Below are 66,678 nucleotides of genomic sequence, written 5' to 3' on the forward strand. Positions count from 1 at the left end.
TTGAAATGAACTGCAACAGTCATTGAAACTACGGTCCTTCTGTCACTGATCCATATGCAGCATCAACGTTGGGCAACTCAAGGAAATCCTCTCGTCCAATTGAACGAGGGGGCCTTATACTGGTAGCCTGTGTCTTTACCACAGGGTCATTCCATGTCAATTCAACCAGGGCCCACGCACTTAGGTCTCAAAAAATTCTGAAAAAATTACCAGGTGTACCTATGTTACCCAGGAGACACACTGTAAAATTACTCTTATGTAAGATCAATACTTTCCAAGATACAGCCAGTTTTACAGGGGGAGGGGGGTGTCGATTTTGTTCTGGCTCTTTTTTTGTCAAGGTTCACAAGCCCACAGCGCAAGAACTAAACCATGTAGGAGGCTCAAATTGTGCATGCTGGTACATAAATAGGAATAGTATGTAGCAAAATCGTCACGTTTGGTCTGGATAATCCATGGTCATAGCTGTCCCTAAAAGTTGATACAAATTTTATTGGAGTTTTTGGCTGGGCTCTGTTTAAGCCTTCAGAAGACATCAGAAGCCTTCAGAAGACGCTCGCGTGTGGGGATGGTAATTTCAGTTCTTTACTAAGTTTGATTTGGACTTTTGTGCAGGCAGCGAGGCTGCATTTCTGTTCTTATCATTAGGCTGCTTGTGTCTGTAATTTGCTAGCCTGAATACAAGTACACAGACGTTTATACCGACTAACACCTGTGCGCAGGACAGTTGCGGTTCATTGTGTTGCCAACGTTACAAAGACCTGTTGATGTTTGTTTGGCGTGTGCTAGCTACATTGATTATTATATTTAACCCAGACAGTTTTGTAGGATTGCCTGCATGGTGGTATTGGGTTAATATTGTCTGCCTGTTCAGTGCATCTATAAGCTTGTTTCAGCAGATAGTCCTGTTGTAGGCTATTGGTTGGGCTAGTTTGTTTTGCTAACGTTACCTATATAGGTAGGCTACAATAGCTTTTCTGCAATAGCTTCTCTGTGTGATACTTTCACAACCCCTGTTCTCAGGTGATGTTGTCATAAGTTCACTACATGTTCACAGCTTGTGTTTACAAGTTTGGTGCATTTCGTTTATTATTCTGAAAATAATTTGCTACATATTTCCTTTGTCTGTTGGACAGGTTGGCAATTGCCTATTGAATTTGATCTGCCCGTTTTACTGCTGTTCGCGGTAGCTTGGATTGTTGTGAACTGAACTATCCTCATAGCCCACTCCTGCTGGCCTCAGTACAGCAGGTTAGGGTCAAATTGATTCGGGTGTCACTTGGCGTTCGCGCTTGAAATTGTTCTCACCCTTGTCATGGCTTCACACTCCCTATGTGTATTCTGTGGGAGTAGCATGGACCCTTGTGATGGTCATCGGGAGTGTCCAGCATGTTTGGGCATGGCTCATCTCCAGAATGATATTGATAATCCATGTCCGGCTGCAGTGGGTTTTCCTTTAAAAGAGAGGGCTCGGAGAGCAGGCAGGCCAGGAGCTACTCAAACAGCAGAGGGGGCCTCACACGCTCACACTAGCAGGCATGCTAAGAACCCTGATGAACACACTCTCAAGCGTAAGTATAAAAACCTGCATAAGTCTAGTAAGAGAAGGACTTCAGGGGACACTCGTTCACGGGTCTGATGACGATCTTCAGTTAAAGCTTTTGACTGCCATTCGTGGCCTGTCAGATACACTAACGAACTGGGATGCTCCTGTCGAGCCAGCCCCAGCCTCACATGCCACCCTTGGTGAAGCAGGGTCTGCTACTTCTCCTATAACAGAGTGTTCGAAAGAGACCTCTCCTGAACATCTGCCGTCGTATCAGGAGACGGGGAGTCTGCTTGCTGATGTAATTTCACTGCATGCGCAGGACTCTCTTCTAGGAGGGGACCAAGAGGACTCACACAGTGTTCTTTCTTTTGGTCAGGCTGAGGGTTCAGCTTCAGTAGATGATGGTGAGGAAGTCGGTGGTAAGGACTTGGTGTCCACGGTGTTGTCTGCTGCTAAGATTGTGGGTCTCAGAATTCCCACTGATGCCCCAATCACCTCTGAGGGAGTTTGGGCTGGCATTTCTCAGCCAAGGCCAACAACCTCACTGCCCGCCACTGAGGACTATTGCCAGATGCTGAAGAGGGCTTGGAATGCTCCAAGCAGGACCCCTCAGTATAATGCAGGGTGTAGGAAGCTGGCCAAGGCAGCTTACCCACTGGAGACTAGATTGGGTGATGTACCACCAGTTGAGAGGGACATGGCAGCCCTGACCTCTCTGTGCCCAACCAGGGTAACTACTGACCCTCACTGCCCTAACAAGGAATGTGACCGGTCAGATAGCTTAGTGTGTAAAACCTATAATTCTGCTGCCCGTGCTGCGCGCTCGGGAAATGCGTTGGCCGTTCTTTTAGCGGCAATTAGGAAGACTTCCTTTGCAGAATGCCAAGATACCAGAGATCTGGTGGATGCTGCTCTTTCTGCTCATGCACAGCTCACCCGTGATATCGGTGCAACCATGTCTTCAGCTATCCTCACTCGGAGACAGATCTGGCTTGCCCAGACCAGTCTCCCGGATGGTATCAAAAGAGAGCTCACAAACATGCCAGTAGAACCAGGGAGAGTCTTTCATGGGGAGTCTCAGGCCTTCCTGGAGAGGGCTCAGCACTCAGTTCGGGCACAGGAGAATGTGAACAGGACATTTCGACGCCCTGCATCTAGACCAAGATGCCAACAGCAGGCATATCCTACTCTGCCAGTGCGTAGAGTTGTCTGGCAAGGAGTTGCAGACCAGAGGACCAACATTCAGACCTTTGACAGGCCTGCCACAAGTTCATGGCGTGGGCAGTCTAGGTCATCGACGAGGCGCAATGACCGAGGCCGCCCTCCCCCCAGGGGTCCAAGGACCCAGGGGAATCGGGCATAGGATTTCGGGGGAGACTGCCGAGGTCCACTCCCAGCTACGCCTGGACAGCTGGGAGCAGGAAACCTCAGACCCCTGGGTACTGGACACAGTTGCCAGGGGATACAGGCTCCAGTTTCGGCAGCGCCCCCCTCCCTTTACCCACGTCCGAATGACAACGGTCAAAGATCCAGTCCAGGCAGACTGCCTTGCAGAGGAAATAAGTACTCTGCTAGAGAAGAGAGCCATTGCCAAGGTAAGTTTGAACGAACAGCAGGCTGGGTTTTATTCAACATATTTTCTTATCCCGAAGAAAGATGGCGGGTTGCGCCCCATCTTAGATCTCCGTCTACTAAACACCTACATGAAGGTCATTCAAGATGTTACATACAAAACACATTTTGGAGGTGATCGAACCAGGCGAGTGGTTCGCCACTCTCAATTTAAAAGATGCCTACTTCCACGTCCCAATTTGCAAGGACCACTGGAAGTTCCTTCGTTTCGCCTTCCAGGGACAGGCTTACGAATTCCGAGTCCTCCCCTCGGTCTTTCCCTATCTCCCAGGGTCTTTACTCGGGTTGTGGCAGCCGCCCTGGCGCCGCTACAACGAAGGGGCCTGAAGATATTGCCCTACCTAGACAACTGGCTGATCAGTGGTTCATCCCGCCAGCAAACTGTGCGGGACACGCAAGTTGTCTTAGCCCATGTTCAGGCCCTGGGCTTCAGAGTGAATTTGAAGAAGAGCGACTTGAATCCACGACAGATAGTGGCTTTCTTAGGTATCCGCCTGAATTCTTGTACAATGAGGGCATGCCTCACAGCAGACAGGGTCTCCAAGATTCAGAGAACTCTTCGTTCCTTTCGCAGAGGCAAGCACTTGAAGCTGCTGTGCTTTCAGACGCTTCTGGGGTTGATTTCTGCTGCCAGCATGCTTGTTCCTTTGGGCCTCCTCAGAGCTCGCCCTCTCCAGCGGTGGCTGAATTTGTTCAGACTTCACCCAAGAAGAGACAGGCACAAAAACCTCAAGGTCACTCAATCCTGTTTGAAGACCCTTCTGCCATGGCGCAACAAAGGGTTACTTCTACAAGGAGTTCCGCTGGGCTGCATTCCATCCAGACGAACACTAGTGTCAACAGATGCCTCCCGGACAGGCTGGGGAGCAGTCTGGGAGGGCAGAATGGTAAGAGGTCTGTGGCAGCCTCCATGGGACACAGAACACATAAATGTTCTAGAACTTCGAGCAGTGTATCTTGGCCTCAGGGCTCTGCGGCCCTTCATTCAGGGCAAGCATGTCCTTGTGCGAACCGACAGTGCAGTGGCTGTCTGCTACATCAATCATCAAGGAGGGACGAGGTCTCTCCGCTGCCTCAAGATGGCCCAGAGACTACTCTTTTGGGCACTTGGGCGCATCGCCTCACTCAAAGCCATTTACGCTCCTGGGGTTCTGAACCAGGCGGCAGATCTTCTCTCCAGGTCGGGCCCTCACCCGGGAGAGTGGAGGTTACACCCAGCAGTGGTAGCTGGCTTATGGGCACACTTCGGTGTAGCCCAGACAGATCTCTTTGCTTCGCGGGAGACCACCCATTGCATGAGGTGGTTTTCTCTGAATCATCCCAGGGGCCCACTGGGTCTGGATGCACTCTCTCACGAGTGGCCGGAGGGGCTACTGTATGCCTTTCCCCCGCTGCCTCTAATTCCCCATGTACTGGACAGAGTAGCGCGGGGGTGCTACAAGGTCCTGTTGATTGCTCCTCGATGGCCGGGAGACCCTGGTTTCCGGCTCTCCTGCGGACCGTTGCCTCTACCTCTCAGAACAGATCTCTCTCAGGTGGAGGGCCGAATCTGGCACCCCAATCCAGCTGTGCTGCAGCTGTGGGCTTGCCAGGGCTCCTTCAACACGGTTGAACTACCAACAGAGATGGAAGGTGTTTACTGCATGGTGCCATGATCGGAAAGTAGAACCCGCAAAGTGTTCTGTGGAGGTTATCCTTTCTTTTCTCCAATCTCTTCTGGATACAGGGAGGGCTGCCAGCACCTTGAGAGGTTATCTCACAGCCATCTCCTGTTTTCATGACATGGTAGGAGGCCAGTGGTGTCCCAGTTTCTGAAGGGTGCAAAGCGGCTTCGCCCTGGTAGGTGTTTGAGAGCCCGATCTTGGGATCTACCCTTGGTGCTGAGGTCTCTAACCAAGGCACCATATGAGCCGCTGCAGCAGTCCAGCCTCAAGCTCCTCACACATAAGACTGTTCCTCATGGCCATGTGCTCTACTAAACGGGTAAGTGAATTGCATGCGCTTTCTGTAAGCCCTGACTGCATGAGGTGGAAACCAGAGAATGCAGGGGTCGTACTATGGCCCAATCCATTCTTTCTTCCCAAAGTGTTAACCTCTCAGTCAATAAACTTGGCTATTGACCTGCAGGTTTTTCAGCCGGAGCCTTCCTGTTCAACAGAAGTGGATCTTGGGACTCTCTGTCCAGTAAGGGCATTGAAGGAATATGTAACCCGTACACAAGAACTGCGTCAAGCTCACACACAGCTATTCGTGTGCTATGGGGAGTCACAAGTGGGCCTCCCAGTGTCCAAACAAAGACTGTCTCCCTGGTTGGTGGACTCCATCTCTCAGGCATATTCAGATCAGACATATTCAGGGTTCCGATCCCAGATGGCCTGGTGGCATATTCTACACGCAGCATGGCCACATCGTGGGCTGCATTGAAAGGGGTTGCCTTTGGAGATATCTGTGCAGCAGCATCGTGGAGTACTCCATGTACATTTGCCAGGTTCTACAGAGTTAATGTGGCGGTGCGGTGGTGTGTATGTGTGGTGGGGGGTTAATGGGATGTGTGTGTGTGTGTGTGAGGGGGTACCTGTGTGTGTGTCTGGGGGGGGGGGGGGGGGGGGGGGGGGGGGGTTGAGGGGGAATAATAGAGTGTGTGTGTGTATGGTATGTGGGGTGGTGTTGGTGTGTGTGTGTGTAGGGGGGGGTGTCTGTCCAAAATATAGAGAAAAATATAAATACAAAGAGAAATATTATGATATTATGTACATTAAGTGTTACGTTTAGTGATCATTTCAAGGGAACAACACATAGTAATGTATCCATATTGTAAATGGTGGATTCTATTCTACATGCTTGTAGTTCCAAGGTGGTAAACAAGTAAAAGCACATTGTAATAGACCTATCAGATTGTTTGTGGGATGGTTGTGATGGAATTTAACACTTCCTAGTTTTCACTTCAACCTCATAGACGGACAAACACACACACACACATTTCTGTTTCCTATTTAACTTTCTTTCCACCATCATGAACTGGAGAGTTGAGGGTGGTGCAGGACAATTGGCAACCTGTGAATCTTTAATGCAGCTGCAATGAATTAATGACTAGGGACGGACATGTGTGTGTGTGTAGGCATTGTGTGTGTGTGTATGTGTGTGTGTGTAGGGGGCAGCTAAATGTGGGAGGGGAAGGGAAGACCCAGAGGCTCCTTAGATGACTACTTCACTCACTTGAATAAATCATCATCTGGGAAAGCACCACAGATCAGCCTGACGCCCGACTCAGAGCAGGGACACCAGACTACCCAAGTCCACACACACACACACACACACACACACATGCACAACAGCATTCCGGTGTCTGTGAGTGTGTTCATGTCTGTGTAGTTTATGTATGTATAGTATATGTATGAGTTTATGCGTATACATGTGTGTGTGTGTGTTTGTGTGTTCATTTTCCACTCTTCCATAATTAAGCATGTCGGCATCTGGTTGTTGTTGTGTGACTGAATTGGTAGTACTTGGTTCCCTGCAGTGCAGAATCTCACATTACACATACACACCCATGCAAGCACACACACATGCACAAACACAAACACAAACACACGTGCACGCGCGCGCGCGCGCACACACACACACACACACACACACACACACACACACACACACACACACACACACACACACACACACACACACACACACACACACACACACACACACACACACACACACAAATGGCTCTCTGAAATGCAGAATCTCACATTCCCCTCCTGAGTTCAGTCCATGAACAATTTCCTCTGAGCTCAAGCTGCAATTACTGTGTACCGTGTTAGTGCTGCTGGTACACACATACACACACACACACACACACACACACACACACACACAAGGCCACGACCAACCATGTTTAACGCCACTCATCTGTCAGAGTGAGTGATTTAGTGGTCCATACATTAGTTTGACTCACTAATTAGTAAGAAGCGCAAGGTTGTGTTTTAAAATATCCTTCACAATTTATAAGATATTATAGTGCACAACGAAGGAGCAAGCACAAAGATCAAACTCGTATACCACACTATGTTATGATATTTATGGCCACAGAACACACACACACACACACACACACCTGACCAGTGAACAGGCTGTGTCTTTGCTGTGTCACCTCTACAGCACAGCCCAAATGTGTCATTTTTCCAGGTACAAACAAAACACACACACACACACATACATACACATGCACGCATTCACCACAAACACACAACAGAACCCCCCCCCTCCCCCATAACATGAAATTGAAAATGTGAAAGCACCCGCCATGATAATTGGCATCTCAAGCCTCACTGAACTCAAATCTGTAGGAACTAAGCCAACATCAAATTGAAAATTTCTGGCAGTAAGGAAAGTATGTGTGTGTGTGTGTGTGTGTAAGTTGCTCATGTCAACGCTAACACTCCCTTGACGAGTATAGCGAACAAACCCATCTAGCATGGGACGTCTGCATGTGAGGTTGCAACTCCCCCTGCGCTTCTCCTTAGTACAATCTCATAGCATCTCATAGCTGACACACACACACACACACACCTTATCTATCTATCATCTTTACACAGCTGAGTACAGCAGCCTGATATACACACCTCAAGACACACACACACACAAACATCTCTCCTCAGTGTTATCATTCTCATATCATATTTACACAGCCGATTAGGGCATTATGATGCACACATATTCACATACACATGCACACCTACACATACAGTATTCCTGATAGGGATCAGGATCTGCTATGGTCACTGATTCCAAGCAGCTCAGGTCTGAAATGATGTAGGAACAAAGTTGCCGTGTTAGAAGTTAAAAATACAGTATGCAAGAAAGTATGTGTGATTGTGCATGAATGTGTGTGTGTGTGTGTGTGTGTATGTGTTTGTAACGGTGCGGTTGCCCGTTACGGCTACAGTTTATTTCATACGGGAGCTAAATACAAAGAACGGACAACGTGATTTACAAACACACTTTGTTTGCACACACGAACACGAACGGCATCCAGCATGGTTGCAGCAACTGCAAACCACAAACGCATACAGGACAATATAAGCCTTACTTTCAGGGTGGCCAACTGAAGGTTGAGGGAACACGGACATTCAGCAAACTTTTCATTGTGTCAGACAATATAGCGCTTCCTGGTCTGGGGACGGAGAAAAGACCCGACGGAAAGTCGCAAGGAACATTATACATTCGTGGAGTGTGACTTACTGCACAAGCAGAGGTCAAGTGTGCAGGGCAAGAGGGGTGTTTGGGACGTTCTGGTTATGTATGCTATGTATTAGGTTATGAAGTTAGATAATAGGATTGCCTTGTTATGAAATTGTGGATTTTATGGTATGGAATATATTATTGGATATTTATATGGAGAAGATGTGTTTTGTTAATTAATTGATTGATTGATTGATTGATTGATGGTGCATTGGTTTAGTCGGCAGAGTTAAATTCTCTGGTGGGACTATGGTTGAGAGCAGAAGGAGGTAGAATGGTCTGAGGTGAGCAAGTGATAGCCCCTGCTAATAGGCCTAACACTCGTTTTGTGATTTGCAGCAGTTTGCCCTATGATTGAAAAGGGTTGTCAAAGTTAATTTGATATATTTTGGAAGCTCATTGATTGATTTGAGATTATTGTTTGGAGTTTGGTTTTTCTTTTCTTTTTCCGATTTTCTCCATACTGGTTCATGCATGCAGCTGCTAAGGTGGAAATAAAAACCTGGCTACTTTTGAGAAACATCACCACTGTCTCCTGTTTCCATCACCGCAACGCCATCCAGATCACAGTGTTCATGTATGACACTTTAACTAATGTTAGTGTTATGAGTTCTATAGACCCCTTTACATGTTTACAAATATCGCAGCATGAGCTTACTAGCTGGAAAAACTAGAGGCAGAAATCCTCCAGCCGTTATCAGAACCAATACAAAATTGACTATTTTAACAGTCATCTTGTAATCACACATTTTGTAATTTTGACATGATCTATTAGATGTATATTTTACAAATGTGTCTATAAAGTGCTTGTACTGTCCTCGTTGAGGTGTGCTAACTCCAACTAGACAGTGAGCTAAACTCTCTTCTATTCATGAACATGAAGAATGCCTTAAATTCTTGTTTGCAGATTTATTTTCACTCTTCACATTGTACTGAATCCACATTGATAAGATCAAGAGATCAAACGATGAAAGAGAGTGAAACTAGAAAACAAACAGCAAAGTATTGCAATTAGTTAAGTCACCTAGTTTTCATGAACAATACCTTAAGTATAGAAATCACATGCACAGCTAACTGTTAACATTTCCTAGAGCTAACATTATCCTGAAGGCATCCACATGTTGAAACTAGCATCCATAGTTTTTAACATTTCCACTTCGTTTTTAGCCTTATAACTCCATTTTTTACATCATGAAATTAACATACTAATGAGCTAACTTAGTTACAACAAAGATGTGATGCATACAAGTGATGCCTCTGCTGGGGAATGAACATGTAAGAAGAAGTTTCTCTGGGGTAGGCTAATGACTAGTGATGTGCCCAATGAAGCGAGGCTTCGGAGCTTGTGTCGAGCAGAAAGGGGCGTGCCAGATGAAGCCCCGGTTCGAGGCTTGTGTCGTTTCCATAAAAATCACGTGACTGATGACAAACGAGGCCTCGGTTTGTGAGTGTGACGTCTGAAGCTTCGTTTGGGACACACACCCACGTGACTGCTTCGGAAAGGCTGAAGGCTTTGAATTGTGCGAACCAGGGCACCCGCTCTAGTGTCGGAATGAGTTGTGTTGTATTGCAAGAGTCAGGCAAAATTTGTGTTTCTATAGGGTAGCCCTGTTTTATATAGGATGCTTTCTCTGTTTGGGAATTTACATTCTTTTCTTTCCGGAAAATGTCCATAATCCATAATATCATGCGCATAGAAATAAAGAAGAAATAGCCTAGGCTTAGCCTAAAGCTTTGCCATTTAGAACAATGACATTAAAACGTGTCTGTGTTGCAATCTTGTCTCAACTTCAATCATGTAATTTAAAAGCAATACAGGCTAATAATTTCTATGTAGGCCTAACAATAATGGCTGACATAATATTTTCCTTTTATTGAAAGTTTGATTCATGAAACGTAACATGTCGGGCCATAGGGTTTGGTTTAATTAGGCGCCTGGTCGTTTGCTTTTCACTCTCGTCCATAGCGTGTTGAGGTTGATAATACTTCGTCCTGGTTTAGAAGCTGAGTAGTGTCTACTGCGGTCGTTAAGTGGATGGGAGACCGATTGGATCATTGACTGGGATAACACATGATTTCACGCCTCTACCGAAACACCAATCTTCACGTGATAACGAGTGACGGGATTAAGTTGCCTAATCGTATTTTATTGAATCGAATTGAGACAAACAGAAATCCAAACAGAAATCCAAATTGCAAACACTTTTAATGTAATGAATGAGAACATTTCGAAGCTTTGGCATTGTGTTGAACGTTGTAGTCATTCTTTTCACTAGTCTGTGGCTGCTGACCTAGGATTTCAACACAAACATAAGGACTCCCAGTGTTTGCACTGTCGGACATGTTGGACAGAAACCAAATAAAGCACAAGGCGAGAACTCAGAGAGAAACAGAAAGAACTGGAAAGAGAGAGAGAGAAGAGAGGAAGGAGAAAGATATGGTCCATTAGAGGAAGTAGGTATGAGTGTGTTATCTCTGTTTTAACCTTAGCATTGGGACGCAGGCAGGCAGACAGGGTGATGGAGTACGGTGACTGTATGTGTGTGTGTGTGTGTCTGTCTGTGTGTGTGTGTGTGTCTGTATGCAGTGAATACAGATGAACTCCTTTCTTCCTTATCGAAGGCTAGACTAATCACCCTGTTTGGAATACAATGCAGTTGTTGGGAAAGAAGACATTCTGCCTCTCTCTTTTTCTTTATATCTTGCTCTCTCTCTCTCTCTCTCTCTCTCTTTCTATTTTACTGCAGCAGGGAGGCAGTACATCTTCATCAGGTGTAATTGGTGAATCTGTTTCTAATCATATTTTAGGGGGAAGGTCACCTATTAGCAGTAACAGTGACAGAATCCCATGAGAGTTCTCAGGCTCTGTCTTTATAAATCACACAGCAATATCTCTTACTGTCAAAATCCATACTGCAAGAGCTTGGCTTACAGTAAATCTGGTCTGGATGAAACAACCATAACCCAGTAGACCAGAGGAGCAGGGAAACGTGCTGTGTTGATGGAAGGCCTTGTGTGAATGTTTCTGGCATCCCGTCGTCCATCAACTAACCAGACAGAGAGCAGACACTCACCGGCTTCACACTCTATTTGCAGAAGGTCAGGCAGCTCCGACGCAGAACCACATTAAGAGTGTGAAGGAACGGAGGCCTCTTTCTCTTTCTCACTCTATCTTTCTCTCTCTCACTCTATCTTTCTCTCTCTGGCTCTCCCTCCGTTCATCCCTCTCTGGCTCTAAGCAGAGGGTCAGGGGCCAGTTACACACAGGCACTAAATAGAATTTGCAGGACTTCATTCCTTCTGTTGCTTGCCCTCTAATTCTTTCACTTGCTGTCTGTCTCTCTCACTTAACACTCTCCACCCTCTCTTCCCTACAGTACATCTCTCCCTCCCTCTCCATTTCTCTCTCCTTCCCTCCCTCTTTATCTCTCAGTCTTCCCAGGTCTGCTGCCATTGATGGATTAGGCTATCAGTTAGAAATAATTAAGGATGTGCTCAAGGCTTGTCTTACTGAATACAGCATTAGCACAGTGGCAGAGGTTGACTTCATAGCTCCCCTCTCCTTTGCTCTCCTCTCCTCTGCCCTTCTCTCCTCTCCCCTTAACTCTTCTCTGCCCTCCTCTCCTCTCATCTGCTTTCCTCTCCCCTCCCCTCCTCTCTTCTCTACTCCTCTCCTCTCCCCTCCTATCCCCTCTTCTCCTCTCCTCTCCCCTCCTCTCCTTTGCCCTCCTCTCTTCTCTCCTCATTTCAGATCAGCTGCTTTTCAGATTCCCAGCAAAGAAGATCGAGAGGAAAGTGTCTTAGTTGATTCTGGTGTAAGCTATGATTTTTTGGCCTGTGGTCTATTTTCATCTTCCTCCTCCTCTCTTTCCAGATCTGCTTTAGTTTCCCCACACAGAGAGGAATGAGAGATGAGCATCTTGTTTGATTCTGGTGTGAGCTTTGTACTGTGTCAGTGGGTTCATCTCCTGCCAACCCTCTCCTGTCCTCTCCTTCTCTCCTCTCACCTCTTCTGTTCAACACATTCTGATCTAAAGCACAAGCTGCTTTACCAGCTCCATGTGTAGAAGAACGAGATGAGAGCTTCTTGGTTGATTCTGGTGTGATTTATGTTTTTTGTTTTTTAGTGTGTTCATCTCCTCCCAGCCCTCTCCTCCCTCCCCTCTCCTTCATCTCTTTACAGCCCTGTCCCCTCCCTGCCTCTTCTCCACTCTTAAGCACTAGACACATTTACATGGACACTTTTAATCCGATTAGAAACGGAATAAATCGGATATAAATCGCATATAAACACCTCAATTGGAATAAAAATTGCTGATCCGATCAGAATTTTAATCGGAATGAAAGAGGTTCCTATTCCAAATGAAACAGCACTGTATACGGTCAATCAGATTGCCTGTATCTTCTCAAGGAAAAGTAGGCAACAGTGGCTATTCCGATCAAAGATAAAAGCTAAAGCGCTTGAGAGGACTTGATCAGAATAGAACGTGCCCCATGTTACCAAACGGCACACATTTTTGAATCGAATGACAAAAAAACTGTCTGTGTGTGAGAGTGTGGCTACTGACTGCTCTGAATCAAAAGCCAGTTTAAAGTTTCTCTGTGTAAAAGAATGAAAGGAACATGTCTTGGTTTCTTGCCGTGTGAGCTCTCATTACAGTGCATGAAAATGCACTGTACTGTTCTTCCTAGGCAACAACAACTTCTTATTACAGTGCATGAAAATGCACTGCACTGTTCTTCCTAGGCAACTTCTTATTATTATTCCGCTTACCACTTTTTCCGTACGCAATTTCTCTTGAACAGTTAAACTTCATTCAAACTTTGTTACGTAGGTCTTCAAACTGACCAAGCTGCTATGTCTTTTCAACTTTGAAACTTTTATACTTTTTAAACTATTAAAGAAAAACTTTTTAAAAATCCCCATAGACTTAACATTGCCGATTATGACATCATAATACGGCCATTAAGCAATTAGAATCCTATGGCAGGTGTTCAGGCCACATGCAGCCTCAGGCTTTACAAGGATACAAGGAAGTTTATTGTCACATGCATATAGTTACTGGAAGTAAGAAATGCAGTGAAATTATGTCTGGTGTCAGCCTATTTGTGCATTTATGGGGGGGGGGGGGGGGGGTAAAAAGTGCAGTAGAAGAGGGGTTTAGTAGATTAAGGGCCAATCTCAATTCTCTGTTTTACTCCTTCCCCTTCCCCTATCCCTTCATTTTACCCCTAGCCCTCCCCTCGAAACCGAGTGGCAAGACATAGGGGTGGAGAATATTCCCCTTGGAAATGAGATACCACTAGCCAACCATAAGGGAGAGCTGGATGATTGAAACACTTGAATTAACGTAATTTACAGAGATCGTACCACACTGAAAGCTAATATTTTGTCACTTGTAACCTGTCTTCTGTCAAATAGGCTATAATTGCATTTTCAGCTCGGAATAAAACCGTTCAGGAATTATTTCAACAACAGCTGAACGTGCCTATGTTCGTTCGCAGCCTTAGCCTGGCTAGCACCACCACTTCTCAATGAGACGTGGTCTGGGAACCAAACATTAATTTTCTCGTATTTGAAAAAAATACCCAGATCCGTTTATTGGGTTTCGTGGGTGCCACGAATGTCTATCAAATGCGTCTGTGCATAGAGCTGGTAAGTCCCGCCCATCCGCTAAACCCCCAGTGGACCTCTAGATTGAAAAATCGTCAATGCAAGTGAATGTGAGAAAATAATTATTTTCTGGTCCCGTTTGAATTGTGCCATGAATGTGAACATATGTTGTCTGTGAATTTTTAATATAATTTTTCATGTTACGAGTTTGACAGTATATTATATGATTCTTCGGCTATTAGTTGTGGAAAAGACATAACGAGAAAGACTACATGTCGCCTGTGACGTGAGCTAGCTCTAATCGCTAACATTAACTGAGATGCTAGTTTTTGTAATGGCAGGAATAAACACACATGGTAACAAAAATATTCGAAACATGTCTAGCTTCACTCAACACATTAACACTATGATACAGTGTGATTGTAAAATTCTATGGTTCACTGTGTTCAAAGTCGATCTTAATAACCCTCTACATCTCGACCAACTGATGGTTGTTATGGGAAACTAGTTAGCTGTCGTCTAGCGGAAAGTTGTAGTCCACAAAGTGCTCTCACACAAAGTTTAACTGCATCAAACTTCTACCCGCTCAATTGTAGCAATCTTTACACGAGAATTTATATAAAAATTTCACAGACAACATATGTTCACATTCATGGCAAAATTCAAACGGGACCAGAAAATAATTATTTTCTCACATTCACTTGCATTAACGATTTTTCAATCTAGAGGTCCAACGGGGATAGTGGAAAGGGCGGGACTTACCAGCTCTATAGCTCATCATCGTCTTGCTTTCCCCCTTGTTCTGTGATTGGTCCCCTATCTCAGGCGAAAATTTGCTCCATGGTCTCCAGGCTGCCTTAGCAGCGTGAATCAAATCGCGCGCAAGGCAGCATGGGAACACCCAGGCTATCGCAGCCTACCTTGGTCCGGGTGAATGAAACAGGGATGGGGGACAAAATAAACATGCAGTTTGCTATGTAAACATCCCACAACTCCTTTGATATTTTACAATAATATCCAAATGGTCGTTACTTGACATCAGAAGCAATCGCTACCTGTAATAGCCTATGTGAGGAGTCGGCAGCAGTAGGCCTATGCAGCATTCATATCAGACGAGCGGTAAAAAAGTTCAGCGAATTTAGCTGCTGTTGGACTTTACATTTCTGACATGGTATGCTGCCAATTCGTAGACATGGAAATATGTAAAATGCGAGACATTCGCGCAAATAATGATGTGCCGTTAACATTCACAAAACAGCGATTTTTTGAAAACTTCCTCATGAAGAACAGGACCTTCAATATATGGTCACAAGATTGAATGCAACATTTTACCATTTTAATTTTATAATCCTTATTAATGCCAACATTTCATGTCAATGAATCTCTCGGTGTGCTTATTTTTCCGGTGTGAGCGGTGTATGTAGGGTATTTCTCTTACCCCTCGGTTTCAAGTAAGCTCCCGATCTTACTTGGTTTTAAGGGGTATCTACCCCTTGCCCTTATCCCTACCCCTCGATCGAAATGAGAATTGAGATAGCCCTTCGTCTCACGTGCACGCGCAAAACTAAGGGGAAAGGGGAAGGGGTAAAATAGAGAATTGAGATTGGCCCTAAGTGGCAAGGGCTGCATAAGAAAGGTGGGGGAGGATTGGGATTGGGATGGGGGGCACCAACAAGGAGCACCCAAGAGCAACAGGGGCAAGGAAAAACTCCCTTACCAAGGAAGAAACCTTGGGCAGATCCACGGCTCAAGGGGCTAACCCAACTGCCAGGGGTCTTGGTGTGTGTGTTGGGGGGATGTCAGGGGAGATGGGATAGTGTGCTGTGTATGTGGGGAGAGGGCAGTGTGCAATATGTGTGTTGGAGAAGCTTCCTCATGAGACAATGTGCTGTGTATTGGGGGGGGGGGCAGTGTGCTGTAAGTATGTTGGGGATGTGTGTTGGCTTCCTGATGAAATAATGTGCTGTGTATGTAGGGGAGGGGGGGGGGGGGGTTAACTATCTGTGCAATCAAATAATCAAGCAAAGCCACAAACACTGGTTTGGAGTCCTCCTGAAATCCCAGAAGCCACGGGGGAGGGTGCACAGATTGTTTTGCCAGAATGCCCTTGGGAGGGTGATAACAGCTTCTCCGGACAGGAGGTTTATTAAAGCTGATGCTGAGGAAAATCTTTGCTGGGAGTGTGACCTCTCTTTTCCCTGCTCCTGCTATCAGTAAACCTGAAAACCATCCTGTATAAGCAGTCTATTTTCTTCCTCCTCTTCTCTTTTCAGTTTCCCACACAGAAGAATGAAAGGAGAGCATCTTGGTTGATTGTGGAGTTTGGCATGATTTGTTATTTATTTATTTATTCAATTTAATGATAGGTCACCGGTGCCGTCCAATTCCTGTCAATAGCATTTTGAACACTTACACCCTCTCAAACTTGATCACTTATCAACAGATGTCTTTGAGGGTTCAGAGCTTAGACCGTAGGGATGAGATCGGGATTCAACCACTGAGCCCCAAACTGCTGATGTGCAGGTTTGCACCTTTGCATGGGATCATAAACGGCCACAGCAACAAAGAGGAATGACTAATTCTTTTCTATTATTCTGTTACATATCTTTTCTATATTTCTGATATGTTACTGATTGGATCATAAACACCATTAGTGTATGTGTGTGTGTGTGTGAATGGGTGAATGTGAGGCACGAAATTGGAAAACGCTTTGAGTGCTCAGAGGAGTAGGAAAAAACGCTATATACTGTAAATGCAGTCCATTTACCATTTACCATGGTCGTAGCAAACAAGTCCATAGCTGAAATACTTTCCTAGTACACCCGTTATGAGTTGTTGAGTGTATTCTTGTCTTCTGGGAAACTCAAGACTCAAGGAATAGGATGCATTTCAGAGCTGGCTCTGCAATCACTCTGTTTCTTTAGTGTCTCACCAGGTGGTGAAGGCTAGTTACATGGCGCAAGATTGAGAAAGGGCCCTTTTCAGAGGAGCACGGCATGCAGCAGCACCACATTAGCGACACCTCACACTTTAAACTCAGCACAGACACTAATGGCTGAAGAAAACATAGATGTGGATTCAAACCCCCTGTAGCTGAGGTATTCATTAGCATTTTGGTCGCATTGGAAGCATTTCTAGTACTGATTTTTTTTTTTATTATTGTACTGATATGGTTTGTTCTTGGCGATTCTGTGCCACACCTGTCTAAAAACACTACAGACTAGAACTAAAAAAACAACTTGTGATGTCATGGTGCGCCTTGTCTGTTGTGAAGGGCCATCTGTGCCGCAGCTGTTGGGGTGTACATGGGGTAACGCTGTGTCTGGTTTGAGGGAACACCATATCAGTAATGGGGGAGTGACTTGTCAGTGCTTGGGAGTGCCGTGTCAGTACTGCCGAGGAGCGTGCTGTGTCAGTGCTGGGAGAATGCCATGTCTGTACTGCTGAGGGGAGCACCGTGTCCATTTTGAGGGCCGTAGATCCACAGGATGTGATAAAGGGGCCAAACGGAAGCCATTTTTTGCTGGGAGTTTGCCAAAAAGCACCTGAACGACTCTTAGACCATGAGAAGTAAAATCATCTGGTTTGAAGACTGAACTATTTGGCCACAATTTCCATGGAAGAAACCAAACACTGAGCTGCACTGATGGTTGTCCTTCTTTAAGCTTCCCTCATCTTCCCAAAGGAACTCTGGATCTCATTCATGGTGACCATTGGGTCCTTGGTTACCTGTCTGACCAAGGCTCTTCATCCCCCCCGGATTACTCAGTTTGGCTGAGTGGTCAGATCTAGGAAGACTGTTGGTTGTTTCAAACTATTCCATTTGAGAATGATGGAGGCACTTTCAATTCTGCAGACATTTTCTTGTTTCCTTCCCAGATCTGTCCCTTTACACAACCCTATCTCGCAGGTCTGTGGACAATTCTCTCGACCTTGTGGCTTGGTTTTCACTCTGACATACACCATCAACTATGAGACTTTATATAGACAGATGTGTGCCTCTCCTAATAATTAATTTAGGCACAGATGGAATCTAATCAAGCATCTCTGCTTTCCAAGTTGATCCCATGAACACTTTTTTCAGAGGTCGGTATTTTTTAAAGTTGGGTCCCCAGGTTTACTGATGTAAATACTATGAATACTTAGTCATGAATCATGTAAATTGAATATTTTAGTCTTTTATTTTTTTTTATACATTTTACAAAACACTCCATCCATTTTAAGATCAGCCTGAAACATGACAAAATGTGGAAAACTTGAAAGGGTCTGAAAACTTTCCGGTTGCACTGTAGGTGCTACTCTGTCCCAGTGATGTGTATGTCTAGCCTTAAGGAATGAGATGCACTGAAAACTCAAAATTAGCATAATGCTTAAAAGTGACTACTGCTGTAGAGTGAAAGGTCAAGAGCAATTCATCTGTAAACTATGTTATGTTGTATTAGTAATCAGAGCTCTGTTGTGATAAGTAAAACAGCCCTTTTCTTTATGAGAAAAAAACATGTAGTTTTCTCAGGCCTGTGGTAGTCTTCTTCACTTGCTCGACATGTGACAACATGAATTTCAAACATAATTTCCTGCATCTTACGCCTGGGGACTGTGACATTCACAGAAAACACTTCATGTTGAAATGTTCCAGGGCTTCTTCTGTAGTAGGCGTTATTTCAATGCAATCATAGACAGTCAGAAAATAGTGTACACATGCTGCCCCCATGTGGCAATTTGTGTCACTGTATTACCTCTTTTATTTAAAGTTGTGAAATATTTTTAGCATGCTGTATTAAATCAGCCCCTCATCCAAGACCAATCTTATGTCTCCCTTCAACTCTTAGGGAGCAATCTTGACTATCTAAAACGCAGCGCAAAGTGTATTTTTATCACAACGCAAAGCGTATTCCCATCTTACACTCAAATTTTTCACCATGCACTTCTCTTTTGGGGTGTTCTATGATTTCATGTAAAACACTAAGATGACTTTGGAATTAGAAAAAATATTTTATTTTTATTTGAAGAGACAAACATGTCCTCAGGTGTCTAACAATAGCATTTTTAATAATAAAATGTCAAAACTGATCTAGTTATATTACAGTCAGAACAAGAGTCAGAACAACATTTTCTTTGTAGTCTGTCAAGTCCTCCCGTAGTTCGGTCAACAGTGTCATTGTACTCCTCTCACCACTGTTTAGAATCTTTTGGAAGAACTTGTGCCAGACAGAATGGAGTGGTCCTCCACTGCAAACATATATCAACACACAGTTGAGTTAGAGTGTTTGGATTACCCATAATATGACAGATACATACAGAATGTGATGTGAGGCTCATAACATTTTGTTAAATGCAGATTTATCCACGTGCTCACTCAAACCCCAATTACCAGCATAGATAACTACTACACCTGTGTGTGTAGCCTGGGGCAGGACAATAGGGGTAAAGGTAAATACAGTAAGAATACAGCAACCCTAGAGAAGGGCAAATAATGAGCCTTCACAACTCAGTCACATGGGTCATTCTTTGTTTCAAAACTCATATACCAAGTCATATACCGAGAAATTATGGCAATTGGTTAAAGACAATTTAAGCCTTCACAACGTATCTGCCATACTGCCCAGCCCTAACAACAAACAGACTACAATCTATACATTTTCATTCTTAACCCTCCCTTCCCTTTTTTGTGTCTTGATACCAGTGGAGATGAAGCTCAAAGAGAGGCTACAGGTAAACCCCACCAACCTGGTCTCTGCTGACTCTGCCAGGCTCCACCCTGCCTCGGTCTTAACCACATCCAGGCGTCTCTTAAAGAGCATCTGGTGAACAGTCTCAGCTACACCCAGCAGGTCCAGCTAAAGTGAAGAGATGAAGAGAGTTTAGGATAGAAAGGGGTATAAGGCAAAATATGGGTGTAGGTGAAGGGATGGGTGGGATTGAAGGTGTGTGGGTTTGGGCTGGGACATGTGTGTAAGCAATGATGAGTGAGGGTTTGGGATGGGGAAAACATGGGTTGGGATTTGGATTTGGTGGTGGGACATGGGTGTGTGGGTATGTTTGGGGTGTGGGTGTACCTGGTAGGGGGGGAAGTGTGTGTGTGTGTGTGTGTGTACACACTACCTGGTAGGGGGAGGAGGTGGGGGACAGAAGCCCTTTACTGATGTAGTCAGCAGCGTTGCTAAGGGAACCAACTGTCTGTGTGTCCATCTGGAGCTGCAGATCCAATGAGCTGGAGAAATCTATCGCCATGACGACAGCATGCTCAGGATCAGATTCGGTTGGGCTGAAGGTTTAGAATAGAGACAGTTAATGCACAGGCTTTAACAAAAAACATTACAGATATCAGACTACCGGTAACTGCAGTCATGACTGATTTGAATTATTGAATGAATATGTGAATTATTTATACATAGGCTCAAAGAACATAGTTATACACATTGTTAATAAGTTATATCAAAGCTTAAAAAAATAAACATGAAAAGGTTTGTGGTGAAAAAATAATTAATAGTGAACAGTAAGAGCTATTTGGACATGATTGAATTCCATAAAGAGTCAGACAAACAAACTAATCAGGGTATCTGCTCATTTTCCAAGTGCAAATTTAAAGACTTTTAAGACCTTTTCAAGACATCTAAATGCAAAAATTAAGACCATACCACGGCAAAAAGATATATACGACAACTTAAAACTTTTATGCAATAGTTTTTTAATTTTAACCCCCACCCCATTTTGGATGTCAGAAGTTACCAAATATATTTTGGCGAAAGAAAATAATTGGTGTGAATTACCTTCACAGCTATAAATGCCCAATTTTAGGGTCTGGGCTGCTTGCTTTTGAAGCTGGCTGTACATATTTGGTTGTGCTTACTGGCTGAGGCTGACTGTTCTTCACCGGTGTCTGTAAGTAGCCCCCTAGGCTACTTGCCAAAGACATAGATACAACGAAGTTTATTACAAGGAAGTTTATTGCCTAGGGCAGAAAGGCTAGGCAATCAAGGACATGGGTAGATAGATGGAGGAGAAATCAAAAATAATAAATAAAAAGTTCTATGGAGATGTGCAAAAGTTGGAGAAAGTCAGATATGTGTGTGTGTGTTTTGACGTGTGATGAAATAAGAAAATAAATAAAAGGTCTGTAGCATAGGGAGAGGGATGTAAAAGTGCTAAAAGTCATGAGTGCTGAGGAGTGAATGTGTGCAAAGTCAATATAGTGTGAGTTCAGAGTTTGGATGGCCTGGGGATAAAAACTTCTCCTGAGTCTCTCAGTTCTGGCTTTGTGACTACATGGGCGTTTTCTTGATTTCAGCATTAGGAAAAATCCATTGTTAGGATGAGAAGAGTCCTTCAGAATCTTTTGGGCTCTTAGGAGTGACATGAAAACATGTGCACTGGACTGGATACCCTTCAATATTTTTTTCCAAGTTAGACTAAGCTATTTAAATATTGTAATAGTAAATTATATAAAGTAGGCCTATGTGCATCTATTGTCCCATATGCAGCACAGCAAATTAAAGTTAATCCACTACTTTACATTTTGCATACCAGTTGTATCTAAACCAACCAAAGCTTGACTGAAACATTGTAAAACCTTTGACTTGTTTTAAATTAATTAAGAGACAGGTCCTCCTCGCATGATCCTGCTGAAAACTGCTGGTTTCATCTCAAGCACGCAAGCGCACGTTTTTTTTTTATGTAGCCGGAAGCCAGTCGCCGACATTCAAAAATTATGCGGTTATATTTCACAGTTTTTGCGAAGTAGGCCTACTGGGAAACGCTGGCAAGCAAGCTGCTGACAGAGATTACAGGTATTATAACTTAGACAGATATTTTCTTCCCTAGGCTAGGCCAGCAACACACGCTGGAAAGATGCAAACATATCAACTTAACATGTACAGTATTTCCTCCTGATTGCGAAAACGTTTGTTTTCTTTTTCTGTCAGTCCGTGGTTCCTTCATAAATTGCGCAGCAAATTATCAGAAGAGTGACAGAAGCACTGCGCATAATTTGACCAGCAGTCTTCGCGTCCATAGTTTGTGAAACGATGCTGCGTCCGAGCAAAGATTCTAGATGCCGAGCGCAACTCTAAAAAGGAGGACAAATGAGCGTCCGGCTTGAGGCTGCGCCGGACGCCGGACAGGGTTTTTAAAATCCATATGTCCGGCCTAAATTCGAACGTATGGCCAACCTATCGCTAACTAGCTTGGGGGGGGATTGGGTTGGGGTTGGGGGGTGGGTCGCTGGTACCTGGGATAGTAGATGAGTGAGTGTGGGCAGAGGGCTCCGTGCACCAGGTGACAGGTGTGCATGCGTATGACCATCTCCACCAGTCGAAGGGCCAGGTAGGCCACCAGCTGCTTGTCATCCCTGTCCGCCGTCCACTCCTGCAATGGAGTTCAGATCAAACAGGAAGGAGTACTGTGTGTGTGTGTGTGTGTGTTTTATAGACTTTACTTTATGCAAAGCAACCTTGGGTGCTTTGAAAGGCACCATGAAATAAAGGTGTTGTTATTACTACTCCTACTACAAGTATTACTATTACATTACTACTGAAAGAACTTTAAGACCATGTGCCCTTGCCATTTAATGTAATTAAACAGCTTGCTGTAATATATGGAGTCGATAATCGCAGGATAATAATAAATATAACAATATTTATGATTGCTGCTCTGCTCTACTATGATCCCTGCTGCTCACAGCTAATGTGGTGTCTCTGGGGACCCTCCAGATTGTGACACAGCCATCCTCGAACAGGAAACACCTGCTCTGGTTCAGGAAATGTTCCTCTGTGTTTGCTGGGAGACGGGCCTTAAGCTGAGAGCAGATGTAAAAATCCCAAGGCACCGGGCTTCGGTCCACCTATGTGGAAGGCACAACCAGGGTCAGTTTGTAACTCCACCAGCGACAGTTAGTCCTTACATCAGATACACACATCAGCGTAACATTTTACAATACACAAGGCTTAAAAGGAAGGGAAATGTTTGTGCATGAAGTTCAGAAGTTTTCAACGCTTTTATAAATAATTATCTTTTTTTTATTTTTTATTATAACATCCTGGTCCATGCCTGAATTCAGTGCCTGAGAAGTTCAATCCCTGCGATACAAGCAGATGCTTTTTTTTGAAGAAAGTAAGGCCATCCTTAAAAATATTCTTGTTTGCAGTAACAGCCAAAAAAAACTCGGTAGGTAGGTCAATATTTTTTTTTCCAAGATTCAAAGTAAAAAAAAAAAAGTATTCAGGTCATGGTGATTACATAGGTATGAATTTACACAAATGTGCATATCGAGAGGTAACTGACTGGGTCTTCAACCCGTGCCTTCAGGCGCACCATTGCAAACCTCATTCTGATGCAGGTTATATAGACCAGCCTTTCTCAAACTTCTTTGACTGACCTGAGGCCCAGTCATGGCAGACTTTGGGGTCATAGGGCTCACCTACATGTACCCAGAAAGAAGGCTACAATAGCTTTTGGCCACGTTATATTGAAATTTGACTATACAATACTCAATGCTATACAGTGTGTTATACAGTCTCTGCTCTGTTTCTATGGAAGTTCCAAAAAACAACGTCGTTCTAAGTATAGTATATATCCTTTTGATCCTGTGAGGGAAATTTGGTCTCTGCATTTAACCCAATTGGTGAATTAGTGAAACACAAACAGCACACAGTGAACACACAGTGAGGTGAAGCACACACTAATCCCGGCGCAGTGAGCTGCCTGCTACAACGGCGGCGCTTGGGGAGCAGTGAGGGGTTAGGTGCCTTGCTCAAGGGCACTTTAGCCGCGGCCCACTGGTCGAGGCTCGAACCGGCAACCCTCCGGTTACAAGTCCAGAGTGCTAACCAGTGGGCCACGGCTGCCCAAAAGTATCATGAAGTGTCGTTAAACAAATAAATAGCCTTCCAACAGGTTGAAGCGGAGCTTTGATACCAACGTTATCGATTAGTTTCAGTTTCTCTCGCACAGATGCGCATTGAATGAATGCTAATACCACCACTTTATTATACGGCTCTATGTTTAATGACATCGATAGCAGAAACGTTTGTTTTCTTTTTTTTTGTCGGCACGCGGTTTCTTGATCAACTGCGCAGCAAATTATCAGATGAAGCACCGGGCCTAATTTCACTCCACGACTCCGCGGACCAGCAGTCTCCACGTTGCGGACCCATATTTTGAGAAATGCTGAATAGACCACAACCAATTTCAATACTTCGACACGGTCACCGTTAGACTAGGGGGAGAAGGGATGGGAAAAGATCTGGCCACAGTTTTTCCAGAACTTCGAGCCAAATAAAAGCGTTATCAGTTTGTGTGAATGAAACGAAGCATATAGGCCATAGTGTGACATGCGTAAAACCAATGGTGTAGAGATGACGCCACAAGGTTTTATTTAAGTGAGCCTACGTTTGCATGTAGGCAATTTATATTCACAATACTTAGACCTACTAAAATAAATAACATTTTATTGCATTTGTATTGGTTGTTTAGAGTAAAAAAACAATCGGTCAGTATTAACGCAAGTTTACAACCGGAAAGTCGGTCGGACTAAAAGGGGAAAAAAATAAATATTTGGGTCGGTTCTAAATTGACAGGGTCGGTCGGGTTACGGCAAACGAAAATATTTTTAAGGATGGCCTAAACATATGATGCCTACATGACATATTTAAAACAACTTTTAAGGGCTGTGCAATTAATCCAATTCATAGATTAATCATCAATTATGACTTCCAATTATTATGAAAACAACATAAATATAATGAATATTTTGCTGGATTACTTTTTGCAACAATTCTCATTTGTCTTGAATTATAAATCCAGCCCATCCCTTTGCTTTACATTATATTTGTTTTCAATGCATTCAAAACATTTCATTTTTCAGTTACATTACATTTCTTTTCCAAAATTCAATTTAATTTACTGTAAATCTTTAGTTTAGAAAATGGATGATGTTTCCAAAACACTTGGCTAATCAGGTTAAACAATCGTGAATTCAATATTATTATGATTTTGCCACAATCGAGCAGGCTTACGGCTTACGAAATAACATAGCCTGGTCTATGTGCTGTAGTGTCCTACCTTAAGCACCACAAAGTCTTCCTCTGGGGGAAGGACGTAGTGGTTCTCGAGCCCAGGCATCTTCATCAGACAGGACAGCACTTCATCACCTTCAAACACAATACATCCAGGATATATATACGGGAGCATCAGTAGAGGGCATCACGACAAGACAAACTGGTTAGCAAATCTGAATTTGCTCTGCAGGTCTGTCTGGAAAGGATCCCATTGACACCCGTTTGTGTGTGTGTGTGTGTGTGTGTGTGTGTGTGTGTGTGTGTGTGTGTGTGTGTGTGTGTGTGTGTGTTACCCAGACGCAGGCCTAGGATAGAGCTGGGCAGAAGACCAGGCTCTGGGTGTAGGTCAGGGAGGGTGCGGAGGCCTATTTTGTGCAGCAGTCGTCTTCTCACTTCCAAACTGAATGGATCGGAAGGTTGGTCTTCTGCACACAAGGAAAAAAGGTTGAGGAAAAAAATGAAGGGGCAGGGGGTGGGTTATAGTGAATTTGTATTTGACCAATAGAAACAAGTTTCCTCCTGGAGATGACAAAATACAATACATTGCGATGTAAATAAAAACAAACAAAACACATTTTTTTGATCATAAGAAGTCAAAATTTGGCATGGCCATGCATAATTATGTGCTAACAGAGCATCAGAGGACGGGTTTCATCTGACAGTTAGATTCCATGAGAGTACAATGGGAGTGAGCCGAGAGGGAACGGTGTAAAAGCAGTGCGGTGCCCTGAGTGGCTGATCAGATGGAGTTGGGTTAGATTAAAGGAGAGAAGGGAGGCTGACCACCAGGGGGAGCTGTCATCTCCTGGTCCATGTCCTCTTCTCCCTCGTCTGGGACAGGCGGCAAGACGACGGAGGCTGAGCCAGCAGAATGATGAGTGTGCCGAGCCACGGCCGATACTGAACGCCACTCTTGACTCACTTCCAGAATAGGGCTACACACACACACACACAAGCATGTTAAAACAATGTTATTTGCTCAACCATTTGGGTCACAAGAACACTTAAAAATAGGGCTGCACAATCAATTGATTTTTAATCGAATTTTGAACTAATCCAATTATCTAATCGCAAAGGCTGCAATTAATCATGCAACTCTGTTCCAATGGTTAATCTAATCGCATTTGTGTGTGTGTGTGTGTGTGGGCTGACCCGGGTCTGACTAGCAAATCAATCACAAATCTGTCAGAAAAATCACAATTAGATATTTTCTCCAAACCGTGCAGCCCTACTTCAAATCAATCTACTATAGAAATCAAAGTAAATACAAATACGTAGATGCGTTTTGGAGTTGAAAGCTCCAGTAAAGACGGAGTTTGAGACTCGTGTGGCACCTGAGTTTGTTGGCCTGTGTGGGCTCAGCTGGTGTTTGTGGCGTGGTGTCAGGGCAGGACTCTGTAGGGATCCCACGCACCACCTCGGTCACAGCCCCGTCGCCCGTCAAACTGCCACTCTGACCTCTGACCCCACCGAAGGGAGTGGACGCCAGCATGGCGGCGCGGGCAAAGTCGCATGTGTCATCGGGGCTGATGCTCAGGGTTTTGTTGCGGTGGCTGTTGATGATCGCCTCCTCAGCCTGTGACAGGGACCTGTTTGTACAGTCCTGTAGAGACGACTCGGGTCATTTAGAGGCCACAGACTCAGAACAGTCCAAAGCTATGTACTTCAGTGTGTACACATTTATTGTGCTTCTGTCCCAACTAGCATCTATAAAAATGTCATACTTGCAGTTTATTTGATGGCTAAGACACTGTTTATGTACTTATAAATGTGGCTAACGCTTTTTTTCCAAAGCATCAATTACAAGTCTGACAGATTGAGGGGACTTAGCCAAAATGTTTAATGTTTACAACACTCATGCACCTCCCCCACTACCACCAAGCACCCTCTCATTGAGTTTGTGCTCGTCAGTGCACCCCAGATAAGACTGCACCAGACTGTGATTGACAGTCAGATCTCACACAGCCCTGCTCTGATTGAACCAGAAGAACCGGGAGCTGTAGATTTTTGCAAAAAAAAATAACAGGCTCTAGGTGGAGGTAGAAGTGCAAGTTTTTTCTAAAACCGGCTGATTTATGTTGTTCTGTCGGAGCAAAGTGTCGGTTTCAGTGAATATGATCAAAAAAAATCTTGCCAACTGCAGGTTTAAGTCATAGCAGACCGCTCTGAAACATGTCTAGGGCCCTGTCGCACTCCATCACCGACATGGGTGTGCTGACACATTCTGTCCTTTGCTCCCGCACACCGGCACTGAACTGGCAAGCATTCAATTAACAATGGATTTTACTCGGCGGCACCGACAACAGCGGTCAAGGATTCGGTGCTGGTGTGCGGGGAAGTATGGAAAACAATGGAATCGAAGTAAGCGAACATCGAAAGTGTTGACGCTGGTGTGCGGCCCCCTTCAGGGGGAGCGTGCAGCGTGTACCTTCTCTGTGGGCGGGTAGGATGGGGAGCCTCGGGGCCTCAGGAGGGGCATGGGCAGCTTCAGAGAATTGTGCTTAGATGGAGCCACTGCAAGAGCGCTTAACCTGCGTCACATGACCAGAAATAGAGGAATATACAGGGTCATTCAGGTCGTCTGAATCTTCAGTCCGCAGTGACTGACCACATTCCTACAACTTGACTGCTTTGACACATTTCTTGTTAAGTCAGATAGATGAAGATATGAAACACAGCCCTTATGTTCACACACATTTGAAAGCAAAAACAGTCCATATTTGTAAATACAAGACAACATGGTCCACGTTTTTTTTCCCTTTCCCATGACTTCCTAATATGGGGACCAACTGAGACAAGTAATTCAATTCATGAACAGCTAAGAGGTGTTTTCTGTTATCCGATCTGAAGGAACAGGACAGGTTATAGCAATGGACATCTGTAAGAAACAAGAGAAGGGCAAAATGAGGAGACATACGTCTCGTGAGGCAGGCCTCTCGCAACATTCTCGTTGAACACGACAAAGGGTTTGGGCTGGACGACTGCAGCGGACACAGGTCTACACCGGAAAGAGAAACAACACTCTCAAATGCATACAGTCAAGGGTACTGAAACACTTAAGAATACATCATGAGACTGAACAAAAAATAAAAATAAAAATAAATAATAATAATAATAATAATAATAACAATAATAATATCACTAGATCACACACATACAAAGGTGCATGGCACAGTACAATTTTTGTAGTTGACTTACTCCGTGGAAGGATTAGCAGATTCATTGTAAACCATAAAGGGTTTGCATTTGTCTTGACAATTTTCCTGTAAGACAGAAGCATGTCATGAGCTGTGGATTAAGCCACACTGTCAACTCTATGTGGAGACGAGATGTTTGTTATAATGCAAGCCAGCATTGTGTATAATGCTTGTCACTTGAGCAAAACCTTAAACTTTTAAATAGCTAGCATAATTAGCTAATCGGTGGCCAGCTATTGGGAGACAAAAGGACACAATTTTGCCCAGAAATCATTTATCGTGGTGTTGATGATGTCGTAGTTGTCATGATTGGAGGCGAGAGAGAGTTTTCAAAATCAAAGGGGAGAAGCCTTATCTCTTGGTAAAGTGATGTTCAAAGATCCTTCATTTCAACCCTCCTTCTGTGTGACCTGTGTAACGTTACGTGATGCAGCCAATCACCAGCCACTTTAGATCAAGTGTTTATTAGCCAACAGACACAAAGATTTATTTCTTTGGTTATCGGAATTTGGCATCGAAATATAATACATTTTTCGATACCCGATAGGATCGGAGCCTTTTGGTCGGTGCCATAAAAGCATCGACGTTTGGTGCCCAGCCCTAAACAGGATGTAGGTTTCCTTCCTTACCTGAGGCAGAGTGGACTTGACCTGCATCTTCTGCTCGATCTGCTGCCTCAGCCTCTCCTTCTCTTTGCTCAGGTACATCTGCTTCTCTGCACAGGTGAGCAACCGTGAGCACAGGTAAACACAGGTGTGCATGGCCATTGAGCAAACATACCAAGCCACCGAAAAATGCAGGTGAACAATAGTGAGCACATGTAAACACCAGTGTTAGTAATTCATGCAGGTGAGTTCATATCAACACTGCAGTGTTTGGAGGAATAAACAGATAGCCAGTGATAAATCCTGATGAGTACATGTAGACAATATATACTGTGTATACAGGAAAACACAGGAAGCCACTGATAATTAAAGCAAAAACCCCGAGAGGTCGTTGGCTACAATGATTTTACAACAGCTAAGGGGCGTTGTTAGGCACGACGCGCTATCACTTAGCTGTTGTAAAATCAGTGTAACCTACGGACTCGAGTGGCTTATTGCTTTTCTAAAACTGTTACAATAAATTTACCTGATGAAGGTCTGAGACTGAAACGTTGTGCTATATTCAAATAAATGTTTGCATGTGGAATGGACAGTGTGCAGGATTTCTTCTAAAACCGCAATAAATACCTGGCAAAGTTTCATAAATTAAAGGCACAGCAACAAGACATGCAACAATTTATTCATAGATAATCATTCTTCTGCCAATAAATATATTTCCTCTATCTGAATGGTTGCCAAGCAACGTCGAGACACAGCTACTTTAACTTTTGTATCAAGTTATGGTAGCGCAGTAATATAGAACGAAATGCGGTCAAGGTGTATGTTAATGCTGCATTTTACAACGGCATCGAAAGTGATTCCGCCAATCACAGTCAAAGACCGAAACTATCAGTTTGATCAAATCAAACCGTTGATCAAATCGTTACATTTCTCGTTGCTTTGCCTTTACTTTATGTAACTCCGTTGTACTCTATGTACTCCGCTAGCGCGTCGTGCCTAACAACACCCCTTAGCTGTTGTAGAATCAGCATAACTTACAGCCTCTCGGGGCTTACTGCTTAAATGAACACTGCTGAGTAGCGGACAGGTCCACACAGGTGTCACAACAAACATTTTGCATGATGAATGCCATATGTATCTGAGGAAGGGTGGAGACGATGGGTCACAGATGAGGGGATGGAGATGGTGGAATGTGTAGGACCTGGGCTAAGTGTCGGACAACAGGCTGTACCTTGTAGCTTTTGGCGCATGCTTGCGAAGTAGCGCTCAGCCCTGAGCTCCTCAAAGCAGAACTCTGTCGGACCCCTCATCAGCAGCTCCTTGCAGTACATGACCTGGACCCCCGGCTGATCCTCGCTCTGATTGGCCAAAGGGTCCTGTTCTGCGGCCAATGGGGCACTAGGGCTGAGAGGGGAGGAGAGGATTGGCCAAGGTGAGTTCACTGACAAAATTACATCAAGAAAATAAATACATAAATAAAAACCTCAACTGGCCGTATAATCTGGAAAACTCAAAAAATCTACATTAGAAGGCTAATATTCACTTTTCTGGTATAAGTAACACCATCCACACACACCATTTCTGGTAAAAGTAACCACACCATCACTATACAGTCATGCTATAAACACACCACACTACCACATCCCAAACCCATACTGCCACTTACTCATTTGAGGCGTGAGGGGGTCCCACCAGGTTCTGGGTTTGGGTAGTTTCTGGCTCACTCAAAGGGTTCACATTGGCAGAGGAGCACACCTGCAATGTCTGGCGTCAAGGAAAGGACAAACACACAACAATACACCGAGTGAAAAACCCAGGGGTGATGGAAATAACAAACACACACATATACATTGAGTGAAAAACCCAGACCTTTCAAAGGAGACTGTGTATACAAATTTGAGTGGTAGGTGGGATTAAAGAGGAAATTCGGTATATAACAACCTAGGGTCTAATTTTTGGATGATTGATGATCAAGTTACTTTTGTTGTGTTTCTCCAAGGCAAGCACAGAGTTCCAAAACTGTCTTTTTGTCTGTTTAACATTATTCTGATCCTTTAAAAACATTATCCTCAAAATAACATATGTAATGCTTAAACAAGTGTGTGTAGTGAGGTGATAAGTGTGGTCAGATTACGAACCCTCTTGTCTGTTCTTTGTGACATAAACAGGTTCACTTTGGCCTCAACGACAGCGGGCTCGACGGACCCGGCTTGGCTCTCGTCAAAGACAGACAAGCTTTGTCCAAGGCCTGAAGTGGACGACTGGTAAACTGTTGTGCTCGAATTTCCTGTAAAGAATCCATGTTGGCACTTTTTAATTGAGAGCACTTCAAGCTTGCTGGAGAAAGCCAGCTTTAACAATGCAAGAGCACATATGAAAAGTAAATGTTTAGATATGTATGTCTAGGTATGTATTGAGTTATGCAAATACATACTGCACAAATAACTTTTATTGACTGTATAGACTAGGATGTTCATTTTTTTTTGGACACGCAAACTGAAACCTGCAAATTGGTTGATACTTCAGTTCAGACACAAGCGCAAGGTAGGGTAGACAAAGTCGGAGAGAGAGGTGTATATATATATATATATATATATATATATATATATATATATATATATATATAGAGAGAGAGAGAGAGAGAGAGAGAGAGAGAGAGAGAGAGAGAGAGAGAGAGAGAGAGAGAGAGAGAGAGAGAGAGAGAGAGAGAGAGAGAGAGAGAGAGAGAGAGAGAGAGAGAGAGGTATAGAGACAGTGAGAGAGATGTAGAGAGAAAGTGAGAAGAGAGAGTGAGAGAGAAGAGACACATACCAGCTACGGATCCTTCCTCTCCATTCACAGACGCAAGCACCCTGCGGTTCCGTCGAGTCCTCCGGCCCACTGAGGATGGCAGCTGAGGCTCAAAGTCCTGCCTCTCCTGGGTCACATCTGCCCCATGCCCGACAGCCTGGTCCGACAGACGACTCTGAAAAGCTCTGAGGAGGTCAACAACAAAACACATTAAGTATAAATATAAGTATATATACTCTTTTGATCCCGTGAGGGACATTTGGTCTCTGCATTTATCCCAATCCGTGAATTACTGAAACACACTCAGCACACAATGAACACACAGTGAGGTGAAGCAGACACTAATCCCAGCGCAGTGAGTTGCCTGCTACAACCGCGGAGCTTGGGGAGCAGTGAGGGTGCCTTGCTCAAGGGCACTTCAGCCGTGCCTACTGGTCGGAGTTCGAAACGGCAACCCTCCGGTTACAGGTCCGAAGCCCTAACCAGTAGGCCACGGCTGCCCCGTAAATGGAACACTTCACAAATTTGCGTGTCATCCTTAAAAACAACAACAACAACAACAACAACAAAAAACAAACACACTGTATACGGCACACACACACTACAATCGGTGGACCAGAATGTGTGTTTCTGGATGAGCAACACTTAGACTTTACTCACTTTTCAAAAAGACTGCAGCTGCACACATAATTGCACTAACAGCGCTTACACACACGTGCAGTGCAGTGCTGGCTCGTTCACTTTACATGGGCTTACGCCATCCGTTACCAAACTGAATTGTGGGTCCATTATGTTGCGTTGCTGCCGTCGCCCTTGTCGAAAAGTTCAACTTTTGCTGCACTGACGGAGAGCAACGCAAGGCACCAGCCAATCAAATTACTGTTATAGGCCTACTTCAAGGCATTCGCATAGTAGGCTACACCCCCCGATTGTCGGGAACACCCACTGACATGCGGTGACGGAACTCAATTGTGTGTAAGCACCGTTAAGCCATTCTGCAGAGCTCTGTGATAGTGTAGTGGTACCGGTAGTACACTACCGGTAGTGTCTCTGTAGTTCATCCAGCGGTCTGGCTCCACACTTCAGGCCCTCCAAAAAGATGATGTCTGCCTGCTGTTGGTCTCCCTGCTTTTCCAGTGCATCTGACCAGGCTGTGTATAAGGCTGCCTGCTGCACCCCGATGCCTTCTGTCTGCATGTAGTTGAACATATTCAAGGGCTGTGTACTATTTTGGGCCTAAAGCACAACAAAAACAAAAATAAAAACGTTTCATCTTTATACAAGTATGTCATATGCATTGTAATGTATCTAACATATTCCTTTTATCAGGGAACTAACAAACCAACCAACCCAGATACTGATTGATAAGTTCATGGATTTTTAGATAATCGATTCAAATGCACATGGCACTTGATTCAAATGCACATGACTGTCTCAACTCAAGTTGTGCAACTTGAGTCACTTACCAATTTGATCCACATATCCACATACCGTGGATCATCATAAAACTTTTTGTCATCCACGAACTTTTGTACTGCCCTCTCGAGAACTGCACAAAGGTTTTTGTCACTCTTTGCGTACGTGTGTTCAATCCACTTTATGTATCTGAAATGAGTCAAAGAGAGGTGAACGGTAATTAGCGGTTAGGTTAAGCATACATTAGCGATGTTGTCATGAATTTTCTGTTAATGTTAGCTGCTACCTATCCCAAACATCAAGAGGGTCATCTCCGTCGTACATGCGTAGTTCCAACTCAAATGTTCTGCCGAGAAAGAAAGATTTACAACAGATTCGTTAACCAGTACTGCTAATTTAGCTGTAATTGTTGGCAAGCTATGACACCCCAAACCGAACTCACTGTTTTTCTTGAAGGAAGGAGACTGGGTTTGATTCTCCTGCCATGTTTTTAACGTTACTGCAGGTGAGAAACGTTAAATATCAAGCCAAGCCAAATATAGGCTACACCACCAAGTCAGCTATTAGCTAGCTATTACGGCAACAAGCTAACCTCACGATTTCACTGAAAGAATCGACAAGGCGAAATTAACAGACAGACACATTCATTCTGCTTTTTTGTTATTGCGTAGTTCGATTTAAACATACATCTAAAATGAGTAATATTACTTACATGGCGTTCTGCTAACGTTAGTGGAAATTCAGCTAGAAGCTAGCTGGTTCAAAGTAACATCCCTCTACTTTTTTGAACTAAAACCCGTCATCATCAATAAACGTATGCGATTGGAGCAGCGTTCAGAAGTAGGCAGGGCCACTGTCTATGGGGCCAGACGCCAGACAGTCACTTCCGTACCACGTGTCATAACACAAATTTAAGCTGCATCAGAGTAGTGGGGCTGTTAAACTCAACCAGAGCCCTTCTATTCTTTTCCCATCTCATATGACAACAAAACGAAAAAAAAATATTTTGAGCCTGGCTTTATCAGACAATCTGATTTTGGTTTTTTTAAATGTATGCAAATTAGTGCATTTTTTACGAGATAAGGCCTAATTTGCATATTTACATTACATTTTAACAAACATTAAAATATAAAAAAAAAACTTTCAATACATTTTTCTTAGTTTAACATGAGTAATCAACTGAGAAAGTTTCATGGTGATATCTATTATTTAATTTTTTTTACCCCATTCACCTGTAGTGTCACAACATATTACAGAGGTCAGTGACCTCTATCTGACCTCAGAGGTCAAACTGAGAATGCCTCCAGATCTTAAATTAAAGCTTAGGTCATCAAGAACAAACCCTGAAAGTTTCATGCTTCTTTCATAAAAAGCAAGATCGTCCCTATTTTAAGAGCTTAACAGCCCCACTAGAGCCCTTATTAGACATTCTCTGGCTGCATGTTGTATTTTTGCGTAGGCTTATGAGGAGTGGCCTAATGTATCAGATGTTTCCATGTTAGATGCATTTTGCAAGGCAATCCAATAGATAGACAGATAGATAGATAGATACTTTATTGATATCTCTCTTGTTTTCAGCTGAATATGGTTTTGCTCTTTGAAATAACAAATACCAATATCAGTGAGAAAGACTAAACCAATATCAGTGAGACTAAACTAAATCAAAGATTTATGAAGAGTTTGTTCCAAAACAAACTCCATTTTAATACATTTTCATAAATCATTTTTTTATGTTGTTCTCCAAGTAATTTTAGTGGAACTGTAATTGGGTTATTGTTATGTAATTTATCTTTTCTCAATTAAAACAACACAACTGCAATTTTATTGATACCTGTGAAATACACAATTAAATAACATGACTTCTTAATGTTTTTAAAAATGGAGATATTAGAGATATAGAATTGGAACCAAACTCTTCACATAATATATATATATATATATATATATATATATATATATATATATATATATATATATATATATATATATATCCCATTGGATTTCTGCATGCCTGAAGGATTTTTCAGTATGGAGGAAAGATCGGCACCTTCATCTTAAAGGGACACCAGGCAACGTTTTCGTGTTAATTAATAAGTCGGTATATGGTTAAATGACTCATTACAGGGCGAATGAAGACTCTCTCGCCCGCCCCTACTGCCTGTAGGAAGAATATCCCGCTTGCAAGTTCAGTGTATCGTACCCGCCGACCTTCAGTCTCACAAAGTCTCAGACATCGCAAAAAGCAGGATCAGTTTACCGGCGAAGACACAGCAAAAACCCTTGATGGAAGATGCAAAGAAAAGGAAAAGACCTTCAGACCGAGCGAGGGCTCGCACACGTATCAACACGTACTGTACAGACGCTACAGTAGGGGGAGTTTCGTAGAGAAAAAGCATCAGGCTTGCCTGGTGTCCATTTAATCTCTCAAAACAGAGCTTTGGTGTTCAACTAAAAAACAGCTATTCCCCAACATCCAGCTTAACTCGTTTTCACTGACCCCAACTAGATCGGCACATAACTTTGGCGTCATAATTGATGATCGACTTAACTTTTCTGAGCATGTAGGCGCAATTACAAAATCATGTCAGTTTGTTCTAATCTGGCGCAAGATTCCACAGCTTCTTGTACAGGCCATGGTTATCTCCAAACAAGACTATTGTAATTCACTGTTAGCTGGCCTGTCTGCTTGTGTAGTAAGATTGTCGCAACTGATTCAGAATTCTGCAGCACGCTTGGTCTTCAATCAGCCAAAGAAGACACATTTAACTCCTCTCCTAGTTAGTCTCCATTATTGTTTATTATTGCTATCCTCCTTAATGTAGTCTTACAAACTTTTTAAAACTGTTCACTATTAATGTATCTATTGTATTGTTTTATTTGTAAGTCACTTTGACAAAAGTGTCTGCTAAATCAAATCCCATAACCATAACCAAATGATATAGATTTGTTGTTTGTTGTATATTGACAAAATGCTTGGTTTACAAAATTGTGTGCTCATTTTTTACGAAATTGTGCTCTCATCTTAAAGCTTAACTCTCGCCAAAATGCAACTTAGGGTCTTTTTGTGAATGGACCCAAGTCAATTTATTTAAAAGCATAATTAGGACGGAAGCGCCACTTTTAAGATTGTATTGACCATATTGTCGTTTTCAGAGCAAATGGCCCTTTGATCATACTATGATCACATCAAAATAGCTATTTTTAAAACACTAAGAAGGCTCGACATAACATTTGTTTAAAGTATCACCAGGGTCTCTACACATGAACTCGAGCGTTGAGAACATTGTTTGTGTACACAGAGTTTACTGAAAAGAAGGGTTTTGGCTAGATGGCAGCAAGTGGAAAAGCTAAATACTTTTATACTTTAAAAATACTTTAAAAAGCTACCCAGCTAGCAAGACTACATCACAGTAGCCTATACCCACTACAGTTAACTAGATTACACCACTGCTTAAACTCCATCGAAAAATGTGGGTGTTTTGAAACTTTTGACCGGTAGTGTAATTGTCATAATTTATTCATATAAAGTGCTTTCTTTATTTTTACCCAAAACCCAATGCATTATCTAATTATTTACTTTATAAAATGCTAAAACCAAAACACTTACTGCAGGGCTGTATTATAGAAATGTCTTAAGTCACCAAAATCCTAAATAATCGTTTCTAACTTTAGGATGACCCATAACATATGATGCCAGTCATCTCGATAGAACTCTGCTATCAATGTATCACAATGGATGTACTGTTCAACGGGAACTTCGGGGCACAAAGCGGGCAAAGATGACGCCTGGTGGCATGGAGTTTTATGATCCTCTCCTGCTGGCGGATGAAGATACGCACCATCTTCATGTTGATTTTAAGCAGAGGAATGCCGACCTTGCAGAGAACCAGATCCTCCACCAAAATCTGGTGCTGGATCCTCTCATACGCCTTGAGGATGGTGCTGGACTGGTGCGAGAGGCCTAAGGAGAGCACAGCCGCAGCAGTTTCACCAGCATGTACATCAGCCTGTTGTGCTGAGGGCTGATGTCCCATTGAGCTGGCGTGTAGCACTGCACCATCTTGACCCCCTGGACCACGGCAGCTTCAAAGAGGTAATCATGCTACACATGATTACAGCAGTACAGGGTCTTGCCCCAGTGGGATCTGTACAGCAGGTGAAACTTCTATGGCTGCTTATCATGCTCATCCACCCGCTGTTATTTCCATTCTTTTAGATTAGACTAGCCCTTTTTTATGCTGTTTTCATGGACTGCAAGAATCTGTTTCGTTTATTGTTTTAAATAGCGTTGTTTGTTGCTTCTATCCATGTTATCTCCAGTGGTTCAGTTTCACTTGCGCAGATGCGCACACACATTGAATGAGCTCTCACACCACTACCCCCTCATTTGTTGCCTCTTTATTTGATAACATTCATTTAAGAAATATTTCCTAATCTGGAAAATGTTTAGTTTCTTTTTCTTTCGGTCTGCGGTTCCATACCATTCAAATGTTCTGCAAATTATCTGTGGACCAGCAATCCTCTCGTCGAGGACGCCCTAACGCTGCAAGTCATAGACAAAGAAAGCATGCTCTGGTAACAAATTTAAAGTTTATATTTCATCATAAATGTATTTTTGTTTGATGTGCTCCATTAGTCGGTTTATTTTAGTTTTCCCCTTAGAAACACTGGTGTTTGGAAGATGGAAATCATCTCTGATTAGCAATGCTTTTAGGTGCTGTATTGTCTTCTATCTATACACTGTACGTCTGTTGTTTTTGTTTGTTTTTATTTTTCAACACAAATGGCTTTTTGTTTGATGCTCTTTATTTGTTATTGTTTTCTTTAACTGTGTGTTTGATTAACATTTGTAGTTTAGATGATGGATTAGGAAAGACTTTTAGGTGCTCGTTTGATATTCTATTTGCTTGACACTCCATGTACCTTTATTTTCCAGTCCAAGAGCATGTTTCTGCCTGTTATGAGGGTGTGTAGTCAATGAAACACAACATGTGCAATACTTCATCAATGATGATCTTTATTCATACATGTGTTCACCACATTGCAAGAATTGTCAAAATAAAATAACAGTGGTCACATATCAAAGATGTTGCTTAGCTGACATAAATACATGGAGGTTATCACCCCTTTAGAATGTTAAAGAGTCCATATTTTCTCCTACAAAGAATGATTGCAGCTTTGGTTTCTACTTGCACTCCGTCTTACTGGTGGAGGGCGAATGGAAGCTCAACCTCCAGCTTTCCATCGCTTACTCTCAAGTAAACATTTTCCACACCATGGGGCAGGATGGCAGTGACACGGGTGAGGATCTGATCCACCACAGACCTGACGAACTCCAGAGCGTGCTTGATGGTGTCGTTAACCTCCTGCACATTCAACAGGGAGTCTACATGCTCTGTCACGGTCTTCAGCACAGCGAGATAGTTGTGGTAGAGGGTGTTGATGTACACAGAAACGGTGTCCAGGATGTCAGAGTGCAAGCTGTCGACAAAGCCCTGAGCCCTCTCAACAACGTCTTGGAGGGTCTGTCCCACCTTCTCCAGGATATGGTCAAGGTTCTCCAGATTTTTCACAATCTCCACAACCTTTGCCAAGATGGCCTTCACCTGGTCCAGAACCTGGCTTCCAGTCAAAACCTCACCAGAGGGCATGGTCACCTGGATTGCGCTGATGGTGTCAACAACTGGTGTGAGGTAGGCGTACAGGTTATCAGTGATCACCTGCAGAAGCTGCTCAAGCACTGTGCCAACGTTGGTTGTGATCTTGTGCACAATTTCGGGGAGAGTAGCTTTCTCCATTCCTGGCAGCTCGATCTGGGTCTCCCTCAGGAACTTGATGGCAGCATCAAGCAGGATCTGAACGGTCTTCTGGTACTGAACAACGACATCCCTGAAGAGGACAGACAGCTGGCTCATCTCGGGGGCGTGGCTCTTGGCAGTGTTGTAGGCCTCAGTGACTACACTAACGAGTGTGTTTTTCACGCTCTCAAGAGCGCTGACGATGCCATACTTGTCCAAGAAGCTGATCAGGGTTGAGGTGATGGCAGGAACTCTTTCCTCCAGACCAGCAATGATGTCCTTGGGGGCATCCAGGTTGTAGGCAGCCTGCAGGTTCAGCCTGTCTCCATCCTTGGCAGCAGCTCTGATGGTCAGAATCTCCACATCACTCTCGGGGGCAGACTGTGTGACAAAAAGAAACAAGGTAGATAGAGATCAGGAGGGTTTGTATATATTTTGTGTGTGTGTGAACCAGCTATACCATACAAAAATGGAAATGTTATCAACAATGATACTTACAGCATAGCGACTGTACAGTCTAGCATACAGCTGGGATGGGACCCTGCCCTGGAGCTGAAGTCCGAGGAAGCCAGTGGATGGAGTAGAGATGGAAGCACTGGCACCATCCTTGCGTGCTGCATAGCGGAAGTTCACATCAGTGAAGGTGGGGCTGCTGATGTCCACATTGACAGAGTGGCGGAAAGCACTGAAAATGTAACAAATAAATTAAAAATCAAATGTTGAAGTTGAATGCTTCTAAGTATGCCGTACTTACTATAAACGACTGTTTTGGATTTTTTTTCATACTTACCCATCATCAGACATGGCTGCAGTAAGAATATTCTGAATATCAACAGTCAGGTCAGCATGTGTGAGGACAGCCTTGCCAGTCAGACTCAGAGCAGCGCTCTCCACAGCAGATGCAATGGAGCCTTTATTGAAAAACAGACATGGGTTGTAAAATACATGGGTCTCGCAAAGTGGCTCATAATATAGAAGTCCTTTTAGTAATACGGCCATAGGAAAATTACAGTGGATTTAATACTCACTATCCAGGTCGTAGACCAGGAACTCGACAGGGGATGTTGCAGAGATTTTGAATGCTCCCTTGGCATTAGGGATTTCAGCCTCTACTTCAGCAGCAGCAGTGGTGGTGTACACTGGGGTGACAATCTTGACATTGATGGCAGCCTTCTGTTTTCCAGCAGTCAGTTCAAGAACCGTCTTGTCATAGATGCTGAGTTCACCCAGGGTGCTTGGCTGAGCAAGATCAACTTCCACGTCAGCAGCCAGAGAGCTCAGGGGAGAAAGGTCAATGGTGGCCTTGGCAGAGTGCTTTCCCTTGGTGTTCAGGGCAGCCATATTGATTTCGTTGTTGGAGTCAATTTTCACAGTGGAATACACGCGGCTCAGACCTGCTTCAAGAGCAATGTCTTCATCAAGAACAAGCTCAACCTTCAGGTCTCCATGGCTGATGTGTGCATTGCCATTGCTCTTCAAAGTTGAGCGAAGACCATTCTCGTTCAGGTAGCCATTAGCGGTGTTGTCCAGGGCTCCCTTTACAAGACCAGTGTCCAGGATGGTTCCATCAATGTGCCCCTTTGTGGATGATTCCACGGACAGGAAGTAGAGACCAGCCTCAAGTTTCAGGCTGTTCTCAGCATCTCCAGAACCAACAGCCTTGATGACTGGGATGTCCAAGGTGTACTTGATCTTGAGAGTAGAGGCTGCTTGGGGATGTTCCTTTGTGTCAGCTGTCAGGTGATGGTTGGCCTCAGCAGTGAGAATGGCCAGATTCACCTTTGCATCAGTTGTAGCAGAAAGGGAAGCTTCCAGCTCTTCAGTTTTCAGGTTCAGAGTGCTGTCATGTGTAGCCTGAACATGAGCATTCTCCAGGGAAAGGGTTGTGGCCAGTTTCACACCTCTCTTGGTAGTAAGGCTGCTGGTACCGTCAATCTTGGCCTTCAGACCCTCAAAGACGGATGCAGAGATGGCACCGATGCGGATCACAACGTCATCCTCAGCAGACACCTCAGCATTGACATTCAGGTTGATGATGGAGGACTTGAAAGAGGCTTCAGAGACCAGGCTGCCAATGGCAGGAATGTGAATCAGGCCCAGATCCAGAAGGGGAGCAAACCTGCTCTTCTTGTACACAATCTTGGCATCCACATCAACTGTCTGCTCAGTGGAAGGCAGCAGGTGCTTCAGACCAGTGTGCTCATACAGATTGATGTCATTGATGGCTGGGGTCTTGAAATCAATGATTGGCACAGCAAGCTCAGGAATGCTAATGGGCACAGTCAAGAAGTCAAGGTTGGCTTCAGCATCAACAGCAGCGTAGACTCCAGTTTCTGCCTGGTTGTTTTCAACAGTTATGTTGTAACCAATCTTGTACTGGTTAAGCTTGACAAGGGCCAGGGTGTTAATGTGCTGATGATCATAATTCAGGGTGACAGAGTAGTCATTCTGGAGATCAAGTTTAGCTGATAGTGTGTCAGCCAGGTTGGCCTTGGCATTGCCCTGGTTATGGAAGTCGAGCACAACCTCAATGGGCTTAACCATAGCATGGATGGAGTTGGACAGGGTTCCACTGAGAGCACCAGCCAGTTCTGTGTCATGATTGGCCTTGATTTCAACCTTCAAGTCACCCAGGTCAGCCTTTCCAGAGGCGGTGAGCAGGCTGTTCTTGATGATTGGAGACTCGGCTTCAACACGGGCATCAAAGTTAAGGTAGCTGAGGACAACAGCATCAGCATTCAACACCTGCTTCATCTTGAGAATGGCACTATTGATGTCACCAGTGTATGTCAACTTGGCAGTGCTGAAGTCCATGGTATAGTGCAGGTCACTCTTGAGTGTTCCCTCATCAGAGTAGTCAGGCAGGGCAAACTTGGTAGTTCCCTCATGCCCAATGGTCAGAGTGATGGTATGACCTTCCAGACGAGCAGCTGCCTTTTGAGACAGATGGCTTTCGCTGGTGTATGAGATCAGGGCAATGTTGATCTGGTGGTGGTAGGTTGTGTCGAGAGCCAAAGACAAACCATCAATAACTGCATTGTTGACCAACTCAGCTGTGATGGGAGATGTGGTTATCTTCACAGTGGTCTTAGCAGTGCCCTGGGGAGGGAGGCTCACTGTTGCCTCATGGTCAACAGCAAGGATGGAAGAAGTGAACTTCAGGGTTTCAGCGACAATGATCTGGTTCATCTCTGGGAACTTCACGCTAGCACTGGAGTCCAGGTTGCAATCCAGTCCCTCAAACACAGAAGAAGATCCTTGGGCAGTCAGAGAGGCTGTGTACTGGGGAGTTGTCTCGCTCTCTGGAGCATTTTGGAATTCAGCAGCAGACCGGAGGCTGTAAATAGGAGTGTTCACTTTGATTTCACCATAGAGCTTTCCAAATGCTGGCACCATCAGCTCAGTGGGAATGTGAGGGAGCTTAATCTCAGGGATGGTCAAAGGAATGTCAATCAGATCCTCAGGATTGATCTTCGGGAAGGCAGGGAGAGAGATCTCTGGGAGGCTGATTTCTGGCAGTGAAATAGTAGACAGGCCACTCAATGATGACAGAACATAATTGACAAATTCTCTGACTGCCTTAACCTTCTGTGGAATCTCAAGAGAGGCAATGAGTGTGTTCAACTCGGCAGTGTAAGCAGTAATTTTCTCATTGGCATGATCTACAAAGGCATTGTAGTCAAATGACTTAACACTTTGCACAAAAACATCAAGGTATTCATTCAAGTGCTCAATAGCCTGCTTAATCTCTGTAGCCTTCAAGTAGTTAGTAGCATCTTCCAGTGTGACAGGGATGTGGATGGTCTTCAAAGTGTCAGTAACAACCTGTACAGTCTCATCAATTTTAAATTTCTTGATGAGCTCAACAACCTTCTCCAGGATCGCTTCAACTGTCTTGTCAAGTTCATATTTAACAAGTACAGTTTTCACGTTAGCATAGACTACATTCAGCTTACCAATGATGTCCAATTCTGTCACCAGGGATTTCACTGTGTCTACAATCTTGTTAATTTGTTCTGTTGGAATTTGAGCCACAAACTGATTGGTCAGACCTTCAATGTCAATGGAGAGAATCAGGCTTTTCAGATTCTCAACAAACTGAGCCAAGCTGAAGCTGGAAATCATTTGTTTCAGCTCACCCACTCTTTCCTCAAGTTTGGCTTTGATGGCATACTGGGCATCCAGGTCATGCAAGAGAGCAATGCTGCTGTCCTTCAGTTTCATCAGATCAATCTGCTTAATCAGATCTTCAACAAGCTCAATGACTGCAACAAGCATGGCATTGAAGTCATATTCCTCATTCAGTGCATTGAGCTCCTCAGTCAGCCTCTTGACAACTGTTTCAGACAGTGTTCCACTGGCAATCAGCTCTTTGGTCAGTCTCACGGTATCGTTGACACGGGCAGCCAGATCAGTCAGAAGCTTCTCAAGTGCAGCCCTCAGGTTCATCAAAGTAGCCTCCAGGTCTTCAAGGGTGATGACATACTCTCTGGAAAGGGATAGCAGGTCCTCTTTGAGCTGGATTGCTCTTCCCTCCACATTCAGTTCCTTCACAAAGTCACTGATGTGCTGGGGGATACTCTCCAACTTGTTAACAAGGTCCTCCCTGGTGATGATAGTCTGCAGGGCCTCTGCAGTGCTCACAATGGTAATTTTCAGATCTTCAAGTAGAGCGGGTACACTCTCAACAAAAGGCAGGTGGATGACATGGCTAGAAGTGCTCTTGTCATACTTCAGGAATCCAGAAACAGCAAACTCTTGGTTCTCACTGTCAGCTGTGTTGAGCAGACTGGTCAGGATGGCTCCTGACACTTCCAGGCCAAGCCTCTCAGGGTTGTTGTAAACACTGACCTCCTCATTGATAGCATGGTTGTTGAATTTGGTCTTCAGTGTCACATGAGCCTTCTGGTCAGAGGGAGTCAGGAGGGTTTCAATCTTGTTGTCAAGCCCAGTCTCAATAGCAACACCATTGTCAAGGTTTTGGGAGGTAGAGATTCTGCATTCATGAGAGTGTGCGAATGCCAGTGGCTCTGCCTTCATGAGGAACTTGGTGTAAACTTGAGCAGTGTGCTTTCCATACATGGTCAGGTCAGCATCAGCATTGGCAATGGCATCAAGGTTGAAGCTGAAGGGGACAGCTGTGGCACGGCTGGTGGTATCAAAACGGAGAACCTGAGAGTTAAAGCGGGCATCATTGCTAATTTTAATAGCAAGTCCAGGAACCAATACCTCAGTGTTTTGGCTCAGGTGAGAGCCCAGAAGCATACCAGTTGTGCTGCACTTGGCATTGGCAGTCATGTCAGCATACTTGATTTCATAAGTGTGCTTGAGCTCCTGTTCACCATAGGCTGCCTTCAGGCTTCCGGTCAGATCAGCCTTATAGGCCTCTGCCTTAAGCTCAGCGTGATTCTCCAAGTGCAAGTCAGCAAATTCACCCTTGATGTCAATGTTGAGGTCAACCTTGGATGCATCAATGGTACCGCTGAAGGTGTTCTCCAGCTTCAGAGGGCTCTGCAGGGAGGTGGCTCCATTGGTTGTCAGGCCATCCTTGTTCAGTGTCAAAGATGATTTGTGAGTGGCAGTGTTTTCAGCAAGCTTAACATCAGCATCACTGTTCACAGCCAGTCCATTGACGTCCAGGACTGCAGTCACAAGGGAATGGATGCGGTTTTCTGCATGGTCAGCACTTGTTTCCATCTTGATATTGACAGCTCCAGCACCAGCAGAGGCTTCAGCCACATTCTGAATCTTAAGGCCAAGGGCATCTGCCTTGGTATCAGACTTCACAGCCAGTGTGGAATCCTTGAAGGTGACTTCAGCATGGTGCAGCAAGGTGTCATCAAATGCAACGGTGTTAGATGTGGCAGATAGCTCACCATTAGCAAAGGCAGCAACAAATGTGTTCTGGGCCTTGACAAGGGTGGAATCGATCTTCAGTGAAGAATCAATCTTAGCCTCTGGCTTGAGTGGGAAGAATTCAATCGTCTGGGAGATGGTGGCAGCACCATAAACAGGGCCAGCCCTGAGGGATGCCTCCAGGTTTCCATTTCCAGAGATCTCTTCTGTGTTCAGACCAGCATCACCGTGATACTCCAGAGACACCTGGACACCAAGAGGGCTGGTTGCCTCAATCTTGCTGTTGGACTTCAGGTTGAACTTGTCAGCAATAGTTGCTACCTCCACAATGCTAACGCTGGCATCAATGAGCTTGTGGTTAACATGTGTCTTCACTTCAGCCTTGAGGGAATCACCAGGTGTACCAGCAAGCAGTGCAGATGCTATATTAAGAGAATATATTTCAATATTATTTAAAACAAATGTATGGAAATGTGTTTAAAATGTCATTTCAGAATTGCATATAGTTATTAATAAACATGAAAAAAGATACACAACTAAAAATGAAGTGTAAGAATTCATTCAGTATTCACCTTCAGCCTTGAAGCAGAAGATATCTACAGGGCAGCTGCCAGTGAGCTCCACATTAGCAGAATAGCTGGGGTGGTCAACTGGATCTCTACCAGCAGAAACATCGGCCTCTAGGTTGTACAAGTTGCTGTGCACCTTGGCGGACACTTCAGCCTTTCCGAGGACAGGTACAGACACAGACACATGCTCTGGAATGAAGACCTCGGGGAGAGGAATGGCAACAGAGCCAACCTCCAGACCAAGCTGGGGCACAGTCAGGTGAGGAGTGGTGAGAGCAGCAGGGAAGTTCAGGTCTCCAGAGGATTTTCCTCCAAGAGGCAGAGGAATGGCAATGGTGTAGTAGTGCTTGCCAAAGTGGTATTTGGCATCAGCCTCACTGTAAATGAAGAGAAATTATTGAATGAAATATAAATAAGCATGTTTAAATAGTTACATTATATATTTACCATAGTCTTATAACCCATGAAAAGGAAATAAACACAGAATAATAAAACAGTATGCTAACGGCTTGCAAAGTTCATATGAAAACAAGAACATTCTCTAGCTGTGATTTACCCAGTATTAAGTATTTTCATTGCTTCTCAAAATATAGATTAAATTAACTTAATATTCATACTTTTTGCTGTCTTCAGATTTAGAGAAACAGACGAGTATCTTGTCATTTACAAAGATATACAATAGTTGCAATCTGAAATTACTTACGCATTCAGGTACAGTCTCTCGGGCAGAGAAAGCTCAGGAAGAGAGGGAAGCCTCACATTCTGCACATAAGGAAGCTCAGCCTCCAGCTTCTCCAGGTAGGCATTGGTAGTCTGAAAACAAAATGAATAAATTAGCTATTGTGTATTACTCTGAACAACCTCTGAACTCTTAATCCCTCATAGTATTTTGAGTATTGCCATAGTGATTTAGTCATGATTCCTTTTATACCTCAACAGATTTAGCCAGGGCATCACGGAAGGTCATGCCAGACTGACCAATCTGGGCATCAAGAAGACCATTCACAGAGGCCTTGACTTCATCAATGTGGGGGATGATGTTCTGGATCTCAGAGCTCACATCAGACTTAATCTCAGCTTCCAGTTTGTCAGCATCTATGGCACAAGGTGGAACATAACACATGGTATCATGTTAATCATGTTAACATTAAAAATACTTGGGGAAAAGCAAGACAGTCGCAGGATGTTAATGAATGTAGATTACCACTCACCGTATTTCAGAACAATCTTCTGGGCAGAGGAAGTCTCTGGCAGCTTAACATCAGTTTCCAGTTCCAGGGTCAGGCCCTCGGCACGGTGGAGGTGTGCAGAGACTTTGGCATCAGCCTTCAGTACAGGCACAAGGAGCTGAAGGTCCAGAGTGGCGTCCTTCATTCCCTCAATTCTGTAAGAGACGGCCATAATGGTTACGACTTGTCATAGCACAGTCCTGGAAAACAGTGTTATAAAACAAGATATTTGTCATGATCAACAAAAGATATCATTTTTCGTACTTGGCCAGGGCAACCAGAGAGGCTTGAGGAATGTTCTTGTTGACGAGGTCAATCTGGACAGAGTGTGTTGCCTTGCCCTTGGTGTTAGGGTCGACAGAGCCAAGCCTGAGTCCAACCTCCAGGTCATAATCCGGGATCTGCAGATCAGCTTCAACGGTGTACTGCTGCCTGTTGAACTTCACAGTTGCTGTGGCCTCAGCTGCTGCTCCTGTGATAGAAGCAGACAGTTATGCCAGTGCTCTCATTTAACCTGTTATCAATGTCATTGTCATTTGATAACTGTTCGGTAATACACTATATTGATATTGTAGGTGAATGTATTAGTGTTCAGCATTTTAGACACTGTATTTACCTTCAGCCTTCAGAGTCAAAGTCACTTTGTCAGTCTTGTCCTCATAGGAATGGTCAATGTTGGCAATGTATTCTGAGATTTCACCGGTAGGATGCAGCTCAATGGCAAGCCTAAAGGAAAAGATAAATGTTTCAGCATTTCTGACAACAACTGACAGGATAGGAACTATTTTAGGTACTTTTAAGAAACTGCCATTTCTGCTTGATTTGCTTACTTGCTGTCTCCAGTGAAGGGGAAGTAGGGAGACTCATCGGTGTGCATAGCATCAGAGTACTGCAGAGCTGTGCAGTACTTCATGCCAGCGAAGACTGGTGTGCACTCTGTCACATCAACTCTCTCTCCTGTGGTTGGGATGCTCTTGATCTCAGCACCATGCACAGACACCAGGGAGTTGCTATTGTAAGGGAGAAGAAAGATTGTGTTAACTAGGTTTTCTTTCAGTTATGTCTTAAATTGCCTTGCTTAATATTTATTCTTAAAAGAGATGATATAAAGATCCAAACGTACGTGAGGCTGACGAGCTTGGTAGGGCCCTGAGGAGCAGGGATGGTCAGCTTGATGTTGCTGTTGGACACAGAGACCTTGGCTTTCAGGCCACTTTCGTGGTAGATGTTGGTGTGCATCTCCAGACCAGACTGAACAAAGTCAGGGAAGTGGGCTCCAACCTCAGTCACAAACTCAATGCCAGCGGATGGCATGAAGGCCACCTCACTCTGTGGATGAAGGGGAAGGGAAAGTGGAATTTAACATTTGTTGTGGTAGCATACTTGTGTTGAATTATTTGATAGTATGCCGTTAGTTTTCTTACCATGTCAGAGGAAAGGTGCACTCCTCCCTTGATTCCAGGTGTGAAGGTACCAGACAGGGCAACCCTCAGAGGAACACCAGGGCCGGTTGGCAGGTAGAACTCATTGTCCATGAAGATGTAGTGGGCAAACAGCTCATTGTCAGCACTGGTCAGCAGTCCCTTGATGAACTATAAAGCATTGATATAAATAAATAAACAACTAAAGATTGTGGCTATCTTCCTGGTATGCTTTGAGATAACAAGACTATATGAAAAGTTGACTTGTTTCTGGCTCTGGACTCACGTCAGTGGGGAACATTTTCAGGAGGTTGTCAATCATCAGTGCAGCGGAGTAAGCCATCTCTTCCATGTCCTTGGTCTTGAGGTAGCCAAGTTCCATTCCCAGCAGTCTCATGTAGACCATGGCCTCAGGGGCATCCTGAGCCTTCAGGTCCCTGAACAGTTTGTTGACATTGCGGCTAAGCTCTCTCAGGAGATTCTGGGAAGACTACAGTGAGACAGAAAATCAAGGTGATTTTTCACTTTTAAGACCTATCCATTTCTGATTTAAACATTAAGACCTATGAGTTCAATACCTGTCTCTTCTTTCTATCGTTCCTTAGGGAGGGAAGGATGTTCTTCAGAGTCTGGCTGAAATGGCCTGGCATCCTATCAGCAGCATAGTAAATGGTCTTCATCACAGTGTCAGGGAAGAATCCATTGGCACCAAACAGGGCCTCAACAGTTGGCTCAAGTCCCTTGCCTTCCATGCCAATCTGAAAGTGCAATTCATAATTAGGTGGAGCAAACAAATATTAAATTATAATAAATTACATATATATATACTTTGTAGATACACTGGCGGGTACTTCCAGTCATACCTCAATCATGTCCACATCATAGCCAAAGGCATTCAGGGCCATATCCAGCACAACTTCCTTGGGCAAGTAGCTAGCTCCATCGAAGATCATGTTTCCCTCTAGGGATCCGACCTTGTAGTTGCGGGAGAATTTGGTTGGGTCCATGACAGTTCCAACCTCATTGCCCTGAAGAGCATCAAGGATTTTCTGCCTCAGCCTGTGCAGAAAAGAAAAACATATTAGCTCAGTCAGATGGTTAACTGTCTTTACTTCTTAGAAGTTAGAAAATATTATAGATACTTGAAGTTCTTAAATGTAACATACTCCTGGGTCTCGGGTGCAGTGGAGCTCAGGATGTTGGTGACATGAGAGATGACAAAGCTCTTGGCCTGTTGGTTCTCCTCAATGGGCAGGGCAGCAGCCAGCTGAGAGAGTTCAGAGGGCTGAGGGTCCTTCATCAGCACCAGGTAGGCGGCAACACGCTTCTGCAGTGGGGCAGCACCGTCCAAAAGGACCTGCATGAGCACCTGTCTGCCCTGTAAAGCAAATAACAGATGTAGCCGAGTTAGCAATGCTCAAAATACAGATTGCCACTAATTAGTAAAACACAAGATGACTCTGGATTACCTCCTCAGGCAGAGTGGTCTGTCTGTAGGCCTGGATGGCAGCAAGCTGAACCTCTGGGGTGGCAGCAGGCTGGTTCACACACTGGATGACAGCAGATTTCAGGGCAGGGCTAGCAGCTCCCATAGCAGCGGCCATGTTACCAATAACCTGTGTGACATAGAGATCCATAATCACAACACTAACCAAAACTATTAACATAATGTACAGTAAAGAAGTGTGGCTGTCCGTGTGGTAGCACAGTCTGCATGCTACTGCAACACACCTTCAGGGACATGAAAATGTGCTCCTGGTCACCAGTGCAGTCTCCAATCTGCTCCAAGGCAAAGTTGGCAACAGCCTCAATCTCAGGAGTGACCTTTCCCTCAGCCTGGTACAGTCTGTGGAAAGACAGTGAACATTTAACATTCATTTCTCAATCCTCCAATCATAATTGATTTTTTGAGGTAACTTTAGACGTGTCTTACTTCTTGACAGCATTGCTAGCTCCGTAGAAGATGGGTTTGCTCTGCTTGAACTTGGCCATTTCCAGCATGTCATGGACGAGCTGGCGAGAGGGGTTGGGCATCAGACCCATGGCGTAGACGGTGGCGTCAATCTCCATAGAAGAGCTGTCGAAGGTCCTGAGGATCTGCATGATGGCACCACTGCACTCGGGAGTGCCGCACTGGAACAGAGCCTGGTAGGTCAGGGAGCGAGAGATTTCTAAGGCCTCAGGCACGCCAGCTGCCAGGGTCTCTGCAGACATCTTGCGGACCATGCTCACGATCCTGTGGGCCAGGTGGGCTCTCTTTTGTCCGTCATCGGTTTTGGACAGGCCAGCCAGTTCCCTCAGGAGAGCGAGAGCGGCGTCTTTGTCCTGAATAGGGCTCTTGTCCACACTGGCGTGTGGGGTCAGGGTCTGCTCATTGGCCAGAACTACATATCAAACAGGTAAACTGTAGTTAGAAATGTTGTCTAATATTTTGTATATTTGAAAGTAAAATGACAAGATTTTGTATTTGTGTATTTTGTTAATGGAGTCCCTATCAGCCTGAAAATAAATCTTACCGGGGTCAAAGACTCTCTCGTTGTACTCAGAGACTGCCAAGAGGGTGGCCTTCTGCTTGCTGACATTGGTAACTCCATGTTTCCCCCTATGGAAATGATATCAGTTAAATAATAGTCAAAGCAGGAGAGCTTTCTTCATCTCTCACATCTGTTCATAGCTGATTTTGGACTTACTTGTGGGAGAAAGGCACCAGGATGTGGTTCTCAAGGCATTCACCGAACACTGGGTGGTGCTCTGCATTGTCAAACTTGTAGTTGCAGGTCTGAGTGCTCTTGATCAGCTGGGCAAGAGGGTAGTGCTAAAGGGAAGGGAGAGAAGGTCCTTGTAAGACTTTGTGTTATTACTGTATAATCATGATTGGATTATGAATTTCACATTAACACTTCAACATTTGATTTCAGAAATGTTGTTTTCTAATGCAAAGTGTTTGTCTATTGTGTCTTACCATTCCAAGACCACATTTCATTCAAGTGTGAAATTGCCCTGTGTTCACAGTTGCCATAGTGTCTTACCATGCCAGTGATCAGGGCCAGGGGGCTGGTGTAGTCGCTGACTGGCCTGAACTGGTCACACCTGGACAGGTCACGTGTGAGGGTGACATCTGTGGCAATGTCCTCTCTGGCGTTCACGGTGTAGTCAGTCTTGCACAATCCATAGATGGTGGGCTGGATGGATTAACATTAAGACATAATACTTAATGGCTTTTACTACTGTAGGTTGTACTTCTACTGGTAATTACGGTCACATTGCAGTAGTAAACCAGTCTTTTGCTGGAGCCTGTTTAGTCTACATACCATCCTCTTGTTCCTCTCTTCCTCCATAACAGGCACAGCAAAGCCAGAGATCATTCCCCTCTTGATGTTGAGGATGTTGATAGGCTCATCGTCTTCAGGGAACAGCTTGATGATGTTGTCCCCTTCAACAGTGACCTTCAGAGGGTTCCTGGATAGGGAATTTTAGCAGCCATGTCACTTTTTAATTCATACTGACAGTGTATTTCAGGAATTAAGGGTTGAAAAGTGCTAGTGTTTAAAAGTTTGTCTTTTGAAATTTGAAGAGAAATGCTTACTTCTCCATGGCAGCCTTGAAGGCATCAGTAGTGGCTGCAGGGACAAAGACGGGCTCGCCAGCTGCATCGAAGTCAGCAACCTCGCTGAGCGTGCACTCAGTGGTGCGGACGATGTATTGGCAGGGGCCGGGAACGTCAATCTCAACCTGTGGGCAAAAACAGGTTAGAGCTGCGAATTTGTCTCCCTTCTCTTTTCTGAAGGCATAGGTAAATAGGTAATCTTGGCAAGGTAATTAGCACAAGGTAAGTTCATTTTTGCATTATGTTGAAAATGCATAAAATTCAAAGTAATTTTCATAAGGTATTAGAAAAACAAACTACATGTGCCATACCTTGCAGCTTCCCTTGGGGCCGTTGACGGCTCCATTGAGGAAGTTGAGGGACTCGGCTTCATACAGGAATTCATACTTGTGGAAAGGCTTGTACCTCTTGGCCACTAGGGGGAGATGAGAGAGCACTCAGATGAGGTGTCTGGCTGTCTTATGTACAGTACTCATGGTTGGCTAACACTAGAAATATGACCTTTATTGTTTACATTCATTTTCAAATTAACCCTCAGAAGCAGTGGAATAGTAATGTTATTATGAACAGTATTATTTTTTAGATGATTTTGTGATTATAATGGACAACATTTTAACAAACTTACTCTGGCATGATACATCGTCATCAGCATCTTTAAGGAATAAAAGAAAAACTTTTAGTATACATTTATAATAATACACTATAATAATTTTAGTATACATTTATAATAACTTAATAGCAAGGAAAAACAGGACTATTACAAATAACACAGATGATTTATATAATAAAACAAAATAATGAATACTAAAAAAAAGAAAAGAGACAAGTCATATTTGGAAAACATTCGGTGCACATACAGTAAATAAAGGAAAGAAGGAATTACAGCTATATTTAAAAAAAACTGTTAAATGGGAATTAATATTTTTACATTTTTTTAAAGTTTAGTGTTAATAAATGCATGACATTTAAATTGAAATGCATGGGGGAAAAACATTTTATATTTAAAATACTTTGAAGATCATATTTTAAAAAAAATGCATGCTATGGATAAATTCTAACAGAATCCCCTAGATTCCAACCAACACCTAAGTGTCCCTCCTACATTTTAACTGCAAATGTGTTTTAGTTTCTCTTAGAAATTTACTTAAAAACTACCACACCAATACAGGAGACTGTCCCGTGCGTAATGCTTGGGCCTAGAGTTGGAGAGTAGAGGTGAGCTACTTACGGGCCAATGCGACGGCGCTGAGGAGAAGTACGAGGCAGAGCTTTGTGTCCCCCATGGTGGGTTCGCTGAAGCTCTTTCCTTTCGGGTGGGCGAGTACTCAGACGAGACTGATTCACCTCCTCCAGAACTGCTCTTTTATACTCACAAGGGAGACCAGGGAGGGGTGGCTGGAACTGCAGAAATTACGGCTTTTACTCCAAAGTCCAGGTGAAATGCTCGGGTGGCAGGACAAAGGCAACTTGGTAAATTTCATAAGGGTTCAGAGTTTTCAGTCCCACTGATAACCAGATAGTAGGAACTCTACTCTTCGGGGTATTTAGCCATTTTGTGTGCTGTTAGTCTACTAAAGATTACACTGACATTGTACCACTGAACTCAGTCACACTTGTCTGATAGCAGGGGCTGTCATTTTAAGAACATTTAGATGTATTGTAAAGAATGTAATTCTACATTGACTGTATTGTTTAATTTCTCATTGATATTACATTTTACATTATTGTAATTTAGTTGACACTCTTATCCAGAGCTAACAAAGAGGGCAGTCCCCCTTACTCAGGGGGCACAATGGTGGTGGCTCACAATCTCTAGTGTTTCATCTGGAAGGCCCCATCCTGAACCACTAAGACCACAATCATAGAGATAAGACCTGATGAAGGATGATTGATTTATTTATCCCATGCACATGAAACACATCTCTCAAAACTAGAAGAAACAAACAAATGATAAAAAAACAGAAGGAACAGCAGGAACAGCAATTATAATAGGAGCAAAGTTCATGGCCATGATTACCAGGAAAATGATAGCCACAAAATGATGGCTGTGCAATCTTATGTGCTTTTTGTGGAGGAACATCACAGTTTCTTTTAATCCTTCTATCCACATACACACCTTTTAAGGGCGTACACACACTGGGCATGGTTCACTTGTACTGCGCCGGAGTACCGTTCTTTCCTATTCTTGGTCCACATTCACACTACATACTATCAAACTGTACGGTTAAGCTCCGTTTTTCTGATCGTAAGCCCAACCATACCGTGCCTGAGTCCACCTCCTCAAGCGGACCCGGGCACAAAGTACGGTACAAAGCGATCACAAAGAGTCCTGAGTTATTCTGAGCACATACAGTTTCTTGCTGTCATGCCATCACAACAAAGAGCTAATACTGGAGCCTTGTTTGGAGTGTATGTAGTAGTTTGGTGTAGAACTGTCTGTTTTGTATCTCTACTTTTTTATGAACAAAAAAACGTCATCAAAAAACATGTGATTCAGCATTCAGAGGTAGGCAGGGCCAGAAAATCCCTTCTGTACCAAGTGTCATAATAAGGCACAATCATAGACATATAAGAAAGTCAATGGGCACAATAATATAAATCATGCTTGTCAATTTGTCTCCATCTCTTACTCCATCCCCTACTTTTGTGTATGAGTGTGTGTTTGTTTTTGTGTACATGTGTGCTTCTGTGTGTGGGGGGAGGGGTGTTCGCTTGTGAGTGTGTGTGTGGGGGTAATGGGGTGTGTGCTTGTGTGTGTGTGTTTATCTGAGTGTGTGTGTGCGTGTGCCTGCATGTGTGTGTGTTTTTATGCGTGTGTGTGTGTGAGTATGCGTGCCTGTGTGTGTGCATTTGCATGCGTGCGTGTGCATGTGTACTGTGTGTGTGTCTTTATGTGTGTGTGTGTGTTTATGTATGCGTGTGTGTGCATGGGTGTGTGTGTGGTGTGTGTAGCTGAAATGGCCCCCGATGAACGGAATTCCACGAAACTTGGACTGCATTCAGAGGGTGTCAAAATGATCCTACACTTAAAATTTTGTGCAGTTTTGACCCTGTAAGCCACAGATACATGCGATTACAATGCCTCGTTTTTGCCTTTTCATTTTTAACTAGGTGGCGGATATGGGATGTGTTGACATGGCCCCTGGAGACCAATATACAAAATAATGCTATGTCTGGAGGAAACCAACGCGTGTATTTTCTCCTACCGCTTTCATACCTGACGATACCGCAAAAGAAAAAACTTGCGTGCACACACAGAATAGATGTGTCAGGCCATCTACAGGCCGATTGGTGTACAGTCACTAAATGTACACATATATTAATTTATTGTATGGCCCCCATGAACCAAATTCCATGAAATTTGGCATGCATTCAGAGGGTGTCATAATGATACTACTCATCAACTTTAGAACATGTCAGCCAAAGATACCTGCGATTACAACACCTCATTTTTGCTTTTTCATTTTTAACTAGGTGGCTCTATCTATGAGTGGATGTATTGACATGGCCTCTTGAGACCAACATACAGTAGGAAAAAAGTTGGTCATCCTAGGCCCTACGGTTCTTGAGATATTCACAGTCAGAAAACTGTGTCCGGTCTACTCTCCTTTCAGGGGGCCCGGTGTGGGGTGGGCGACAGATCAAAGCGAAAAACAATGGTTCCATGGCAAATTTTACGAAACTGTGCTATCATCTTAATTTAGTAAAAGAAGTGTACAATTGACCTGTCGCTAAGCCCCGCACCCCATTGTTACCGTGTGAAAACTCGGACAAACAAACCAGACTTGATTAGAAATACATTGTGGACAATGGCAGCTGACAGTATATGAAAGCAGGCTTTGAGGACGTTTTGGTCGAAAAAGAATTTACTTTCCTCCAGAAGCTATCAAAAGGGACTTAATTATGCTATGGAGGGGTGTATTCAAAACTTTAGAATACATACAAGGTGACAAGCAGTTGCGAGTAGCCGTGCAAAAACCACTGACGTTAATGCTAGCTAGCTAGCGGAAGATTGATACTAAGATATGTTAGGTTACGTTAATATTTGATGTAGTACGAATATAGTAGTTAGTTAATGAGCATTTTCATCTTGGGATTTAACAGAGAACCTGTGCCCACGTTGTTGGCTTAGTAGCCTACATTACGTCGAGCGGTTGCAAACGCGAGAGACGTCCTGTAGGCTACTGTTGATGAAAATATACCCCGTTTTCTAGCCTCTCGGGGTTCCGGCTATCAGTATTACACGTCCCCCTGCAAAACGTTTGACCATGGTTATCCGTCTGGGTTTTTTTAGTTAATAAACTCCATAAATAACCATTAATTTGTCATTTTATGCCTCCTCCCTGTTTCCTATGGAGTTGTCCGAGCTGACGCCCGAGTCCCGTTGAGGCTGGACTGTCATTGGTTCATCAGCGTTCTAAGGGTGGCGCTTAGTGACAGGTCAATTGAGTAAAATGCACATCTTGAATCAGATGGCATACTTTCATCAGTACACTTCAATGCAGTGCCATGTGTGCTTACTCGTGTGTGTAAATTTCAACAGAATAGCGTCGTCTCAAATCAAACACCAACTCCGTGCACTTAACGGAAATGATCACAACATTTAAATATGACTTTTATTTGTCCTTTATTCGACAGTGACAGTTTTACTGTGTCAAAACATGTGTTTGTTTTCTTTTATTAAGTTGTGTCGTTGTTCCAATATCCCTTGGTTCCATTTTGTTATCAAAACATGACTGAAGACAGACCCTTTTTGAAGGTCCAGGTGATGTTCCAGGTCGATATTATACAGGTAATTGATTCCTATGTGAATAAGAAATGTTAAAATGGATCTTGCACAGTGTGCAAAATAATCCAAGTAATGTTACTTGGCAAGGATCGCTGAAGTTGTTTAAAAGTGTTACGCCATATGAACACACTTCAAAATGGCACGTGGAAATCACCCAAGTAGTAACCCAATGCATCGTGAAAGACATGATGCCCGTCAATACGGTGATCAAGCCTGTGTTCAACAATTTGGCAACTACACTGGATAAGAGGTACAGCATGCCCTCTCTATCAAGAGTGATAGACCTGTGCAAGAAGTTGGTGCGGCACTTGTCACACAGTTGGAGGAAAAAGGCAGCGCTCACTGAGGCAGAGAAGGAGCTTAAACTTCCCGAGCACTCACTCATTACTGAGTGCCAAACAAGATGGGGGTCCAACGAGAAAATGATTGCCAGAGTGCTAGAACAGACAAAAGCCATATCGCAGGTATTGTCAGGTGACCTACATGCACACTCCCTCATCCCAACCTGGCAGGATACTGAAGTGTTGGAGTCAATTCATAAGGCACTGCATCCTCTCTCCGAATTTACTGATGCTCTTTCTGGTGAGGAGTATGTGAGCATCTCCTACCTCAAGCCAGTTCTTCACCTTCTGGCAATATCAGTCTTGACTTTAGATGCTGAGGACACTAATCTGACTAGATCAGTGAAACCAAAACCAAGGTCCTGGTATACCTCAACGACAAGTATAATGACCTCAGGAGCTTATTAATGTTGCGTCGTTCATGGACCCTAGATTCAAAACGCAATACATCAGTGCAACACACACCAGACAACCTTCCTGCCATTAAGGCCCGACTGAAGACAGAAATGCTAGAATCAACAAGACGTACACATAACCAGGTTAATAATCCTTGAAAATTATATTTCCACAAACACATAATCTTTCTATATAAGCTAACTGCAAAACGAATGTCTCTTTTCCCATCAGGCAGGAGAAGAGGTCTTGCACTGAAACTGTTCAAAATATAATGTACATTACACGTGTTTAAGTAAATCTAAAATGAAAACGTATTGCTTTGAGGTCTATATAGGCTACACAGTCAAACAAATAAAACAGTAAAACAAAACTAGAATTGCGGTTCCGAGGAACTGCAATAGTGGGTTTGATCAGGGGCATGGAACTCGGCCTCATCCAAGGATTCCAACGGTACCTCATTTATGAAAACCGGGCACACGGATCAAAAGTTAACCCTGCATTAACCCTTTCGTGCCCGTGCCGAACATTCCATTTTTGGTGCTGGATGACCTCCTTACACAAAAAACCTTATTTCTTGAGTATAATACATACCATCAACACTGCAGCTTGTTCGCAAACAATGAATTTGCAACACCCATTTGTCACTTATAAAGTGAACTGTAAGGCTAAGGTCTATCTACTAGTTTATTGACGCAAATACATCCCTACTAATTTGTTTAAAACCGAAAGTGGACAGACGTGGGAGGGAACTTTTTACCTTGGCAGCTTGGACCAATGATTGCACAATTCCGACTGAAAACGCTTCCGTGTAGGATACTCTTATGTTTCCTCACATATCGGGTCCTCCACCTCCCTCCTCTCTCCTCGGTCTTGCCTTCTCTGGTTGCAATTAGATTAATGAGATGTCCTCAATGACGTCGGGCTTTGAATGATTTCCGGGGCACGAGCTGGAGGACCGAGGAGAGAGACCGTATGCAAATAGAGGTCTGTGAAGACCCCAGATACTTTAAGGGAATGTCTTCTAGTTGTCACTGCAACGTTATTGGGGGACGTTTAAAGTCCTTTGAAGTACCTTTGGGGTATTTCATGTCTTTGTTGAAAGACATTGTGAAATAAGGACAGCCTTTTTCATCCTGTTTTAAAGGGGAACTTGGCAACTATTTCAACGTAATAAACCCGTTTAGAAATCATTTGGATGGTTAAATGACCTGTAGTGGCAAAAACTTTGTTTGTCCCTATGACACTTCTAATTCTTCGTCTCACCACTTCTAAGGAATACCGGTGCTTGGGATTCTTGACTCGTAAAAAGATTGTCTGACCAACGTCGTCCGTGAACTGATGGTATTTATTTCTTTGTACAAATGAAATAGAACTTAAAACATAACGTATAGTCTCTATTGTCTGGTTGAGCTGAGCTGAGCTGAGTTCACTCCGCGCGTTCGCGTTGCTCCTGTCACGCTCACGTTGAGTTGATGTTGACGCAGTTGACGGTCAATGATAGTTGGCTCAAGCACCGGAACCCCTCCTGTGGCCTTGGCTTGACACCTCTTTTATCGTTGTACCCCCATTACCACTAGAGGGAAGGCATACTCAAAACCATTAAAACGTTCTAAATCAAAATGTTGAAGGGAAATTAAATTAATAATTATTTATACATTAACTAAAACTGAAAATATGAATATGGCTCCTACACACCGGCCCCTAATTGTGTGCATGGGCAACAATTACCAAACATACATATTACAAAGGAGCCTAGTTTATCAAGATACTACAATTATTAAACACAACATGAGTGGGTTATACTCATCTTTTTCTCCCACAGAGTGGTTTCCCCATCGTCTATTCTGCAGCTTCCAGTAGCAGGCAGAGCTTAGTTACTGGCCTCTGAAATATACCAGTCTTGGTTCTAATCTTCACGGTCCTCACTAACCCTCTGGAATCTGGTAGGACATCTTCAATTCTTCCAAGACTACAGGAACCCCGAGGTGCTGTACTGTCCACAACCATCACAATGTCTCCTACTTGGAATCCTCTTCTGACTGTTGTCCATTTTTGCCTTTCCTGTAGCAAAGGTAAGTATTCTTTCGTCCATCTTTTCCAAAACAGATCGGCAACATATTGAACTTGTTTCCAGCGCCGTCTGATGTACATGTCTGTCTTTTGGAATAGTCCAGGAGGAAAAGCAGGATGACATTTCAGAAGAAGAATATGATTAGGTGTTAGTGCTTCTAGGTCGTATTCATCTTCTGAGACTGTGCTGATGGGACGGCTGTTTAGAATGGCTTCTACTTCACAAAAAAGTGTATGCAAACCTTCATCATCAAGTGTTTGTTCTTGAACAGTGGAGTGGAGAACTTGCCTCACCATACGGATCAACCTTTCCCACACCCCACCATGATGTGAGGCTGCTGGCGGATTAAAGGTCCACTGGATACCTTTCTGGAGCATCGCATTGAGGATCTTCTCCTTGTTCCAAGTTGAAATAGCATTTTGCAATTCTTTTTTAGCTCCTACAAGGTTGGTTCCATTATCAGAGCGAATATGCATCACCTGACCTCTCCTACTTATGAACCGTCTTAGAGCATTGATGCATGAGTCTGTATCTAAGGAGTGTGCCATCTCTAGATGCACTGCTCTACTAGACATACAGGTAAATATGACCCCATAACGCTTGACTAGGCATCTCCCTCTTTTGATTTCAAAAGGCCCAAAGTAATCTACACCTACATTGCTGAAAGGTGGAAGATCGGCTTCAAGTCTTTCTTTTGGCAGGTCCGCCATTTTTTGTTCTCCAATCTTTCCTCTGACTCGCCTGCACACTATGCACTTAGATATGACTTTGCGAGCTGCAGAGTTGGCATTGACGATCCAGTATCTTTTTCTGAGCTGGGAGAGAACATGGTTTCTTCCGCCATGTCCAAGCTGCTCATGTATGTGCCGAAGGATGAGTGTGGAGATATGAAGACCTTTGGGTAGGATCATGGGACGCTTGGCCTCGTCTGGCATTGCTGCCTTGCTCAGTCTTCCTCCTACCCTCAGAACTCCATCCTCCAGTACAGGGTCCAACTTGTAGATGGTGCTCTTTCGACTCATTCCTTTTCCTGTGGATTTGTTACTTTCCAGCCTTTTCATTTCCTCTGGATATCTTTGGTGTTGACAGAACACAATGATGGCTTTCTCTGCCCTCATCAGGTCATCCAAGGAAATGCGTTGTCCGCCAAGTTTGTTCTTGAAGGCTTTCATCTCATTGTCCAGCATTTTGCTTCGAGTTCTTGTCTGTGACTGTGGGATGACATTAGACTGGATCTGCTTTCTTTTCACACAGAGTGCTCGTAGAATGTCTTTCAGCTTCATGTACCACACGACAGCCCTCTTCAACCTATTCCAATTTGAAAAGTAATCCAGTAGTTGGCATGTGGGATTGTCGTTTGTCTTGATCACAGCACTGTAAACTGCAGTGCTCTTTTTGATCTCAAGGTCATCCTGGGAGAGTGACAGTGATTCTAAAGGATTCTGTGGCCACTCTCTTTCTGACTTCCACAGGAACTCCGGTCCGTGGATCCACTCATTGCATTTCATAAAGCTGCTTGCATTCATTCCTCTGGATGCTAGATCAGCTGGATTCAACTTTGTTCCAATATATTTCCATTGTCTGACAATTGTATTCTCTCTTATAACAGAGATCCTATTGGCTACAAATGTACGGAATCTTGTGTTTTCATTTGCAATGTATTTTAACACTGACTGGCTCTCTGTCCAGAAAGTTGAGCTGTTGAGCTTTATCTCTAACTCTTTTCTGAGCATCTTGTCAACTCTAACAGCTAACACAGCCGCTACAAGTTCCATACGGGGTATTGTTATCTGCTTTAATGGTGCTACTCTGGCCTTGCCAAGCATAAAAGCTACATGCACAGTATGTGTCCCTGATGTCAGTCGCAGATAGCTCACTGTACCATATGCGTTGTCACTGGCATCTGAGAAGTGATGCAGTTCAGCTTGTGTGGATGCTCCAATTCCACTTGGCTTCACACAGCGTTCCACTCTGAAGTCCTCCAATTGGTCAAGACTGGCCATCCATTTCCTCCATCTTTCTGATGCAGCCTCTGGTACTTCATGATCCCAGCTGCACTTGTTTCTGCAAAGATCCTGAAGGAGTAACTTAGCACACAAAGTTAGAGGAGACAGGAAACCAAGGGGATCATAGATTGAACTGACCATTGATAAAATGTTTCTTCTGGTGTGGGGTTTATCTTTGATAAGGATGTTAAATCTGAACATGTCACTTTCTACACACCACAACAGTCCTAGTGCTCTCTCTGTGGGGAGTGTGTCCCTGTCCAGGTCCAGCTCTTTCACCTCAGTGGCCCTATCTTCTCTAGGGATGTGTGAAAGTACAGTACGACTGTTACTCACCCACTTGGTTAGATGGAATCCACCTTTGTGACAAACAGTTGTGAGGTCTTTCACCAGGTTCACTGCTTCATGTTCTGTTCCAATAGACTTTAAGCAGTCATCAACATAAAAGTTGGTTTCAATAGTATTTATCACCTCTGGACTAAAACAATTGACCTTGTCTTTGGCTGCTTGTCTCAATGCAAAGTTTGCACAGCTCGGAGAAGACACTGCTCCAAAAAGATGTACTGTCATACGATGCTCAACAGGAGGTAGAGACGCGTCACCTTTAGGCCACCACAGAAAGCGTAAGAAGTCGACATCAGACTTTGAGACTCTGACTTGATGGAACATTGATTTTATGTCGGCCATCATAGCTACAGGCTGTTGTCTGAATCTAGTGAGAACACCAAAAAGACTGCTCGTCAGATCTGGGCCTTGGAGGAGTTCAGCATTTAGAGATGTTCCATGGAATGTTGCGCCACAATCAAACACCACCCTAATGGTGCCTTTCTTGGGATGAAAAACACCATGGTGTGGAATGTACCATACCTTTCCATCTGATCTTTGAAGTTCAGCTTGTGGCACCACCTCTGCATGTCCTTTGCTTATCACGTCCTCCAGGAATTCTGTGTACTCATTTTTGAATGTCTCATTTCTTTGGAACTTTCTTTTAAGGCCTATTAGACGCTGTTCTGCGACCTGACAGTTGTTGGGCATGACTGGACTTTCACTCCTGAAAGGTAAGTCTATACTGTAATGTCCATCTTGCAGCTTAATTGACTGCTCAGCGATTCTCATAAATCTTTTATCTTCAACTGACATTTCTTTGTCATCCATTGTCTCGTTAAAATCATAGTTGTACTGCTGTACAAGCAAATCTTCCAGCTTTGCAACTGATATTCTGTTTGCAGTAACACCACAACGCCCATTGCTGTCTGTAATGGCACTGCTTTCCAGAGGTCCATTAATAACCCACCCCAATAGGGTTTTTACTGCATAAGGCCCATCTCCATGGCTGTTGATTATTTTCCATGGCTCTATGGCTTTAGGAGCGTTGTTTCCAATCAACAACTCCACTTCACCTTTAAGTTCTGGGATGTGGATGTCACTCAGGTAAGGCCACCTAGATAGCTCTTCTTTCCTTGGAATGCTGTTGGTATCCACAGGCATACTTTTCTGTGTGTACACTTCTGGAAGCACAATGAAGTTATTTTCATTTAATGCACTAACCTCTAATCCATTCACCATGTAAGTATTCACAGATTTTTCTTGATTTATAGTTCTTAGCAGGATGTTGGTCTTTTTCCCTGTGATGTTCAGTCTGCGGAGTAGATTTTCTGTGCAAAAAGTAGCAGAGCTGCCAGTATCTAGAAATGCATAGGTATTAATGATCTTACTACCTTTTGAACTCTTAACCTGTACAGGTACGATGGACAATGTGCATTTTGGGAAATTATGTGTATTACCGGCCCCAGAATGCCCACCTGCATTGAGAGAAACCTGCATAGTGCTCACTGGTGTTTGCTCTGTTGCCTCTTTCACTTTGATATGTAAGGAACTGGGATGTTGCCTATGACATATGGAGCATTGGAAACGCTTGCTGCAGTCCTTGCTGACATGTCCAGCCTTTGTCAGGCATCCGAAGCAAACCCCATTCTGTTTGAGGAATGTTATTTTATCTCTATGCGGCTTTGACTCAAATTGTGAACACAACATCAATTCATGCTTACCAGTGCAGAAGATGCATGCTTTGTCTGGTGTTATTGCTCTTTGTTGTGACAACTTCACATCTACATTTGTAGCAAAACTACCTTTAGCAAGGGATTTCATTGGGACTTTGGATTTCACTTTGCTGGTGCTAGACTCCTGAATGTCACCAAAAACTGGGTCTGAAATTATAGTAGCTTGCTTCTCAATAAAGGACACCAGGTCAGCCATTCTTACTCTGGTGTTTCGTTGCTCCTGTAGTTCACAAGCCTTTGTGCGCCATCTTTCTCTTAATTTATATGGTAGTTTGAAGATGATCTGTTTCATGTTCGAGATTGTGTCTAGTTCTTCCATGTACTCAAGCTGCTCCATGGCATTGCAGCAACCTCTCAAAAACAATGCAAAGTCTTGCAGTGCTCTGGGGTCTTCTGATTTTATGGTTGGCCATGAGAGTGCCTTTTCTATGTAGGCGCATGAGATCTTGTATTCGTTGCCAAAATGTTCTTTCAGCAATTGCCTTGCCTTTCTATAGCCCCGGTTTGCATCCATGTGTTGGCAGCTTTTGACGAGGTCTTGAGCTTGCCCCTTTGTGTACTGGATGAGGAACTGCAGTCTGTCTTGATTATTGTCTGTTCTACTTTCAATGATATGTTCAAATGAATGAATGAAAGACTTATATTGCAAGATATTCCCATCAAAAACAGTCATATTTCCTTTAGGCAAAGTATGTAACCATTGCTGCTTTACCAAGAGGCTTGTCAATTGGTTTTGTTTTTCAAGAATCTTGGAGAGATTGTCAGATTCCTGCCCTTTCCTTGTTGTAGAAGGTCTTCCCTGTCTAGAAGGATGTTGTAGAGTGGTCTTCTCATATATGGGTTTAGTGGCAAGTTTAGACGGGATAGAAGACTGTTTTCTTTCTAGCAATAGAGGGAATTGCATATGGACTCCATCTCTAGGCCTTGTGTCCATCAATGTGTGTTCACCAAATGGCTCAGCTCTCTTTTCCATATCTTCCAGGTAAGTATTCATTGCATCTGATGTAGTATTTCCATCAATAGCTTCTGCTTCTGCATTTTTGAGGTAATTTATTTTGGCTTTATTTGCAGTTAATTCAGTTTGAATACTCAACGTCTCCCTTCTTTTCCTGAGTTGCTCTTTTTGGTAATCTAGCTGTTCTTCTTGCTCTTCTAAAGCATGTTTTTGCTTCAAAGCAGCAGCCTTGGCAAGTAGAGCTGCTCTTTCTGCTTCAGCACAGATGCGTGCTGATGCTGTGGATGAGACTGACCTGTTAGACCTGATACTAAGCACTGATCCAGCTACAGAGGCCCTCTCTTTATCAGGATAGACACACGCTTCTATCCAGCTACAGAAGCCATCTTCCTCTTTATCAGGATTGACACATGTCTCTAATCCAGAAGAAGAAACAGGAACATTAGTCTCAGAATCACGGTTTTCCATTGCATCCATCCAATTTGCAACGGTAGACAAGAAAGTATTAATTGGTTTAAGCTTTGGTTCATACCAGGTTTTTAAATCTTCATTTCTGTCTTCTTCATTTAATGTTTGTTGGTAAGTCACATGGAGCTTTTCGAATTCATCAAGCAAAGCATTAAACTTTAACATATTTCCTTTCACTTCGTCCAGATAATCATTACTAGCCATCAGCGCATTAACAATGTTCATTCTTCTCGTAAGATGAGATATTTTACCCGCTCTGGAAGAGCGCAACTTCGCTGCCGTTTCATTGAGATACTTTCCAGACAGGCCTTCTTGGCCTACTTCCTTGTCTGCATTAGAATCCATTTTTTTTTCAAAACGATCAACCTTTTCGTTTCAGCAAAAACTGTACATAAAAAACAATCAACTAGTTCCAACAAAAACGTTCTTAAATTTGTACAATCCTTATTTCAAGTCGCGTTAATTGCGTTACTTCATCAGCGGCTTTATTTCACCGGCGTCTTCTCAAACAAAGCAGCGGAGTTTAAACTTCAAAATACTCCGTGACCCATTCATTCAAAATTCAAACAAAAATGTCTTCAACAAAAGCAGTTCATTTAGATTCCATTTCAGTCAACAAAAATCGCACATACCTCCGATGCAGTTTTGTTTCTTTGTTTGTTTGTTGCGCTTCGCGCTTCGGCCTCTTTTCAAGAAAAGTTTCTCCAGGTTTAATTCCTTATGTTCTTCAGCAGCGGCAGCAGCATCATTCCATTAAAGTAATTCCATTTATTCCATTAAAGTCCAAAGCCATATCATTGACTATTTGTAGTGGCAAAAACTTTGTTTGTCCCTATGACACTTCTAATTCTTCGTCTCACCACTTCTAAGGAATACCGGTGCTTGGGATTCTTGACTCGTAAAAAGATTGTCTGACCAACGTCGTCCGTGAACTGATGGTATTTATTTCTTTGTACAAATGAAATAGAACTTAAAACATAACGTATAGTCTCTATTGTCTGGTTGAGCTGAGCTGAGCTGAGTTCACTCCGCGCGTTCGCGTTGACGCAGTTGACGGTCAATGATAGTTGGCTCAAGCACCGGAACCCCTCCTGTGGCCTTGGCTTGACACCTCTTTTATCGTTGTACCCCCATTACCACTAGAGGGAAGGCATACTCAAAACCATTAAAACGTTCTAAATCAAAATGTTGAAGGGAAATTAAATTAATAATTATTTATACATTAACTAAAACTGAAAATATGAATATGGCTCCTACATGACCTGTTCCGGTGAAAATGGTGACTTTCCCCGCTGCGCCTAGCGTCCTCAGGCGGAAAACCAACCTTGCAACATTGAGACTACCGTCCCGGAAAGAGAAGTGAGAAACAAGAAACTCGTTTTAAATCGTGTTTCTTACCTTGTAACAGTTCTGCCAAACTTATGCTAACCGTTCGCTAGCTTGTAAACAAATCCATGTGCTTTATTGTCAGGGTTGGGTCAGATTACTTTGAAATGTAATCCATTACTGACTACAAATTACATGGCGATTTTTGTAATCAGTAACGTAATCAGGATTACCACAACGTAATCTGATTACTTTAGGATTACTTTTAGATTACTTCAATAAATATGTCCCTTAAGTAAAAGACACCACCACTGAATTGATGAAAGAATTCTCATTCAGTTTTCCTGTTTATTATTTCATTACATCTAAGACATCTCTTTGCTCTGAGTAAAGCATTCCTGTGTGAATTAACTGATATTTTCCTCCAAAAATCTTAATGTAGCCCCTTGTTTTAGTGTTACCATTTAGTTTGAGGTCACCAGGTCCCATTGTCTGAAAAACACCCAAAACTAATACATTTCTATAGCTATTCTCTACTTTGGGGGTGGTATTTTGGTGGTTTAAATTTTCCCCATCCCAAAATTGATCACTTAGTCATAATGGATGTGATCATGGATCACTATTCTCCAAACATGCACAACTCAGCTTAACCTTTATAAGGGCAAACCTGGACAATGAATTTAGCTTT

General features: G+C 43.6%; 2 protein-coding genes and 1 long non-coding RNA gene across 4 annotated transcripts; all 3 read right to left on the reverse strand.

Annotated features, from left to right (window-relative positions):
- Nucleotides 1-1,866: 1,866 nt before the first annotated feature.
- On the reverse strand, nt 1,867-9,916 carry LOC121711120. The gene is made up of 3 exons (XR_006032260.1): nt 9,732-9,916; nt 8,179-8,181; nt 1,867-1,877 (listed from the first exon to the last, which is right to left on the reverse strand). It is a non-coding gene; the product is annotated as an uncharacterized LOC121711120 (long non-coding RNA).
- A 9,092-nt stretch (nt 9,917-19,008) lies between these two features.
- bub1ba (BUB1 mitotic checkpoint serine/threonine kinase Ba) lies at nt 19,009-33,930 on the reverse strand. Of its 2 annotated transcripts, none has more exons than XM_042094396.1 (22): nt 33,811-33,930; nt 33,541-33,702; nt 33,385-33,444; nt 33,149-33,287; nt 32,722-32,918; nt 31,704-31,867; nt 31,031-31,179; nt 30,559-30,656; nt 30,124-30,296; nt 28,917-29,002; nt 28,289-28,353; nt 28,008-28,088; nt 27,519-27,621; nt 26,425-26,693; nt 25,874-26,025; nt 25,384-25,515; nt 25,095-25,183; nt 22,714-22,875; nt 22,264-22,400; nt 20,139-20,301; nt 19,764-19,873; nt 19,009-19,265 (listed from the first exon to the last, which is right to left on the reverse strand). In XM_042094396.1, the coding sequence occupies exons 2-22, from the start codon at nt 33,582-33,584 to the stop codon at nt 19,112-19,114; spliced, it is 2,727 nt and encodes a 908-aa protein (XP_041950330.1). In that variant the 5' UTR covers nt 33,585-33,702; nt 33,811-33,930; the 3' UTR covers nt 19,009-19,111. The 2 variants fall into 2 exon arrangements, with proteins under 2 accessions (XP_041950330.1, XP_041950328.1); XM_042094394.1 differs by having other exon boundaries at nt 33,541-33,597; nt 33,811-33,919.
- A 4,160-nt stretch (nt 33,931-38,090) lies between these two features.
- LOC121711083 (apolipoprotein B-100-like) lies at nt 38,091-52,922 on the reverse strand. The gene is made up of 28 exons (XM_042094383.1): nt 52,807-52,922; nt 52,204-52,230; nt 51,890-51,993; nt 51,558-51,703; nt 51,283-51,430; nt 51,001-51,153; nt 50,662-50,786; nt 50,488-50,573; nt 49,905-50,355; nt 49,703-49,817; nt 49,441-49,587; nt 49,138-49,349; nt 48,835-49,030; nt 48,550-48,729; nt 48,258-48,461; nt 47,975-48,142; nt 47,674-47,879; nt 47,381-47,560; nt 47,167-47,276; nt 46,815-47,022; nt 46,533-46,705; nt 46,253-46,416; nt 46,025-46,134; nt 45,325-45,698; nt 39,925-45,174; nt 39,687-39,807; nt 39,395-39,581; nt 38,091-39,277 (listed from the first exon to the last, which is right to left on the reverse strand). The coding sequence occupies exons 1-28, from the start codon at nt 52,859-52,861 to the stop codon at nt 38,300-38,302; spliced, it is 10,578 nt and encodes a 3,525-aa protein (XP_041950317.1). The 5' UTR covers nt 52,862-52,922; the 3' UTR covers nt 38,091-38,299.
- Nucleotides 52,923-66,678: the final 13,756 nt, after the last annotated feature.

Source organism: Alosa sapidissima, chromosome 6 (genome assembly GCF_018492685.1).
Source record: "Alosa sapidissima isolate fAloSap1 chromosome 6, fAloSap1.pri, whole genome shotgun sequence".
Taxonomy (NCBI): Eukaryota; Metazoa; Chordata; class Actinopteri; order Clupeiformes; family Clupeidae; genus Alosa; species Alosa sapidissima.

Excerpts from the sequence above, each read along its gene's own strand:
- bub1ba (XM_042094396.1), bottom strand. The coding sequence starts at position 33,584 with ATGGCAGGAGAATCAAACCCAGTCTCCTTCCTTCAAGAAAAACA. Across the intron at positions 28,089-28,288 it reads TCTGCTAATCCTTCCACGGA|ACCTGTGTCCGCTGCAGTCG; the intron begins GTAAGTCAACTA and ends TTTCCGGTGTAG. Across the intron at positions 26,694-27,518 it reads CCTACCCGCCCACAGAGAAG|GACTGTACAAACAGGTCCCT; the intron begins GTACACGCTGCA and ends TCGTCTCTACAG.
- LOC121711083 (XM_042094383.1), bottom strand. The coding sequence starts at position 52,861 with ATGGGGGACACAAAGCTCTGCCTCGTACTTCTCCTCAGCGCCGTCGCA. Across the intron at positions 52,231-52,806 it reads CAGCGCCGTCGCATTGGCCC|ATGCTGATGACGATGTATCA; the intron begins GTAAGTAGCTCA and ends TATTCCTTAAAG. Across the intron at positions 39,582-39,686 it reads GCAGCCATGTCTGATGATGG|TGCTTTCCGCCACTCTGTCA; the intron begins GTAAGTATGAAA and ends TTACATTTTCAG.